General features: G+C 36.3%; 1 protein-coding gene across 3 annotated transcripts; it reads left to right on the top strand.

Annotated features, from left to right (window-relative positions):
• Positions 1–26,829: 26,829 nt before the first annotated feature.
• LOC122033403 (putative 1-phosphatidylinositol-3-phosphate 5-kinase FAB1C) lies at positions 26,830–34,008 on the top strand. Of its 3 annotated transcripts, XM_042592420.1 has the most exons (12): positions 26,830–27,813; positions 27,908–28,627; positions 28,704–28,857; positions 28,940–29,287; positions 29,719–30,207; positions 30,297–30,631; positions 30,709–30,826; positions 30,914–31,075; positions 31,177–31,837; positions 31,907–32,679; positions 32,764–33,021; positions 33,594–34,008. In XM_042592420.1, the coding sequence occupies exons 1-12, from the start codon at positions 27,464–27,466 to the stop codon at positions 33,837–33,839; spliced, it is 4,614 nt and encodes a 1,537-aa protein (XP_042448354.1). In that variant the 5' UTR covers positions 26,830–27,463; the 3' UTR covers positions 33,840–34,008. The 3 variants fall into 3 exon arrangements, with proteins under 3 accessions (XP_042448354.1, XP_042448350.1, XP_042448362.1); XM_042592416.1 differs by having other exon boundaries at positions 31,177–32,679; XM_042592428.1 differs by lacking the exon at positions 30,914–31,075 and having other exon boundaries at positions 31,177–32,679.
• The last annotated feature ends 38,081 nt before the right edge of the window (positions 34,009–72,089 follow it).

The following is a 72,089-nucleotide window of genomic DNA, read 5'->3' as shown; positions in this document are numbered from 1 at the left end:
GACCACGAAGTGCATGGCCATGCCCAAATGAGCATTTGATTGAGTGAGTCTACTTGGAGTTCAATATTTAGATTGATTAGAGGATGACACGGTCTATGCCTCACATTGATCAATCTAGATGTCTAGGATAGAAGGACACTTGTCATATTTTGTGAGGAGTCACAATTAGTAGTCACAAGGTGATGTTGGATCTCAACATTCTTGTAACTTGGGTAGTAATGATGTGTTGCTAGATACCGCTCATTACTTATGCTCCTAAATGGGTTTAGGGGCATTGCCAACGTTACAAGAACCTATAGGGTCACACACTAAGGGCAATTAAATGGAGATTAGGTTCATTAGATGAACCTAAATGATTACGTTCATATGATGAACCAAATTGGATTAAGAGTAATCCAAAGTAGGCTAATTGAGTTGGACTCAATTTGGTTCATGTGTTAAGTGAGTCTAATTTGGACTTAGATTCATTTAATTAATTTAATTCAATGAATAGAGATTCATTAAATTAAAATTGACTTGAACCAATGGTTAGATTAGATCAACCAAGGGAGAGAAGTGGTTAAGTTTGACTTGACTTAAGTAGGAAGATGAAAAGTCAAGTTTTGACTTGACTTTGAGTTGACCAATGCTACATCATCAAGGCTTCTTCATTTGGTCAAGTTTGACTTGACCAAATGCCACCTCATGGAGGAGATCAAGAGACTTGACTCTTGATATTCCATGGGGGTTACATGCCTTGAAGTGGCCAGCCACTTTTAGGTGGAATGAAAAATTGATTTTTCATTCAAGTGGTTGTAACTCCATCTTCTTCTTCCTCTTGAGTTTTTCTTCTTGCTCTCCCTCTCCTCCCTACTGATCTCTAAGGTTGCTAGCACATCCTTAGAGATTTTTCTCCATCTCTTGCTTGTGTGGATACACATAGAGAAGTGTCTACTTTGACACTTTCGAGATCCGGCGAACCGAGGATAAGCGGGATTGCGAAGGGTTTCGCATCGAAGATATAAATCTTTCTTCATGTAGGTCTAGGAGTAGATCTAAGTAGAAACTCGTACTCGTATTTAAATTTTGAAATCTATCCTTCGCACGAGATCCAGTGGCATGGGTGATTTGGGGTTTCCGCGACGCGAAAATGCGATTTTCGCGGCCCGAAAAATCCAACATCTTGATCTTTGATTATGCACAATGGAAACTTGAAGCCAATGCTAACTCCGGTATTTACTTGGTATCCTCCTCCTCAAGGAGATGACTAGTCCAAGGATCCACGCCACTCACCACACTTCCACTATCCAAAAACCCACCTTCTCGGAATCACACAGAAGGTGGAGAAACCTTACAACACTTACAATACTTCCTCTCCAAAAGGAAATAACTCACACTCACTACAATGAAGAAGAGAAGAGATTTACAAACTTGAAATGGCTTCTTCCTTGTGGCGTGAGATTTGAATGCTTGGAGAGATTGAGAGCTTTTACTTCCAATGCTTGATAGATCTTGAGCACTTCAAGGGTTTTTCACACAAGAGCAATAGAACAGCATTTTTTCGTTGATAGATGCTTGTTCCTCTTTATTCCAGCGTTTTAAACATCAAGAAAACTAGCCGTTTCTCATGCTGCCGTCGCCGTGAATCGATTGATATTATGTCCCAATCGATTCACAAGTATCCGTTGGAAGCCATCGCGTCAAGATCAACGGTGCAGATTCTTTTATTTGACTTGGATCGATTGGGGCAGAGTTTGAATCGATTCAGCCGCTTGCTCATGAAATCGCAGCTTTGTGAATCGATCGGCCGATCGATTCAATACCTTGAATTGATCGGTTGATCGATTCAGGATGATTCTGTGCTTCGCACAGAATATTCACGAATCGATCGGCCGATCGATTCAATACCTTGAATCGATCGGCCGATCGATTCAATACTTGAATCGATCGGCTGATCGATTCAGAAGGGTTCTGTGCTTCGCACAGAATGTTCACAGATCGATCGGCCGATCGATTCAATACCTTGAATCGATCAGCTGATCAATTCAGAAGAGTTCTGTGCTTCACGTAGATCCTTTCCAATCGATCGCCCGATTGATTGACTTACCTTCAATCGATCGGCTGATCGATTCAAAGGCATTCTGTCTCACAGCCTGTGTCTGAATCGATTCACCAATTGATCTCTGATAGTGAGCCTAACACACATATAATCTTGTGAACTACAGGAGCTTCTTTTGCCAAGAATCCGGTCCCCGACCTTCTCGGACTTCTCTTGCATCTGGTCTTCTAACCTGCAAGAAACCTTTTTACAAAGAATCCAGTCCTCGACCTTCTTGGACTTCTCTTGCATCTAGTCTTCCGACCTGCAAGAAACTCCTCCTGCAAACTCACAATGCATGTTAGTTCCAACGTATTAACCTAAACTTAAATAATTGTCAACACATTGAAACTTCCAGGGCATGATTGCACCAACACATATTTGGTCCTGAAAGTCGTTCTAGGTATATCCCTTTCTTTCACTTTCAACTGATGGTACCCAGAGTGTAGGTCTATCTTTGATAACATTGTTGCCCCTCTTAACTGATCAAATAAGACGTCGATCCTGAGAAGGGGGTACTTGTTCTTGATCGTCACTTGATTCAGAGCTCTGTAATCTATGCACATCCGCATAGATCCATCTTTCTTCTTGACAAACAACACAGGAGCTCCCCAAGGTGAGTGACTAGGACGAATGGAGCCTTTGTCAAGTAACTCCTGTAGTTGTGCTTGTAACTCTTTCAACTCCGCTGGAGACATGCGATACGGAGCTTTTGAAATTGGACCGGTACCAGGAACCAATTCAATCTCAAACTCCACTTCTTTGTTGGAAGGTAGTCCAGGTAGCCCTTCTGGAAATACCTTTGGATACCCACAGACTACCCGAACATCTTCCTGCTTGGGTCTTTCTTGTTATCTTTGTCCTTCCAGTTCTGATTACTTGACTGGGTTCTCTGTTTACCCATTGTCTTGTCTTCTATCTTGACTGGCTTGTGTTGTGTTTGTTGTGCCTTGTTGCTGTTCAGATAGTGCTCACTAATGCCCTGCTGACTAGCTCTTCACCAATCTATGGTCGGTGAGTTTCATTACTCACATTAGGTGTTATTTCTAGTCTCAGCATTAGGAGCATCAGTCTGACTCGTTCTTTCACTGTACTTACTAACTCTAGGCAAAGGTGAGCTAGCCTGTTAAATCTTTTAATCGCTTCTTCTACTGGTAGGTCACCTTGTCTGAATTCCATAAGCTCCTCATACTGTTTATTGGTGATCCGTTGACGGAAGACTTCTTCATAAAACTCTGTCTCGAAGTCAACACAGCTCATCCGATTGACTGCTCTCTTACTCTTAACTCGCTCCCACCACATACAAGCATCTCCAGATAGGCAGAAAGAGGCACACTTACCCTTCTCGACTTCTGGTCAGTCAAGAAGCTCCATTGTGCTCTCAAGTGTCTTGAACCAAGCCTGGGCACCCCAAGGCTCAGCTTTCTGGTTTCAGTTTTAGCCACTGCATGAGGTATGCTTCTTGTCTTCTAGGTGTTGTGGCGACTTCTAGGGCAACCGATAGGACTTCAGTCACCACTGGGGTCACCACATTAATGGTTGGGGGAGTGGGAGGAGCTGGCTTCTGATTGGCCATTAGATTGGCAATCACTTGCTGCTGCTCGCTACTTGTCTCTGAAGTTGAGCAACAACTTCAGAGAGAATAGGCCCAGGGGTTCTGGGCTCTTCATTCTCCTGAACTCGGTCCTCAGTATGAACGGTACGGGGACGTCCTCTTCTTGACATCTAATTATGCAGAGGAAAAGGCTTGATAGCTTCTCTAACCCTTCTAATCATACTTATATATGAATATAGAAAAGGGAAACAAAATCTTCTATCTTAGTTAAGTACCAAAAAAAATAAGCACTCTATACTGCAGTTAATAATAAGAAAAACAGAATAAAGAAAGGATTTAAATACTTTCTTACTTGGAGACGGCAAGGATGATGCTGATGTGTGTGTGTGATGCTGGAGAATGGAGCACTGCTCTGATACCAACTGTAACGACCACCCTTCTTACTACTACTCTCTAAGGGCGACCGTTACTTAACTACTACTCTACTTACTAGTGTCACTTATGCTAATATTAGCAACACTTAGATTTATCATTGCCCCAGGGGAATTCCTACCGGAAAATTTCGGCAGAATCTCCCCTGTACCGGTGACCAAATCCATAATACAAACAATATATACGCAGCCACAGGCGGTTGGAACACACTTTTCACAACCACGCAGTAATAAAATCACACTATAATCAACGAAAACTAGTCTAGCAATAAGAACTAAACATAACTCCAAGAGTAGGACATGATGAGCTACAAATACGAATCAAACTCAATCACAATCTCACAAAACTTCATAATAGTATTTAAGAAGAGAACTAAAACATAAACTCTAAACAGATAGGTCCTGAAGATTTGCTAACAAACTCTGGATCTCTTCATAGTCCAGTCATCACACACCTTCATCACCACCACCACCCTATCGCCTCCCTTTCATATCTTATCTTTTCCTTTATCTGCAGTAGGAGGAAAAAAAATAGATCTATAAGCGAAACGCTTAGTAAGTACTAATCTATCTCACAAAAACTCGAAGTGCATAAAAAGAATGCAACAATACTAAAACTGAAATGCAAAAAGCAAAACTGCATGTACTCATGGTATACAGAAATAAAACTGAATACTAAACATGCTCACTAACTGATAGGAAAATAATGAAACTACTACTGTAGGCTCAGAATTAAAGAAACTAACTTTTATTGATTCTAAGTATAATACTTGTTTCATTTTCTTATATCTTTATACCAGAAATTAATCTTTTAATTTCTATTTTACTTTCTTCTTCTTTTCTTCTTTCTTTTCTTCTTCTTTGGGCCCAGGCTTAGTACCATCTTTATTTTGCGCGCTCTCTAATAGTGACTGAGGTAACGAACCTCTAGTCCTATGAGGTAAAGACCTTGGTCTTACCAGGGCCAAGACCTTGGAATTGGTCACCTGGATTTGTTTAACGACAACCTTGGAAGTCGGGTACTAGCCTCTTACTTTAATTTACTTGTTATCTCTTTTTAACTAGACTCTAGTCTTTTCTTTACTCATACTTCTCATACTCCTTTATTAGAGCTTATTAGAATCCTATAGATATATCTAACAAGTGTAGGATTACAACTAACCAAGCATGCTATATAAAAATAACATAAGAGAAGCAGATCTGAACTCTCTAAGCATGTTATAAAACAAAGCAAAGGAAAGCAAATCTGAACTTACTAATCATGCTATAAAATAGAGAAAAAAAAAGTAACTTTGAACTTACTAATCATGCTATAAAATAGAGCAAAAGAAAGCAACTTTGAGCTTACTAATCATGCTATAAAATAGAGCAAAAGAAAGCAACTTTGAGCTTACTAATCATGCTATAAAATACATGGCTATTCATCTTATTAAAATAGCAAAACAACTAACTATATGCTTTAGATTAAAGAGTTATTGAAAGCTAACTAACACATATATGCATCTGTATCAAAACAAGAAACTAGAAACTAAATTATAATTCAATACTGCTCATGTTATTCTAATACTGCAAGTGAAACATATTTAAGAACTAATACTGCTCATGCTATTCTAATACTGCAAGTGAAACAGAATTAAGAACTAGTACTGCTCATGCTATTCTAATACTACAAGTGAAACATATTTAAGAACTAATACTGCTCATGCTATTCTAATAGCAAAGGGGACTAGAAAATATCCCCGTGTATATCTAGTGGCAAAGGAAACTGATCATGTCCAACTAATAGCAACAGAACTGGAAAATAAATCTGTTCATGCATATTCAAGAACAATAACTTATTAGATCTACACATCCTAATTTATTTCCAACTAAGCAAAGCATTAAGAAAGGGTACTGCTGCTAACAACATCTACGCGTGGCATACTAAAGCATGCATCACTAGATCTATACATGTGGAATTATCTCCAACCAAGCAAAGCAATAAGAAAGATTACTGCTGCGAAGAATAAAACAACTTAAATGTGTTGTGAAAGCAAAGCTAAGCATGCCGTGGAGATCCAGCTATGGAAGTAAGCCAAATACAGCTACTAGGACATGTAATGGAGATCAAGCTAAGCATACTGTGAAGGTCATCTTCGGAAGCAGTAAGGGGAAGAAAAAACATCATTAACCAAATCCCCACCCCTCCATATCTTCCTAGAAATTCGAAAATGCAATAAACATAACCATCACCTATCATGCTTTAACCTTGTAATTGAACAATCAAAACTAAAAACTAAATCCCTAGCCTGTTTAATTCTGTACAGTAGGTACTGAATGCAAAGAAGGAAAATTGAAACTCGGACCTACCCCTTCATACAGATTTTTCTGAGTTTCATAACACCCTATTCTCTCTAGCATGCTGTGGAAGGTAAAGAAAAACCCTAGCATGGAAATTCGGCACAGCAACTCAACCTTAGAAATTCGGCTAGATAAACAAAGCAAAGGAAGGGAAAGCTCTAGCATACAATACTACTCGGCACTGTGAAATCCGGAAGCAAGGAAGAAAATCGAAGCTCGGAGCAACTCCTACCACAGGTGAGTAGTACTTACCCTTGCTTTTAGGACTTACAACCGGAAGGAAGAGATCTAGGGTTTGGGTGAAACTTGAGATCTCGACTCTTCTTCCCATTTCCGAGCTCCCCTCGTCGAGGTGGTCACGCACGGGTGAAAACCGGCTGGAAAAACCTTTCGCCGGCACTGGAGACAAAACTAGGGCTTCGTCGTCTTCGTTTTCACCCAAACAGCAGAGATGTCGCACTGTCACGTGAGAAGAGGAGAGGAATCGGGAGTTTTTAGGTCACGGGAAAAGAAAACATCAACTTATCCCTTAAGTTATTTCCGGTTCCAACTTCAGCTTAACTATATTTTGTTCCGTATTTATTTAACAAAACTCCCGCAGACCAGTTGGCTGGCTGGTTCAGTTACGGTCGGGTTCGACCGGGGGTCTTGGGTTCAAGTCTCACCTTCAACGATTTTTTTGTCAAAACTTCTTTCTTTTTGTAAACATACTAAACGACCTCCAAAAATTACGTAAAAATACTCTAAAAATTCCTAGAAATCTTTAGAATATTTTAAAAGTATTTCCAAACATTTTTATGGACTTTCAGAACTTGAAATAGGGAAAATTGGATCGTTACATATTCTCTTTTCTAAACCCTTTTAGGCTTATAGTAAGGTTATCTAAGTGCTTAACTAAACATTCATTAGAAAGAAACCTAACATTATAACCAGAATCACACAGTTGACTTATACTAAGAAGATTGTACTTGAGTTTTTCAACAAGTAAAACTTTTTTAATAATGAAATCGGTATTGAGTTCAATATTACCTATCCCAATTACCTTGAGCTTATCGTTGTTTCTAAAGGCAACTGTTCTTAGGCTTTTGTAGGTTAATTGAGTGAATTTGATGCGATCTCCAGTTATATGTTTGGAGCAACCACTGTCCAATATCACTTGGTTTCCTCATTGGAACCTTCGAAAATGAGTACGAACTCGTGGTATGATTCGGGTTCAGACCCGTCTTCTGATTCATCCTCCGATTCTGGCTCACGGGCCATCAACGCGAGGTAGCTCCGATTCTTCTGCTCTTCGACTTTCGATTCCTTTCAAGAGGATTCACCCCATGTTGCTTTGAGTGCCTTCTTTTTTGTTGTCTTTGACTTGTCATTCTTCAATTTTGGGCACTCATTCTTGTAGTGGCCTTTCTTGTTGCACCCGAAGCAAGTCACATTTCTTGGTTCGTCGGTGGAGTTGATCTTCTACAGGTCTTTTCTGCTGAAGTTCTTCTTTCTCCTGGTGAACATCTTTCTTACCAAGTTCACCAAGTACTCTTCGTCTTCTGAATCTTGGTTAGACTCATCTTTAGGTTTACGCTTGGTCTTTAACTTTTCCTTGGAGGAACTTGCAAAAAGAGTAACACCTTTCTCAGTTCTAGCGTTAGTTTACTCATGCAACTCAAGTTCACAAAATAGCTCATCTAACTTTAACTTTGAAATATTCTTCGAAATCTTGTAGGCATCCACGATGGATTTCCACAATACATTTCGAGGAAATGCGTTTAGAGCGTACCTGATTAAGTCGCGATTCTCCATTTGGTGGCTAATAGTGTGGAGCCCATTGAGGATATCTTTTATTCTTACATGAAGCGGACTAGCCGTTTCTCCTTCCTGAATTTTAATATTAAACAATTTATTTAAGAAAAAGTCTCGTTTGGTTACCTTAGCGTCGCTCGTTCCCTCGTGCAGTTCGATGAGCTTGTCCCACGGTTCTTTTGCATTCTGGTGTGGGCCCACTCGGTTTAGCTCTTCCTTCGTTAGCCCACATTGCAATGTGTTGAGGGCTTTGAAGCCCATCTGGGGGTTCTTCTTCATGTCTAGATTCCACTGTTCTGGGTCCAATGGATTTCCGAAGTTGTCGACTGGCACCTTGTAGCCTTTGGTGATGCTAAACCACTGGTCGAAATCGGTCTTCAGATAGACCTCCATTCACTTCTTTCAGTAGGGGAAGTCATCACAATTGAATAGAGGAGGACGAACTATGCTGAAACCTTCAATTTGAGACATTGATCTTGCACACAAGGAAACAAGAAAAAAAATCCTAAGACTTGGTCTTGGATTAGCTGTGCGGGAGAGAAAAAAAAGAAAATTTAAGACTGAATTAGTATTGCACCAATTCAGTTTAATTTAATACGAAAAAAATCCAAAAAGGTAATGATACCAGTTTAGATTGAATCGAAAAACCTAAAGCCGAAAAAAAATAAAAAATAATTTCACCCCTTCTGTCTGATTGGTGGTTGGAGCGGTACCTGCTCTGATACCACTTGTTGTATCGTGAAAACACTAGAGGGAGGGGGGGGATGAATAGCGATCGAAAATTCATAGCGAAGTCAAATCGAGTATGCAGCAGAAAATTAAAACGCAAGGACAATGCTAGCACAACCAATTTTACTTGGTTCGGAGCCTTCGTCGACTCCTACTCCAAGGCTCGCACATGAGAGTACTTTCATTGGACAATCACTAATAAATCGTAATAAGTACAAGAGTTTATAAAATGAAAATACCGATAATAATAAAATAAAGACTTAATCACTTAGTTGTCGGAGAGGCTTCGCAGCATAGCAAGAGCGTATTGGAAGCAGCGCGCAAGAGAGCAATCACAGAAGAGAGTTGTTGTTATTTGCTCCAGGTGGTGACCTCCGTATATAGGAAGCTCCGGGCACCCGGATCCCTTCCGGGCGCCTGGATCGTGTTGTCGGCCCAGCCAATCAGCACGCTCCACGTTGCGTCGAGATAGAATTTACATTCCGAGCATCCGGATCCCTTCCGAGTGTCTGGACCACCATTTTTCAGCAACTCAATTTCCTGCAAGAAAATGTTAGTCCGAGACAAATGCAAATTATACTACCCTGCAAAACAAAGTGTTAGCACAATTATAGAGTAGTAATTAGATTCCGTCTCACCGAGACCAGAATCTAGTCACAATCTCAACTTAGATTTCCTAAATGGTTCTAAGTTGGATCGACGCGTAAGCTCCCTAACTGGGAACGCGTCCTCACCAAGTCACTCCCCTCCAGTGACTTACCTTAACTTACCTGCCAGACATTATGTTAGCCCGTCGACCTGTCTAGACTTCGTGCCAGCTATTAGGTCAGCCCGTCGACCTAGCTGGACTTCGTGCCAGACATCCGGTCACCCCGTTGACCTCTCTGGACTTCATGCTAGCTATCAGGTCAGCCCGTCAACCTAGTTGGACTTCGTACCAGCTATCAGGTCAGCTCGTCGACCTAGCTGGACTTCTCCTATACACTAAGTCAAAGTGTTAGATCACAACGAAACTAACTTAATCTACTTTGTCATTCATCAAAACCTGAGTTAGACCGTTAGTACTAACTACACCAACACTTAGTATATTACCGACCAAGTGGGTACCAATGAGTGCCTACATGCGCTCAGTCAAGCAAAGCCCGACAAAGCATAAAGGTACTTAACCTTATGTATAGTTTTTAATATATTACCGACCGATCAAACGTCGAGCGAGCACCCATGTGCTTATTAGAGTGTATATTAAAAGCCTAGCTTTTTGTAAATATTTATATTTGAAATAAAAAGAATCACATTGGTCAATATCTACATTTATATGCTAAGTGTAGTTATTCAATTAATTTATATTGTAGATAACATGGTGTGTGGTGTCACACACAGAAAATCATGTTATCAATTCCTTATAAATTATAAACAGTAGCTCACGACTAAAATGGAAAGGAACAAACCATTGGAATAGTCGTAGTGTAATTAGATATTAGTTTATTTTGACTAATAAATTACACTAGTACACTTTGAGTGTATTGAGTAGAACCATTTAAGATAAGTTCTTTTATACTGACTTAATAAAAGAACAAGACCTTAGTTATTATGGAAGTGTGTACTCTTAATCCTAATATAATAACAAGCACATATATTTAGTATTTATTTCTTTAACTTATCAAAGGGTGAGATGTAGCTCGATAAATCAATAGACCCGATAAGTTGGGAAATGATATTACTTATAGTGTGTATTGTTGATTAAAGAAGGAAACTGTGCCCTAATAATTTAGGTTGAGAATGTCCCCAAGAGGAGTTCATAAGGATTGTCATGTTAAATCCTGTAGGTGGACTTAGTCCGACATGACGAAAAGGTTGAGTGGTACTACTCTTAGATTAAGAAATTAATTAAGGTGAGTTATCAGTAACTCATTTAATTAGTGGACATTCGATATCTTAAACACAGGGAGACTAACACACTCATAATAAGAAGGAGCCCATAATGTAATTTGGGATTGGTGTGGTAGTGCAATAATAACTCTCTAGTGGAATGAGTTATTATTGATGAACTTGAGTTGTGTGTTCGGGGTGAACACGGGATAGTCAAGCTCGTCGAGAGGCCAAAACCAATTTCTCCTCTAGGTCCCTGTCGTAGCCTCAATGAAGCCTCAAATCCACTCATGAAAAGCCCATCTTGGTGTCCAAGAGGGGACTGGCCCATGACTTGGTGACCAAGCCATAGGGGCCGACCACTTCCTTCTCAAAGGGGCCGACCCCTTGCTTGGTGCCCAAGCAAGAAGGGGGCCGACCACATAATTCAAAGTTTGGGGGGCATTTTGAATTTTTAAAATATTCTCTTTGTAGATATCTACAAGTTTTAAAAGATAGATTTTAAAATATAAAAATTTCCTTATTTGAATTAGGTCACATGGTTTAAATGAAAGTTTAAAAGTTTTAAAACTTTCCCTTTTTAACCATCCTCATGGTTTTAGAAAAAAGGAAGGGAGTTTTAAATTTAAAACTTTCTATTTTTGTAAACCATGTTAAAAAAGGAAATTTTAGAAGAGAAGTTTTAAATTTTAAAACTTGATTTTAATTTTAAAAACTTTCCTTTTTTAACATCCACTTTAGGGAATTAAAAGAGAGGTTGTAAAATTTTATAAGAGCTTTTCTTCATTGCTTATAAATTTTTTACAAAAATTATTTTCTTCCTTTTTAAGGGGCCTACCACCCTTGCTTGGTGCCCAAGCAAGGGGCCGACTAATCAATGATTGATCCAATCAATGATCGAATCAATCAAGAGGAAGGAAAAGGAAAAAATAAAAGGGGAAAAGGAAAAACAAGAGGAAAATTTTAATTTTTGTAAAAATCTTTTCCTTATTTGCCTTGGGCAAGTAATATAAAAGAAGGGGAGGAGAGGCCTTATGCAGCATTCTATTCTTTTCTCTATTCACTCTAGTCTTCTCCTAAGGGCCGACCCTTGCTTCTCTTCATGTTAGGGCCGGCCACCTCTTGTGGTTGTTTTGTATGGCCGGATACAAAGAGAAGGAGAAGAAGAGGAGAAGTAGAGATTGCATCTATTCTTATTCTATTGCTTGTGCTCCCTCTTGTGGTCGGTCCTCTTCCCTTTTCTTTTCCCCTTGCTCTCTTTGTTCCTTGGTGGTGATGGTGGCCGAAACTTAGAGAAGGAGGAGGAGATTTTGCGTGGTGTTCATCTTGGAGGATCGTCGCCCACACGACGCCCAAGAGGAGTCGAGGAATATGACAGAAGATCTCGAGGTTATTAGCATACAAAGAAGAGGTATAACTAGTAATTATTTTCCACATCATGCTAGTTCTTCTTTGTATGAATTCCAAACACAAGAGGCATATGATTCTAGAGTTTCGGATTTGTTTCGAAGTTGTGTTTCTTTTGTTTTATTTTTCGGATTTGTGATTCGATTGTTCCTTTCGGTTAAACCTAATGTTATTTTAGGAAATTAAATATTGAATTTCTATTAAAGGCTTTGTCGAGGCAGTGGTGGATGATCCCATACCAAAGAAGGCCTAGTGTCTTGCCATGTTTGACCTGGGAGCTGATTTTAGAAATAAATATTTAATCAACTTTATAACATAGGTGGATTTGGATCAATAGTGTTAAGTTTCGCTTGCGATCCAAATCTAAACCATTAAGAACAGATAAGTTAAATTTGGAATCAATAATGTTAAGTTCCGTTTGTGATTCCTAATTTAATTTCTAAAGAACACAATAGGTTGTTTAGGAAAGGTTTGACACTTGTACAAAATTTTTGTACAGTGGAACCGCTACAATCTTCCTAGGACCAACCAACAATTGGTATCAGAGCTAGGGTTTGCCTCTGTGTGTTTTGGTTTTCAAATAGATTATGCACATGTCATACATAATTTAGGCAGGATAATAGTAGAATGTGCTAACTTTGTGGTTGCAGACTCCAACTATTATGGCATATAGATATTGTGTGTGATTGGACCCTTGGACATGTGAAGGGTATTATTTTTGTTTGTGTATGATTGTATGTGACTAATACAGCAGGAGCTGTATTAGCCCTAAGCTTTTAGAATTTTATTTTCGATCTAGATTACATATACATTCCTTCGTAGAATATAGGATCGATATATGTAAAATTTTATTTTTGTCGTGGATCGTATCCTTGGGAGGCGCGGTGCTTTTAGAGGACCAAAGGCGCAGCGGAATAAGAAGCAAGATAGATGCGACGACTGGACCCGATGGCGGTGGCTAAAGATGGCAGCAGCTAGGGTTGGTGCACATGGAGGACAGTGATGGAAAATGTCATAATAGTTGGAAAATTAATTTCCAAATTTATTGCTTTTATTTACTGTGATGTGTGTGTGTGCATGTGATGTATGCTTGCATAGGTTAAAATTCCTCACCTTAAATAACTAAGTGAGAGAGGGATTTTTTAAATAAATTTCACGGTCTCCATTACTGGTTTGTAAGTGATGCAAACAAACTTGCGCGTTGGCTCTGAGTACCTTCCTCCATATCGGATGAGTTTGTTTGCGGATCACTAGATCAAACTTTCATTTTGGATTGTTATAGAAAATTAATTAAGAGTGTGTGGTCTTCCCTATCGGAAAGGGCATAATCTTATTTAATGGACTAAGTATCAAGTAATGGTATACACTTAGGCACATTTAATAGTATCCTCCCCATCGGAGTCACTGCTATTATTTGTGTGACCGAAGGAAAACCAACTATTAATTTGTCATAAAGATAGGTTGACAAGATGATAAAATTAAAACCCCCTCTTACAAATGTTCAATTTTGTATACGTCCACACTATCGTGGCATGTAAAATTCACGGTGTTTGAGGTAATTTTATTTGTCAGGTTGACAAGATAATAAAATTAATGGGTAAACCCCCTCTTACAAATATTTGAATTTGTATACATCCACACTATCGTGGCATACAATATTCACGGTGTTTGAGGTAATTTTATTGTCATGAAGGTAGGTTAACAAGGCTATTAATGGGTATAACCCTCCTCTCATAAATGTTCAATTTTGTATACGTCCACACTATCGTGGCATGCAAAATTCACGGTGTTTGAGGTGTTGGTGAATTTAAATGATATTGTTTTGAGGAACCAATATTATTTTAAATTCAAAGTTTTGATCAAATATTTGATTAGAGATAAACCAACTATTAATTTTATTTGTCATAAAGTTAGGTTGACAAGATAATAAAATTAATAGATAAAATCTCCTCTTTTATTTTGTATACGTCCACACTATCGTGACATACAAAATTCATGGGGATTTTAAGGTGTTAGTCTTGATCAAATATTTTTGTGATTCTTAGGATTTCAAATGTTTGTCAATTCCCTAGTTGTTATACTATAAAATAGACTTAGTAGTCCCAATTAGGATTGGAAACAAAACTTGGACTCTAAGGTGGACTGCCCTCTCAGAAATGAGAACAATAAAAGTGTATTTTATTCATTAGTTGTTGAAATATGTTTAGTGGTGTTATCTACCGGTACCTGGTGTGTAGATACGGGAGCCACTGATCATGTCTGTAATTCATTGCAGGGTTCTAGGAAACCTGACAACTATATGAAAGGGAAATTACCATCTACATGGGCACCGTTGCAAAAGTAGCAGCTGTTGTAGTGGGAGATGTTTATCCTTTGAAAGGAATAAAACATTGATTGTTTTGACGTACTAAGTTTTAGAAAGAACTTGATTTCAGTTTCTAAAACAATTTAAGGATTGATATACTGTCTCTTTTGATAACAAAGTTGTTATCAAGAAAAAGAGGGAAGTTATCTGTTCTGGTACGTTGGTTGGCAATTTATAACTTCCACGATGCGACAAATTGAAAATTAATAACACATCTTCTAACTCTAATAAGAGAAAGCAACCTTCGGAAATGAACCAATCATATCTTTGGCATCTAAGGCTAGGTTATATTAACTTAAGTAGGATTTAAAGGATAGTAGTCGATGAACTTTTGGATTCATTGGTAGTGGAAACCTTTCCAACCTGCGAGTCTTACTTGGAAGGAAGAATGACCAAGAAGCTTTTAAGTCTAAGGGGTATAGAGCCAAAGATGTGTTGGAATTGATTCATTCTGATTTGTGTGGATCTATGACTATCCAGGAAAGAGGTGGTTTCGAATAGACAACTATTCAAAATACGGGTACATTTATTTGATGCACCGCAAGTCTAAGTGCTTTGATAAGTTCAAAGAGTATTATGCTGATGTGGAGTAACATCAAGGTAAAAGTATCAAGACACTACGCTGAGATCATAATGGCAAGTACCTCTTGGGAGAGTTTAGGAGTCACTTATCAGAAGTCGGGAATCAATCCCAACTAACTGCACCTGGTACACTCTAACAGAATGGTGTAGTAAGAAGGTATAGGACTTTTATGGAAATGATTAGATCGATGAGTTATTCAGAAAATTACCAAATTTGTTTTAAGGATATATTATGGAAATGGAAGTGAACATAGTACCTCCTAAGTCAGAACTCTCTACTCACATAGAATTGCATAATAGACGTAAGCCTAATTTGAAGCATATTCGGATTCAGGGTAGTCCAACACATGTGCTGAAGGGAGACACTAATAAGATGGATAGGAGTTCACTTATTTGTGGGTTATCCTAGAGAAACGAAAGGAGGCTTATAGTCCTAAAAATTAGAAGGTCATGGTTAGCACCAATGCTCGATTTTTCAGAAGATGACTATGAAATGAACCACAAGCCCATAAGTAAATTTGCTCTTAAAGAAATAATAAAGGACACGTCTAATCTAGTACCAACTGTACAAGATGAAATATCACAAGAAATTGCAACACGTATCACAAATGATACACAATTACAGACAGTGCCTCATCGTAGTGAGAGGGTTGTTAGGCAACCTGAAAAATTCATGTTTTGGTAAAGTCTTTGGACTTGATCCCTAGCGAACATGAACCTGATCCCCGGACATATGACAAAACGCTCCAAGATAAGTATGCAGCATCTTGGCAAAGAGCAATGAATACAGGATTAGTATATATGTATTCTAATAAAGTATGAGAGCTTGTAGAACCACCAGATGGTGTAAAAGCCATTGGGTGTTAAAAGGTCTATAATAGGAAAAGAGGGATAGACGGGAAGGTGGAAACTTTCAAAGCAAGGCTTGTTGAAAAAGAAAACTTTTTCACCGGTAGCCATGCTTAAGTTTATCCGGATTCTTTTATCTATTGATGCACATATGGACTATGAGATTTGGCAAGTGGATGTCAAGACAACTTTCCTTAATAGAAGTCTTGAAGTAAACATCCATATAAAGCAACCAGAAGGGTTCATTGCAAAGGGCAAAGAGCATCTTATGTGAAAGCTCAATCAGTCTATGGACTGAAGCAAAGCTTTAAGGTCTTGGACATCTGGTCTAATGAAGTAATCCAGACCTATGGATTTATTTAGTGACCCAATGAGTTTTGTGTATACAAGAAGTGTGGGAAACGTGGCGGTATTTCTTGTACTATACTTAGATGACATATTTGGTAGTTGCAAACAATATTAAAGTGTTGTCGGAAGTAAGGGGTATGGTTGTCCAAACAATTCGATATGAAAGACTTGGGAGAATGTACACATATTCTCGGGATTAAAGTGATCACAAGAAAAGAATATTGTGCTTATCCCGAGCTTCATACAATTCTAGCTCTTTTTAGCATGCAAAACTCCAAGAAAGATTTCTTACCTTTTCAACATGGAGTAGCTTGGAGTAGCTTTATCTAAAAAGATGTCTCTAAAGACATCAAAGGAGATAAAAGGACATGAAGGCAGTTCCTTATGCTTCGGCTGTCGGAAGCCTAATGTATGCTATGTTGTGCACGAGACCGGATATCTGTTTTGCCTAGGGCATAGTTAGCAGATATCGAAGTAACCCAGGATCGGGACACTAGACTGTCGTAAAGCATATATTAAAGTACCTTAGAGGGACTAGAGATTATATGCTAATTTACTATGCAGATGATTTGATCCCTGTAAGTTACACGGATTTTAACTTCCAATATGATAGGGGCAATAGTAAGATGACCTCGGGTTTTTTGTGTTTACTTTAGGAGGTGAAGCTATATCTATGGAGGAGTGTTAAGCATATATGTTTTTCCAGACTCCACCATAGAAGCTGAGTATGTGGCAGCCTCTGAGGCAGCCACATAAGTTATATGACTCAGAAACTTCATGATGGACTTAGACATGATTTCTGGTTTGTCCAAAATTATTACAAATTTTATAATAATAGTGGTGCAGTAGCAAACTTGAAGGAACCATAAGTCCATAAGGCAAGTAAACACAATAGAGCGCAAGTACCATCCAATACGAGACATCGTATAACGAGGAGAAGTTTTGCCGCCTAGATTGCATCAGATGATAGCCTGAGAGATCCTTTCACTAAGGCCCTTAAGGCAAGAGCTTTTGATGGGCATGTTGAAGGGTTGGGAATCAGATGTATGACAGCAGATATGACAGCTTAGTCTTTTAGTATAAGTGGGAGATTGTTAGAGTGTATACTAAAAGCCTAGCTTTTTGTAAACATTTATATTTGAAATAAAAGGAATCACATTGGTCAATATCTACATTTATATGCTAAGTGTAGTTGTTCAATTGATTTATATTGTAGATAACATGGTGTGTGGTGTCACACATAGAAAATCATGTTATCAATTCCATATAAATTATAAACAGTAGCTCACGACTAAGATGGAAAGGAACAAACCATTGGAATAGTCGTAGTGTAATTAGGTATTAGTTTATTTTGACTAATAAATTACACTAGTACATTCTGAGTGTATTGAATAGGACCATTTAAGGTAAGTTCTTTTATACTGACTTAATAAAAGAACAAGACCTTAGTTATTATGGAAGTGTGTACTCTTAATCCTAATATAATAACAAGCATATATATTTAGTATTTATTTCTTTAACTTATCAAAGGGTGAGATTTAGCTCGATAAATCAATAGGCCCGATAAGTTGGGAAATGATATTAATTATAGTGTGTGTTGTTGATTAAAGAAGGAAATTGTGTCCTAGTAATCTAGGTTGAGAATGTCCCCAAAAGGAGCTCATAAGGATTGTCATGTTAAACCCTGCAGGTGGACTTAGTCCGACATGATGATAAGGTTGAGTGGTACTAATCTTGGATTAAGAAATTAATTAAGGTGAGTTGTCAGTAACTCATTTAATTAGTGGACATTCAATATCTTAAACACAGGGAGACTAACACACTCATAATAAGAAGGAGCCCATAATGTAATTTGAGATTGGTGCGGTAGTGTAATAATAACTCTCTAGTGGAATGAGTTATTATTGATGAACTTGAGTTGTGTGTTCAGGGCGAACACGGGATACTCAAGCTCGTCGGGAGGCCAAAACCAATTTCTCCTCTAGGTCCCTGTCGTAGCCTCAATGAAACCTCAAATCCACTCATGAAAAGCCCATCTTGGTGTCCAAGAGGGGGTCGACCCATGGCTTGGTGACCAAGCCATAGGGGGCGGCCACTTCCTTCTCAAAGGGATTGACCCCTTGCTTGGTGCCCAAGCAAGAAGGGGGTCGGCCACATAATTCAAAGTTTAGGGGTGTTTTGAATTTTTAAAATCTTCTCTTTGTAGATATCTACAAGTTTTAAAAGAGAGATTTTAAAATATAAAACTTTCCTTATTTGAATTAGGTCACATGGTTTAAAAGAAAGTTTAAAAGTTTTAAAACTTTCCTTTTTTAACCATCTTCACGGTTTTAGAAAAAAGAAAGGGAGTTTTAAATTTGAAACTTTCTATTTTTGTAAACCATGTTAAAAAAGGAAATTTTAGAAGAGAAGTTTTAAATTTTAAAACTTGATTTTAATTTTAAAAACTTTCCTTTTTTTAACATCCACTTTAGGGAATTAAAAGAGATGTTGTAAAATTTTATAAGAGCTTTTCTTCATTGCTTATAAATTTTTTACAAAAATTATTTTCTTCCTTTTTAAGGGGCCGACCACCCTTGCTTGGTGCCCAAGCAAGGGGCCGACCAATCAATGATTGATCCAATCAATGATCGAATCAATCAAGAGGAAGGAAAAGAAAAAATAAAAGGGGAAAAGGAAAAACAAGAGGAAGATTATAATTTTTGTAAAAATCTTTTCCTTATTTGCCTTGGGCAAATAATATAAAAGAAGGGGAGGAGAGGCCTCATGGAGCATGCTATTCTTTTCTCTCTTCTCTCTAGTCTTCTCCTAAGGGCCAACCCTTGCTTCTCTTCATGCTAGGGCCGACCACCTCTTGTGGTTGTTTTATATGGACGGATACAAAGAGAAGGAGAAGAAGAGGAGAAGTAGAGATTGCATCTATTCTTATTCTATTGCTTGTGCTCCCTCTTGTGGTCGGTCCTCTTCCTTTTTCTTTTCCCCTTGCTCTCTTTGTTCCTTGGTGGTGGTGGTGGCCGAAACTTAGAGAAGGAGGAGGAGCTTTTGCGTGGTGTTCATCTTGGAGGATCGTCGCCCACACGACGTCCAAGAGGAGGCGAGGAATATGGCAGAAGATCTCGAGGTTATTAGCATACAAAGAAGAGGTATAACTAGTAATTATTTTCCGCATTATGCTAGTTCTTCTTTGTATGAATTCCAAACACAAGAGGCATATGATTCTAGAGTTTCGGATTTGTTTCGAAGTTGTGTTTCTTTTGTTTTGTTTTCGGATTTGTGATTCGATTGTTCTTTTCGGTTAAATCTAATCTTATTTTAGAAAATTAAACCTAATGTGACACAAGAGGCCTAGTGCCTCGCCATGTTTGACCTGGGAGCCGATTTTAGAAATAAATATTTAATCAACTTTATAATATAGGTGTATTTGGATCAATAGTATTAAGTTCCGCTTACGATCCAAATCTAAAACATTAAGAACAGATAAGTTAAATTTATAATCAATAATGTTAAGTTCCGTTTGCAATTCCTAATATAATTTCTAAATAACACAATAGGTTGTTTAGGAAAGGTTCGACACTTGTACAAAATTTTCGTACAGTGGAAGTGGTACGATCTTCCTAGGACCAACTAACCGTGCTCGTATACGCTCGGCCGAGCAAAGCCTGACCGAGCTCAGAGACGCTTAGCCTTATACATCTTTCAGTATATTATCGGCCAAGTGAGGGCCAAACGAGCACCAATGTGCTTATATACACCCGCCCGAGGGAAGGTCGGGCGAGCGTTAAGGTGCTTACATATGCTTGACTGGGCAAAGCCCGACCGAGCGTAAACTCACTCAGCCTTATAATACATTCCTGGACGGAACATGCTTTATAGAAGGCATTCCTAATATATATATACGATCGGTTTGAACTGTTGGAGCAATCCCGATGGTCCGCGGGACCATGTGTTTTGGTGTTTGGGCAAAGGCTTTAAGTTAGGTTCACCCTTGTATTTGATATGTGTATTTGAGTTGTGCAGGTTTGCAGGATACACATGTGACTCATGTTGATGGCTTCGGGTCCGATGAAGGATGGAGCATCCGAGGGACCGTAGACAAGGCAGCGAGGACAAGGGCCAAGGTAAGCGACTTCGAGGCATACGCGAAGGATGACATTGGGGGCGAGCCGCGGGCTTGAATGCATCCGGGGGACGAGAGCCAAAGGAAGTAGACTTGAAGGCAAGAGGTCAAAGCTGCAAATGAAGCGTCAAATGAGTCATAAGGGTGAGGGTACGAGTGCATGAGAGATTGTACTCGGAGTAAAATCCTAGTTTTAGGGGTTTACTGTAGCAGTACTGTAGCGTTACTGTAGCAGTCGACTGCATGTTTTAGCAGTCGACTGGTGCAGTCGACTGGCAGCGAACAGAATGTCTCTGTTCGCTCAGTTAGTGTGGAATCGAGCCGTTGAGATGTAACAGTCGAATTTCCACAGAGGGCAGTCGACTGCATGTTTTAGCAGTCGACTGGTAGGCGGGGTTTTCCAACCCGTGGCCTATATAACCAAGCCTTGGAAGGTTGGTTGAGGTTGACGAAATAGAGGTGATTAATCTCTATTAGTAGTCTACTTGTGCCCTAGCTTGTAAAGAGTCCTTGGTGAGAGTTGTGGTGAGGTTTCTCCACCCACAAGGAGCTACGTGAGCTAGCCGGAGATCTTCCGGGGAGTAATCCACCGACGGATAGGGATCGTCCACCTTACGGGCAGCCGTGGAGTAGGAGCTTTATCTCCGAACCACGTAAATGATCATGTAGCTTGGTTTGCATTCTTTCCTTTAGTATTTAGCTTTCTACTTGCTTTGTTTGCATTTCCGCTTGCGCACTAACGTTGTAGAAAGAAGCGAGTATTTGGGGGTGCCGTCTATCCAACCCCCCTTCAAGCCGGCCGACCGATCCCCAACATGAACGACCGGCCGAGATATGTTCAACAGAAGGTATTCTTAACAACATATGTGGCCAGTACAAATGACCGGCCGAAATACACTTAACAGATGATATTCTTATTATATATGCGACCAGGTTAAAGGACCGGCAGGAAATATGACAACCTGACAAATTTGGCAAGAAATATCTTCTAGAAGCTTCTTCAATTATAATGACGTGTTCTTATGCATACCTCATCACAAATATAAATCACAAACGACAAAAGAGGTACATCTGAGGTACAAAAAATATTCCTTAAAGGATTATTGCACGAAGTATAGAAAATGACTTCATCTCCTAACAAATCCTAATGAACCGGGGACTACTTCATGACTATGGAGGTCACATGAGGTAGTATCAAAAGGGGAATCATCTCCGTTGACCAGGTACGCAAGTTCTAGCATCTAAACTTTGTTTAAAAGTACTTCAGTTTCTATTCTTCTTTTTATGCCTCTTCTTCTTCCACCCTTGAGAGAGAAACTAACTTGAGCATCGGAAGGCCTAGCCAGAGATCGTGGAGAGGTTCTTTTAGGTCTCCAGGAGACTATCTTCATCAACGATCGTCGTTCACCGGAGCACACTACTTCGCAGATTTCAGAAAGAATCAAATGCTAATATATTATTATGTGAAAATGGATAATAGACTTCGGATATTATCTAAAGTAATAAGTATTAATTACCGAAGTAGACGCGCATAAAATAAAAGAGTCGATTTTTTACTTCATCAGAAAAGTAACCAGTTGGAAACCCATTCAAAACTGAATTGATTTTGAAGTAAAAAAACTCTTTTACTTCATCAATTTTATAAAAGTATCGAAGTAGTTGGTCATAAATGACTTCACAGATTACATTGATTAATGAAGTAAGTTATTTATACTACTTCAAATTTTTGTATTTGTCTTAATCGAGGTACTGTTTGTTGTATTACATATTCATAGTATAGACATAATAGAACATGTTTAACTGCAACAAAATTTTTAAATTAACGAAGTAATTTATAAGAAAGACTTCATAATTTATAAAAAAAACTTTACAATTTTGATACCACAAGTATTTACCAAATACAATACAAAAATATTTCAGAAAGACATATTTAATCAACTTTATCCTAAAAAAATATTCACAAATCTCTAAATATAATTCAAAATTTTATATCACAACGTACACGACCGTTATTCGCCCACATAAGAATAGATGAATTCGCTCTATTCATTTCTTATTTCATCATATTATGATTGATTGTAATATTCATTCTTGATGATTTCGTAAACGGAAATATAAAAAAATATAATGTTAATTATTTAATGTTTAACAGAACAAGAGAATAATAAGTTTATACTAAAATTATAATGATAACTTTTGAAGAGGAGTAAAATGATTTAGCTTTAGCTTTAGCTTTAGCTTTAACTTTAACTTTAACTTTAACTTGAGAAAAAGGTGATACTGCAAAACAAGAGAACTAGATATGGTTCCTTTAATGGAACTCTATATTTCTCTTTTAATCAGGAACAGCAAAAAAATTTGAGAGTTCATATAGCCAGTGCTGCACTAGAGACTCATCTTTTAGTCAAGAAAACAAACTTGTACGTTGTTTAATCACATATATGGAACCCGAACTACATAAGTAGGTGAATCAAATAACCAAAGTTATCAACACTAAAAGTACAACAGATCCTATAAAAATCATGCACTATAAACTTGAACCAAATTAAAGGAATCATAGAACAGAGAGCAAAGAAAGTTAAAAACATTTGGTATAACTCTTTACATTCCAGTCAGAAATGCAATCTGCAGATTCCATAATATCTAGTATGATGATAAAAGATGAATACATTCGTCCCCAGCATCTCCGCCAACTCATCCCAAGATTAACACGGAAGAGATAAATCACGGACGATTACTAACCTTTGGAATAATGACTAACATATAAGAGAGACATTTATCTCAACTTTACCGAGATTCGAACTCATACCTTATGATGACAACACCTTCCATAATATCTAGCAAACTACATAAAGGAGGCACCGAGTAAGCTCATTTCTTACTCATTTCAACATCTCTTATAAGAAACTAACCTCTTTTGTCAGAATCGGTTTCAGGTGTTTGATTATCAATTGTTCTTTCCAATCTACAGCCTGTATAATAGGTGGGGAGTATGTATATAATGAAAAAATAAAGCTGAGTGTCTTGACAAGCAAAACAATAAAGGAAAAAAAAATGATTCTACCTTTCTTCCTAAGAACCCTGAAGTCCTTGTATCAAAAATTAGAAAAATATAACTTAATGGCAGAATACTTTTACACAATCCATATATTTGACATGATCATTCAATATTTTACAAGAGAATGAAAAGAAGATACAGAAGGCATGTTTATCAATTTAATGTATTTCCTAGTACAAGATGCATATGTGCATAGCAGAAGTTTGAGCATGTTTTAGTATTTTCTATCAGCTTATTAAATTTAAAGAAAATCATTCATTTGCAGTATAATTGTTAGTATTGAGTAACTAATAATAATACCATCCACACAGTTCGATTTGCAATTAACCTATACAACTCAAAACATAAAACTCGAGTGAAGCTCAATTCACCACACAGTTAGTTTTTTTTTTTTAAAGTGGAATTGATTGATAAATCCTAAATATGAAATTCCGGATTTGCACGTTAATCAATTGAGTTATTTTGTGAGGAAATAGAAAGTTGTTGAATTGATTAACCTAATCGATTCAGCCTTGTCAATCGATTAAGTTAATCGATTCAACATGGTTTCTCTATAAATAGAAGTATTCTGAATCGATTGAGCCGATCGATTGACAAGAGTTTCACAAGGAAACATAAGTTTGTCGAATCAATCAGTCTAATTAATTAAGCCTTGTCAATTGATTAGGCAAATCGACTGAAGATATTTTCACAACAGAACAGAAAGCCTCAGAATTGATTGAGCAATCAATTAGAGACTAACCAATTGATGGGTTGGGTGAAAAAGAGTTGTTCTTTAGGTTGAATGATCATTTGAGAGTAAGGCCAATCGATTAAGAAACGTTTTCCAGCTAAAAAGAATCCTAGAAAAGGGGGTTTTGTGGGCATTTGAAGATGTAGGTTCTTGAGGTTTTGACGACAAGTGTTGTTACACTTTCCAAGCATCAAGAGACTAACCAAAGTAAGAAAAGAGCAAACAAAACAAGATTCATTGTCGTAACGTTATTTTCGATTTCATTTATAATTTTGTTTGTATTTCTTGTTGTATTCTCTCATTGTATTATCGTGTTCGAAATTGTACAAGACTTCTTCACCTCCAAAAGGAGGTTTTTATAGTGAAACTGTGAGTGAGAAGTGAATAATTGAATTAGTTATTTCAAGGAGGTTGATATCAAGTAAAATCGAAGGAGTTAATATTGTGGAGTCTTCGCTTCAAGTTTTCATTGTCATTCAAGTTTGAAGAAGTGAAACGAGCTATTCACCTCCACTTGCTCATACATGTCCTAACAATGTGTTCAATTTGTTAATGTTCATAAATAATGTTCATGAATAATATTCGTGAACAATAATTGTGAATAACGTTCGTGGACAATATTTGTGAACAATGTTCTTGAATAATATTCAAACTATATTTATCAATGAAACTTTTATCAATATACTAAATAAATAAATAAATTTTCAAAACTCAATAACCAAATAAACAAGTTTAAAATATAAAAATTTCAAATAATCAAATAAGTTTGAATTAAGAATTCGATAGCATCTAATGTAACTAAGCTCAAGTTCATTAAAAAAAAAATCAAATTTAAACTTGAATAATCATTTCAATAGCTTGATTCATTTTAAATTTGACTATACTAGTTGACTTAACTCAATTATTTTATCAAACAAACTTAAATACAAACTTAACCGGACTTAATTCGTTTACCATCCTACTCAAATATGATCTAACCATTTGGCAAGTAAAAAAGATTTTAGAAATACTAGTTTCTTAATGGTATAATTTTTTTTAAAATACTGAATTAAATTAGATGGTGCCAGAAGGATAAGTTCTGTCGATATAAGTCTGATTGAATTAGGTAGCATTTCGGATTGCTCTAACAAAATAATTGCGCCGAAAGTTTGAGATTAGTGCGTGAAAAAGCAGAAAAAGACAGGGCCTTTTTTCATTCATTATTCAGAAACTTTGTTTCTCAACTTTTTTACAATTGGGTATATATAATATGTTATTTTTTCAAAAGGCAACACTATAAAAATTTCATCTGACTCGTATTATTTGTCTTGTTTTCGGAAACACCCCTGGAATTATACGGCCATCAAAACGGGTCCTGAAGTTCTCGGTATCAATTTTATACTCCAATCACGAAACCTTTTCTTTGCGCTTGAAATTGTTTCCTTTTTCAAATTAGACAAATCAATTTTTAAAAAATTAGGGTGTTTTAAGATAATTGAGTTAATTCGATTGGATTTCTTTAAACTTTTATTTGAACTTAGCTGATTATTTATATTTTTTGATATTATAAACTTATTTATTTTAAAAACTTCTCTATTCATAAGTATGATAAAAGATAATATAATTTATAAATTTTACTATATTATGATATATGATGTTCTAGATACAAAAGAGTTAAATGATAACAATTAATACATGTTTGACTAAACCTTATGACAGAAAACTATTATATTATGATATATTGGTAAAAGGTGGAACCACAATCCTAACGTCCCCCGGTCCCGGTCCTATAAAATTCTAGAGGGAATAAATCATGGTTAATGCTGGACAGGATAGGTGACTGGGGGTCAAAGGAATTTTTGACGTAGCATACCAGGGTTTTATCCCCCGAGTGTAATTGACGACCTTCGACCCCACGATTTCATAGGCAAATTACAAGCACCTAATCAGCTGATCTAGCCCGTGGGAGCTATTATATTCTGATATATGATACATGATCTTGTATAATGATGATATAAAATATACATATAACGAATATTAACAAATAATTAAATAAAAATTGAGAAAAAAAACCGATCAAATAGAGAAAATTTTAAAATATATTTTCACCATATATTCCAGTCCTTGCAATTTATTAGTATTAATTTGCAGTTTAAACCTTTTTGTCACTCATTTTCAAAAATACAAAATTTTCCAAACCTTCAATTTTTTTTCATAAGCTAAAGAAATTTTAAAAAATTATTATTTCTTTTTAATTTTGAGTAAATCGAATTCAAAAGATATAATATAACGTGTATCTTGCTTATCCGGAATTGAAAGCATACTATTTTATGCATAGATGGAATTGGAAAGAAAAATAAAATATTCTTTCTAGTATTTAAAAAAATGAATAAAAACTCAATTGTTTTTAATTATTATGTTCCCTTCCAAATAAAAAGAAAATTTCAATTTTTAATATTTTATTTCTTACCTTTTTTTCATAAATTGTGCTGATAATCTGTCTACATTGATTGATATGTTCAATGAATTAACAAAGAAATAAATTTATTTCCAATTAAATATATATATTTCTTGGCGGATAAGTAAATACGCATTTGGCAATTTGGCGTACATCATATTTCTACCATACTCTCTTCCTCGCCAGCCGTTTTCTGCTTCCGCTTCACCGATGAGAATCTCCTCTGCTCGTCGCTCCGCCGCCTCCCGAAGCAAGGGAAACTTCAACCTCCTCCTTATCCAACTGCTCCTAGTATTGACCTTCATCTAGCTCTATTCTTTTTGCTAGAGCCACCGCCACAAATGCCTCGACTTTAGCTCTCAAGCACAAGGCCGGATTTTGATTTTTTATATTAGGTTTGGATGTATGGTACTCTTTTAGGCGTCTTCGTATTTGATTTTGGAAGTACAAAGCTTGGATTTTGAGACAGTGTGCTCTTGGTGTTCCATCATTACGTTTTAGGTTGTTCGTAATCCTCGTCGTCGCGTGGAGAAATTTTAGACTCCTCCGGCAGTGTGGATTTAGGAATGTTGATATTGCACCTAGTACATTCTTTCTGTTTCTAAGGGTAATCGGTAATTTTGTAGTTTTTTTAATTTGTTTCTTGCATTGTCTCCATTTGTGTTTTCCGAGAGATTTTTGTTGGAAAACGAGGGAAGAACTTGAGGCTAGAAATTTAGAAGCGAACTGCGAGGTTCTTTTTTAATAACCGAGAGCAGTTTCACTCCTCTTCATGGGAGTTTTCAGTTTCTCGCTTCTTGATCTGCTATCAAAAGTCAGATCTTGGGTAAGTGTCATTCCGGAAGCCATCTCGAAATTTTCTATGGCTTCCCATGGTGATCATGCGATTTGCTGCAAGTGTGGCCAATTGCTATGCCGGAAGAGATCTCTTAGTGCTTCCGCAGAGTCCAACAGAGTAGATCAACAACCTGTTTATTGTAACTACTGCTTTCGAGGTAGAAATGCAGTTCTGGCGGCACGGCCACAGTGTATTAGAGCAAGCACAAAACTCAGCTCTTTTCTCTCTCCGGAGGCGTCATGGCAGACATGTTGCCAATGTTCTTATTGCTCTTCACCTAGCAGGTAGTCTTCTCATTTTTATGAGTTTGGTCTGTGTATTTTGATATTTTCAGATGATTCAGAATTTTCACCTTCTCTTTGTTGGTATTGGGAACAGGGAAGAAGATGATGAGGGAAGACCGCCTTTTAGCCCTACTAGTGTGTTGTCTGATGATTCTTCTGATATAGATTCTGTCAGTTTTAGTACTCATAACAAGCCCTTCTACTTCAGTTCAGCAAATTCGAGCCCTTTGGAAAGTCCTAGTAGTTTTGTCCAGCAAGGGTCTTGTTCTCCTGGCCAGTCAAGAAAGGGTAGGGTAGACATTGAGGATTTGCTGGAAAAAATTTCAGAATCTACATGTGCCAAGATTGACAGCAACAACAAGTCAAAAGTCCAGAATTCTACATGTCAACTTAATTTTAAAAATGATGAAATCTTTTACCCTCCTCCCCCAGAGGATGAGGGAGGTTGGCTGGAAACCAATTACTTTGCATACTCTGATGAAGATGATAGTGTTGGCGAGTCAGACAGGCTTTTTAGATCCAGCAGTTTGAATGGTGATTCATTATATGCTAAAGATAAGTTTAGTAAAATCAGCAAGGAAAATTTGTGGCCTACTGTTCATGGGCATTTAATGGCTCTTGTATCTCAGTTATTAAAGGAAGAAGGCATTGACACAGAGAATGATTTGGATGGGCAGAACTGGTTGGATATAGTATCTAGATTGGCATTGCAAGCTGCTAATTTTGTGAGACCAAACACTGTCCAAGGTGGTAGCATGGATCCTGGTGATCATGTGAAAGTGAAGTGTATAGCATCTGGAACTCCAAATGAAAGGTATCATTTTTGGCTTTTTTCTCCTGTAAACCCTATTGTAGTTAATCTGGGAACTAATAGTTGTTCGCTCTCACAGCACTCTGGTGAAGGGTGTAGTTTGCACTAAGAATGTAAAGCATAAACATATGATCTCAAAACACAGAAACCCAAGGTTGCTTCTTTGGGGAGGAGCACTTGAGTGTCAAAAGGTTCCAAACGAACTAGCATCTTTACAAACCCTTCTTGACCAGGTTATGCCCTTAGTCATTGGTGTTTATAAGTATTAGTCATTGTTTCAGTCACTCAATAACAGCTCAACTGCTACACGCACAGGAAATTAATTATGTGAACATGGCACTTTCCAAGATAGAGGCGCTTCATCCCAATGTGCTTATTGTTGAAAAAAGTGCTTCTTCATATGCTCAAGAGCGTATCTTTGGCAAAAAGGACATAACACTGGTGCTAAATGTCAAGAAGTCTCTATTGGAGAGGATATCATGGTGTACAGGTGCTCAGATTGTTTCCTCCATTGATTGTGTTACACCAGACAAGCTAGGGTACTGTAAAATCTTTCGCACAGAGAAGGTGTTTGAAAAATTCTCATCCTCCAAGCATCCTAAGAAGAATTCAAGTACAACCTTGATGTTTTTTGAAGACTGCCCACGACGTTTGGGATGCACGGTATAATTTCATTTAGTCCAGTCCCATATTCAAGTTTATTATCTCAGTAAGCTAAGCCATATGATATTCTAATATACTTGACATGCTATGTCATCCAATCCCTCTATACAATTCAACTCTTCCTTAATGTTTCAAAAAGGTTTTTTGTTGATTGACAATGCCATTTGGCTACACCTACCATGTCCTATTGTAATATTTAGTTGTACTTGTAAGCATTTTACATTGATTTTTTTTTCTTCATATTTTTGCTATGTAGATTGTATTCTAGGAACTAGATGTTATTAAGCTCTTTACCTTGTTTAAGGGTGGAGAATAGTTCTAGCTTGACTTCTAGTACCTGGTGTAAAATGGTAAAAGCTAATGTGTTTTAATTTTATTTTAGTGGAGTGGTCAACTGTAACTCTGCTCTGAACTTAGCTTACCCTTTATAGGTTGTTTTAAGAGGTGCATCCCATGAAGAATTGAAGAAGGTAAAACGTGCAGTTCAGTATGCAAGTTTTGCAGCATATCATCTATTGCGAGAGATCTCATTCCTTGCAGATGAGGGTGCCATGCTTCCTAAACCTCCAATAAAGCCTTCGGCTACCATGCCTGAGAAGTTCAATGAGGTTGATGATTGTATTTCTCTACCTGTTGAAATTAGAAATTGCCAATGTTCAATACTGGAAAAATCAGCCCTTGACAGAAGTAACTTAATCAGTGACAAGAAATTGAGATTAGATGATACACATGGAAAATTTTCATATATAATACCGGGTGATTTCTCCATGAGCACTCATGAGAGAATATTGGTTTCCTTATCGAGCACTAATGTTGAAACAGGCATAGTTTGTGAGCGTGCCCAACTTTTTCGCATTAAGTTCTATGGTAGTTTTGATAAGCCATTTGGTAGATATCTTCAAGAAGACTTGTTTGATGAGGTAATTGATTTTCCAATGTATTAAGGTCAAATCGTCTTCTGTTCTTCCCCCTTCTTATATTCTGTGCTTTTCTCTCTCTTCTTCTTCAGACATTTTCTTGTCAGTCTTGTAAAAAACCAACGGAAGCACATGTTCGTTGTTATACTCACCAACAAGGCAGCCTCACCATATTGGTTAGGCGACTTCCTTCTATAATTTTGCCTGGTCATCGTGACGGAAGGATATGGATGTGGTATAGATGCCTGAAGTGTGAGAAGGACATGGATGGAGTCCCACCATCTTCACACAGAGTAATCATGTCTGATGCTGCATGGGGGCTTTCCTTCGGCAAATTCTTGGAGCTTAGCTTTTCTTGCCATGCAACTACTAACCGTGTGGCAAGTTGTGGTCACTCTCTTCAAAGAGATTGCCTTCGTTTTTATGGGTATAATCTTTATAAGAAGTTCAATCAAACCTTCAATTCAAACTACAATAAAAATTTCTACTCTTTTTATGTGGCAGGTGCAGAAACATGGTTGCATCCTTTTACTGTGCTCCTGTAGATATATTCTCTGTTTGCTTGCCATCAGCACTTCTAGATTTCACTTGCCCAGAATGGTTACGACAAGAGGCAGCTAAGGTAGGCGGTTGGCCTTTGTCTATCAGGCAACACTTTGGGAACCAAATATTGATGCTTTGGTAACACATTGTGATTTTACTTCCGTAGGTATTTGATAGTATAAATCTCTTGCATGACAAAATATTTGATGTGCTCAATGCAACTGAGCGAAAAATAACTGCATCTGAAGATGTAGCATTGAAGTCTGACATTCACAGGCAAATTATGTACCTGAAAGATTTTCTTAAAATGGAAAGACATGGGTACTTTGTATGTACAAATGCAACTGTCTGTTTAAGTTTTTTCTTTGCTCTTCTTGATATGCAGTGAACCCTTACAATTTAACATCTCTCTCCTTTATGTGGTTACAGGTTCTTCTTCAACCAGTTATATCTGAAAAAATGCACCCATCCCAGGTAACAGTTGACATTATGAAGCTTAATTGGTTGAAACGTGCAGTCTTACTTGATTTTTACGTGTGGGATCATCGACTCTGTTTATTGGACTCATCAAGCAAGGAAAAACTGTATTCTGGACTTGATCAAAAGGTTATGAAGTTTCCATCTGAGACCAATCTTAGACAATGGAGAGTGGAAGTATCTTCAGTGGATGAGACATCACATAATATACTTGGCGAAGTTACTACAAAGTCCTTACTCTTTTCAGGACCTTCTCCAGGATCTAAGTTCATGAGCTGGCATGAGGATCTCATCTTACAGTTTTGGTGTAACAAGGACATTTCTGAATCAGCTGAGGGTTATGTAGGTTCTATGTCCAGTCAGTTCAGTGGAGGAGATGATAGGTCGACGTGTTATGACAGCAGAATTAAAGTATTGGAGAATTCATTGCCACTTATGTCTGAACTATCAGATAAGATTGAATTGCGATTTAATGATTCTGACGAGTTATTGGTGGATCAACTAAATGATGTTTTGGAACCAGGTGCATCTGGACTTTCGATGGAAAAATCATGCAACTGGAACTTAATGATTCCATCAAGGGCTTATTCCTTTGATTCTGCTTCTCAATTCTGTAAGCATTCACACGTCAATTTCCTTCCAGGCTACATGCATTTAGCTCTAATGAAATCATTTGATCCAGCTGGTAGTTTTACTAGCATGGTGGAGGATCCGGTTAGAAGCATGCAAAGAGCCTTCTCTTTTAGTTCCTCAAATGCCTCTTGCGGATTAAATGGTCTTCTCAATCACACACCTTTACATCTATATCCTATTTTGGAAAAGCTGACAGAAGGGGCACGGTTCTTTTTGCCTCAAACAATTCTTGATGGCACTGTAATAGCAGTTTATGATGATGAACCGGCCAGTATAATATCCTATTCCATGTCATGTGAAAAATATTGCGACTACATCAGATCTAACTTGGATGGAATTGAAGATTCCAATATAATGGGTAAAAGAAGTGATTTCACAACCAATTCTGAAGGTAAACAATCATATCCTCATTCTTATGGTGGATCTGATGTGCCTCAGTATCCTTGGGGGAAAACATCATATTGCAAGGAAACACATTTCAGAATCTCTTTTGATGACAAATATTCGATTCCTTCCGACAAAGTTAAATTTTCTGTTACTTGTTACTTCGCTAAGCAGTTTCACAGTTTAAGGAAGAAATGCTGTCCTAGTGAATTTGATTATATGTGTTCCTTAAGTCGTTGCAAGAAATGGAATACCCAAGGTGGTAAAAGTAATGTTTATTTCGCCAAGTCATTAGATGAAAGATTCATCATAAAACAGGTCACAAAAACAGAATTAGATTCTTTTGAGCAGTTTGCTCCACATTACTTTAAGTACATGATGCAGTCTATAAATGATGGAAGTCCAACCTGCCTCGCTAAAGTCCTCGGTGTATATCAGGTTAGAACCTACTACTTCCAATTCTCCTTTGACATTTGTGGAAAAAATTGTCACCCTTATTACTAACCTGATATAATATGTAAGGTGGGTATCAAACATTCAAATGGCATGAGGGATGTCAAGATGGATCTATTGGTTATGGAAAATGTCTTTTTCAAGAGGAACACCTCGAGAGTGTATGATCTCAAAGGCTCTCTGCGCTCCCATCATAACCCTGATAAGTCGACTAATAATCCAGTTCTGCTGGACACTAACTTAATAGAGACAAAGCCCATTTTTCTGGGAGGCAAAGCAAAGAGAGAGATGGAACGGGCCATCTGGAATGATACTTCTTTTCTTGCAGTAAGAAATCTTATTTTCTCCATTTTGATCCTAAAGCACCTAAATTTCTGCATGCTAAATGCATTTGCCTGTGGACATTGAATATATGATTTCTTTCTCTTATGTATAATACATATATAACATTTGCATATCATTTGATACTTCTTTCTGAGTTGGACACAAATTTGAGATATGAATGGTGTCTCAATTGATGCGCATTGTGATAATTTTCCTCTTTTCCCTTCAAATCATTCAAAGCATCTGATATTTGAAATTGATTCTTAATTTGCATTACTTTTTCTCTCGATTGTACTGACACATACTTTTCCACCGTTTTATGGTTAAATGTCTTTTCTGGATTATGATTTGCTTTCGTCTCCCCCTTTTGCAGTTTGTCAATGTCATGGATTGTATATGTACGTGTATGCATTCAATATCTATTCATTTATGCAACTGTCAATTCTCTTGACAACCTTAATCCATCATGCATCTCTTGATGGTTATATTAAAACTTGTCTGCTTTTTTTGGTCCGTAACACATGATTTTGGATCTATTAATTCACAATTGAGCAGTTTTACCTTAATCTCTGCAGTCCATTGGTGTCATGGACTACTCATTGCTTGTTGGCGTCGATGAGACACAGAATGAGCTCGTCATCGGAATCATAGATTTCCTGCGGCAGTATACCTGGGACAAGCAACTAGAGACACTGATAAAATCATCAGGCATTCTCGGTGGCACCAAAACTTCAGCTCCCACTGTAATATCACCATTGATGTACAAGAGAAGGTTCAGGAAAGCCATGTCTAACTACTTCCCCACTGTCCCTGGTGACTGACCTATCGATTCTTTGCCAGTGAACTTGATGTCAATCAACACAAAAGGAGTTCTGTTGTTTTAAGAAAAGAACATTTCTTCCATTTTCTGAAGATGAAAAGATATAACGACAGAACAGACTACTTTTGGACACAGTGAAAGCTTAATAAAATGTTGATTTCATTAGTCTACTCTGTTCTGAGGCAAAAAGATATCTTTGGAATTTCATATATTTGATCGTAAACTGCTGTAGTTTTTGCCATCAACAATTTGTTCAGTGACGATTATTACGGCATAGTTTTTATTTTTCGATTTTTTGAGCACATATAAGCAAAAAAGAAGCATTTTTTTTTTGAAAGAATGCCCTTTAGGGTTTTAAAATTTGCTAATCAGCCTTTTAGTTTTCTTTACAAAGTGCAAAGTCCCGATCTGGGTTTTACTAAAAATATGGACGTTAAAATGCTCGGGGGCAGGGCTACAAATAATCCCAAATGGCATGTAAGTTTGTTTGATAAAGTATGAAAGTTAAATCGAGTTGAGTCTACACTGAATTAAGTTATTAAAATAATTATTCGACATGATTTATTTTTTATGAGTTATCTTGAGCTAGATTTATTTATATATTACTGAGTTATTAATTTAAATTTATTTGATTATTTGAAATCTTTATTTGTTTCATTGATTATTAAGTTTGATCATAAATATTTATTTATTTATTTTAAAATTTTTTATGTTTATTTAGCATGTTGATAAGTATTTTATTAATGATTATGATTTGTGAACATTATTTACGAACGTTGTTAACGAATATTAACGAATTAAACATATATGTGTTCAACCTTATTTGTTTAATTTAACGAGTTGTTCAAGTTTGTTTATTTAATTGATATTATGTATATTGAATAAACATAAACAAACTCTTATCAAATCAAATATTAAGATTATTCATAAATATTTTATTTATTTATCACCCTAAGATTATATATAAATATAGAGGAATGATACGTTGTTCACTAAACGTTAAATACTATATCTTAAATTCTAAAACCTAAATCTTAAATCCTAAGTTTTCTAAAAAAAATTACATTAAGTGGGCACGAATGTACAGTATGATAGACACCATGTCAAAATTTTATAAATGTATTCTATAACTCATTCAAGACTCAAGAGTCAAATTATTGGATAGTACTTGTTGGAGCAAAAATTTTACGCAAAAACTCGCAGATTGATTTTTGCGACTTTTGATTCCCAAACTAAACTCATAAAAATTGAAGTAATCGGAGACAAAAAAAATTGCGAGTTTTTATGAAAAATGGTCTGAGGATCAAAACTCGTAAAAAAGTTTCTATCTTCGAAGATTAAAAAAAATAAAAAATAAAAAAAATAAAAAAAACTATAGTTTAGGGACAAATTTACGACGAATTTGATAACGAAATCATAATTCGTTCACTGAAAATGGCAACGAAATAAATTTATTGCAAATTGACAACAAATATATTTTCGTCACAGGATTCATTGCCAAACAGGATCGAAATATAAATTTCGTTGAAAAATTTATAAAATCTGTGACAAAAAAATTTGTTCATCGCAAACACAAACAAAGCAATTTTTGTGACAAATCTCTAGATTCGTCGCTAATTGGTAACGAATATATGTTCGTCGCCAAATTCGTCGCAAATTTGGGACGAATTTCCAAATTCGTCCCAAAATTCTTTTTTTTTTTAAGTTATACTTCTCAAAATTAAAAAATGATCCTAAAGAGCTTGGAATGATATGAAATAATTTTTTATGGGTTCGTATCATTCTCCTGATCTTATTAATGACCTTAAACATAATTTTCGCCAATATATTGATGTTTATAAATTTTTGAAACAAGAATTAAATATTTATTACTTGTTCATGTTAACAAATTTATAAACGTCAATATATTGGGTGAAAATTATGTTCGAGACCATCATTGTGATCAGGAGATCAATACGAATCTATAAGAACTTATTTCATGTCATTTCGAGATCTCTAGGGTCATCTCCCAATTTTAGGAAGTATAGCTTAAAAAAAATTGGGATGAACTTCCAAATTTGTCCCAAAAATTTATTTTTTAAAAAATCAAAATAAATGCGTCTAAAATGCAGAAGATCGACCTAGAGAGCTCAGAATCACATGAAACAAATTTCTATGGGTTCGTATCGATTTTCTAATCACATTAATTACCTCAAATACCTAATAAAAATTTTTAATCGTTATAATAATTAGATCGATTTTATAAATCGTATGACTCAGTGAAAAAGAGTTAGAGTTTGAAAATGTTAAAGTGATTTTGATATCTAAAAATCATTCACCTAAATATATTGGGTGAAAATAATGTTTGAGACCATCATTATGATCACGAGATTGATCTTATCAATAGAAACTTTTTTCATGTGATTCCGAGCTCTCTAGGTCTATCTTCCATATTTTTATTTTGGACCCATAGGAACTTCTACATGTATTTTAATTACATGACCTATACCATATTTTTAACACTTTGTTATAAGTTTCATTTCATCTATGTTTATGTTTCACGCAAATAAGAATGAATGATATTTTTTTGCCATTAAGCCTAGGATATATTATGATAATGATTAAAGTTTTGTTTAATTTGTTCTAAATGTTATATATAGATATTATTGATATGTTAGATACATTTTTCTTTATTATAAATATTACTTATTGTTTATTTATAATTTGACACAGGAAAAGAAGAAAGAAAAAGAAAGCAAACAAAGCTCGAGATGACAATTTGTCTTTTTTTTTTTTGCGCTTTGGACGTCTTGTTAGATTTGTTGTTTGGATTATGTCTTGTTGACCTTTGGTATTTTGGATATTATATGACTTCTTGTTGTTTGGATGATGTTTATTTGTGTATGAATATAATGTGTTTACTTTGAATGACTTTTTTGAATGTTGGATATGGATGTGTTGAATATATTTAATTAGTTGTGTTGATGTATTTGATATGTAAATATGTAAATAGGATAAAAGAAAAAAAGGGGAGATGTTGAATTTTTTTTTTTTTTTGAGTTTTGGGAGAATTTGCGATGAAATTTTTTGTTGCAAAATTATTATAGATTTGGGATGAAATTTGAGACGAATTCAAATTCGTTCCTAATTTCGTCGTAGATTTGGGACGAAAATATATTTTTATCATAAATTTGTGAAGGTAAATTTGTTTTCCAAGCCGAGCTTTTTCAAATCTGCAATGAATTTTTGGATGAATTTAGATTTATCCCAAAGTTCATCCTAAAATTCGTCTTAGATTTGGGAAGAAAATTTGTTTTCGTTGCAAATCTACGATTGTAAATTTGTTTTTCTGGCCGAGCTTTTTCAAATCTACGATGAATTTTGGGACAAATTCAGATTCGTCCTAAATTTAGGACGAACCCATATTCATCCCAAAATTTGTCATAGATTTGAGACGAAAATCTATTTTCGTTACCAATCTATGAAGGTAATTTTTTTTTTACCGAGCTTTTTTGCAACGAAAATAGATTTTCGTCCCAATTATGTAACAAATTCTACTACAAAAATAAAATTCGTCAAAAATTTTGCAACAAATTTTTAGCTTTTCATCTCAAAAATTGGCAACAACAGATTAGCAAAGAATATATTTTCGTTCCAAAATTGATCGCAAAAAATTTTACAACAATTTTTTTAAAAAAAAAAATCGTCCCAAAAATACCATTTTTTTTATTTTTTTTAGTGTTCAATTACTCTGAAAATTTGCATGTCAAAGGAAATCGGATTAAAGAGCAAAACTCGTGAAACATCAGAGCAACTGGATTTTTTTTTTTTTGCAAGTTTTTGTGAGTTTATGGTAATCGATATGTGAATTAAAACTCGAAAAAAAGAAAAATTTATATTCTATTATTCTAATTTTTATGAGTTTTAATACTTAGATTGATTTACTTTAACATCAAAATTTTAACATGCAAAAGTTTAGGAGCAATCAGATTCACTACATTAAATAAAATTATAAAAATTTTATCAAATCGTGATATGATTATTAAAATAATTTAAAATTTTTATAAATTAAAATTAATAATGTAACTTACAAATCTAAAAAAATTTACAAATTAATCCTATCATTTTAAAAATCTAAGAATATAAAATTGAATATTCCCCCTAAAAAAAAGTAATGTTTTCTAATTACTACTTGATGCAGTGATCGAAAGGAGACCCACCAATAGGTCAAACTAGAAGAAAAGTAATGGACGTGGTGATCAAGGTGAGAACAGTCAAAGGCACAGACCCATGAAGCAAATTAATTAAGCCAAGCGGCGGCCTCATCTGTCTAGTCAGGCGTGACAACCCGGTTGGCCCTAGTCGTGCCCGAACGACTGCTCTGGGAAAGCCCGTGATTAAGGCTGATAGCCAAGCAATAATTCCCTTGGACTGCTACTCCTGAGCGGGAGGCATGTCCGATCGGACAAAAAGCAGCCCTACGACAATAGTACAACCTAACGGAAAGTAGGACAATAGTTTTGTACATTACATTCGGACGGGGGCTACCCAATCGAGCAGTGGCTGGTCGGCCGCGTGTGGACCTACTAACTATCTCATCATATCATTTTGAGACTTTGTGCCGCTAACAGCAGAGCATGCCCAGCAAGTAAATCGTACTTTAGAAGCTCCCAGATTGTCACATCAGAAAGTTACATGACTGCTTAAGGAATGACGTCAGGAGTATTTTTGGCCTGTCTTTTCCTAAGATGCCTTGGGAAACATGCACATGCTTTAAGATGCGTGCATGAACACTACAGTGACATTATAAAAGGAGGTTTCTATCTACAGGTGAAGGTATGCGCAACTTCATTTTCTACACGCTCTTACTATGATTCTCTATTTTTCTACTCATCGAAAATTGACTTGGGCATCAGAGGGCCTTCACCAGGAACCCCTTCCCGGCCCAGCACTAACTGAAGGCGCTGGAATTTCGTTCTGTTTCAATTTCCCCTGTACAAAAATTATACAAGTACAAAACTTTTCCTAGCAACCCGCATTTTCGATCAGACATGCGTTTGATCAATCGAGCAAGTACTTGACGGATCAAAGCACATCTTGATCGAAATACAAGATCGCTTGCCTCTTGTGTTGGTGTTTAGGATCGATACAAAGAAAACTAAACTAATTACACAGCGGAATCAAAGAATTAGTTGTATCTTTCCTTTGTACCCAAAGACCTCTTGATCTTCCATTGTATTCCTCTTCTCTTATTCGACGTCGTGTGGACGACGATCTTCCGTTGTATCTTTCCTTTGTACCCAAAGACCTCTTGATCTAAACCGCCGGCAACCAAGAGAGGCTCTAGGATGGGGCACCTTCTTCTCTTCTTCCTTCTCCTCTTCTTCTTCTTCTCCAAGCCGCCGCCCACCAAGGATCTAAGCAAGAGGTGCCAGCCCCTAGCAAGGAAGGAGGAGGCGCCGACCCTAGCAAGGAAGAGGAGGCGCTGGCCCTAGCAAGGAGAAGAGGTGGCGCTGGCCCTAGCAAGGAGAATTGATCAAAAACCAAACTGGATGGGTGGATGCGAGGCTTTATATAGAGGCTATAATAGGGACCTAGAGGAGGAATTGGTTTAGGCCTCCTGATGGGCTTGAGCCTCCTGTGTTCGACCCGAACACTCAACTCAAGTCCATCAATAATAACCCATATCACTAAAAAGTTATTATTGAACTACCGCATCAATCCCATATTACAATATGAGCTCATTCTTATCATGAGTGCGTTAATCTCCCTGCGTTTAAGATACCGTATGTCCGTTAATTAAATGAGTTACTGACAACTCAATTAATTAACATCTGATTCCAATAGTAGTACCACTCAACTTTATTATCATACCAGACTAAGTCCACCTGCATGGTTTACATAATAATCCTTATGAGCTTCTCAAGGGGACATCATCAACCTAAATAATTAGGACACAGATTCCTTCTATAATCAACAACACACCATATAAATAGTACTATTTCCCAACTCATCGGGACTATTGATTTAACGAATAAATCTCACCCATTGATAAGTTAAAAAAATAAATACTAAGTATACATGCTTGTTATTATATAGGGATTAAGAGGACACACATCCATAATAATAGAGGTTCTGTTCTTTTATGTAGCCAGTACAAATCAAACAACCTCAAATGGTCATGCTCAATACACACATAGTGTACTAGTGTAATTTTATAGTCAAGACAAACTAATACCAAATTACATTACAACCATTCCAATGGTTTGTCCCAATCCATTTTGGTTGTGAGCTACTATTTATAATTTATAAGGAACCGGTAACATGATCTTCTGTATGGTACCGCACACCATGTTATCTATAATATAAATTAAATGAATAACTGCATTGACATATATATAAATATAAAATAGAAACATTTGACCAAAGTGATTCTCATTTCAAAATATTTCAAAACAAATGTTCATACAAAAACTAAGCTTATAGTATACATCCCAACAATCTTCCACTTATACTAAAAGACTATGCTATCATAAATGCTGTCATACATCCGATTCCCATCCACTCAACATGCCTATCAAAAGTTCTCGCCGGAAGGACCTTAGTGAAAGGATCTGCCAGGTAATCTGCTGATGTAATCTTGGCAACAACAACCTCTCCTCGTTTTACGATGTGTCGTATCAGGTGGTACTTGCGCTCAATGTGTTTACTTGCCTTATGAGCTCATGGTTCCTTTGAGTTTGCTATTGCAACACTGTTATCACAATAAATTGTGATAACTCTGGGCAAATTAGGAATCACATCTAAGTCCATAAAGAAGTTTCTGAGCCATACAACTTCTTTGGCTGCCTCAGAGGCTGCCACATACTCAGCTTCCATGGTGGAGTCTAAAACGTATTTCTGCTTAACACTCCTTTATGCTATGGCTCCACCTCCCAAAGTAAACACATGCCCCGAGGTTGACTTACTGCTGTCCCTATCTGATTGGAAGTTCGAATCCGTGTAACCCACAGGGAGAAAATCATCTGCCTGGTAAACCAACATATAATCTCTAGTCTTTTTCAGGTACTTTAATATATGCTTTACGGCAGTCTAATGTCCCGGTCCTGGGTTACTTTGATATCTACTAACCATGCCCATGGTAAAATAGATATCCGATCTCGTACATAGTATCACATACATTATACTTCCTACAACCGAAACATAAGGAGCTGTCTTCATCTCCTCTATCTCCTTTGGTGTCTTAGGACATATTTCTTTAGATAAAGGTACTTCATGCTGAAAAGGTGGAAAACCTTTATTGGAGTTTTGCATGCTAAAATGAGCTAGGATAATATCGATGTATGAAACTTGGGATAAGCATAACATCCTTTTCTTATGATTCCTTATTACTTTGATCCCAAGAATATGTCCACATTCTCCCAAGTCCTTCATATCAAATTGCTTGGACATCCATACCCTTACGTCTGATAACGCTTTGACATTGTTGCTAATGAGCAAAATGTCATCTACGTATAGTACAAGAAATACCACCACGTTTCCGTCACTTTTCTTGTATACACAAGACTCATCCAGATACTAAATGAATCCATACGACTGGATCACTTCATCAAATCGCATGTTCCAATATCTTGAAGCTTGCTTCAGTCTATAAATGGACCGATTGAGCTTACATACAAGATGTTTTTTGTCCTTCGCAATGAATCCCTCTGGTTGTTTCATATAGATGTTTTCTTCAAGACTTCCGTTAAGGAAAGTTGTCTTGACATCCATTTGCCAAACCTCATAATCCACATGAGCAGCAATAGATAAAAGAATCTGGATAGACTTAAGCATGACTACCGGTGAAAAAGTTGTTGGGATGAATACTATAAGCCTAGCTTTTGTATGAACATCTGTTTTGAAATATTTTGAAATGAGAATCACTTTGGTCAAATGTTTACATTTATATATATACAGTTGTCCATTTAATTTATATTATAGATAACATGGTGTGTGGTACCACACGGAAGATCATGTTATCGGTTCCTTATAAATTATAAATAGTAGCTCACAACCAAGATGAATTGGGACAAATCATTGCAATGATTGTAGCATAATTTGGTATTAGTTTATCTTGACTATAAAATTACACTAGTACACTATGTGTGTATTGAGAAGGACTGTTTGAGATTGTTCGATTTGTACTGACTACATAAAAGAACAGAACTTCTGTTATTATGGATGTGCGCCCTCTTAATCCCTATATAATAACAAGCACGTATACTTAGTACTTATTTCTTTAACTTATTAATGGGTGAGATTTATTCGTTAAATCAATAGGTCTGATGAGTTGGGAAATAGTATTATTTATATGGTGTGTTGTTGATTATAGAAGGAATTTGTGTCCTAATTATTTAGGTTGATGATGTCCCCTTGAGGAGCTCACAAGGATTATCATGTAAACACTGCAGGTGAACTTAGTCCGATATGATAATAAAGTTGAGTGGTACTACTCTTGGAATCAGATGTTAATTAATTGGGTTGTCAGTAACTCAATTAATTAACGGACATATAATATCTTAAACACAGGGAGATTAACACACTCATGATAAGAAGGAGCTCATATTATAATATGGGATTTGTGCGGTAGTTCGATAATAACCCTTTAGTGATATGAGTTATTATTGATGGACTTGAATTGGGTGTTCGGGCTGAACACAGGAAGCCCAAGCCTATCAGGAGGCCTAAACCAATTCCTCCTTTAGGTCCATATTGTAGCCTCTATATAAAGCATCGCATCCACTCATCCATAACTTGGTTTGGTTTAACTTAACTTGGTTTAACTTGGTTTGGTTTAACTTAACTTGGTTTGATTATAGAAAAGGAGATTTTTTTCTTAACAGAATTCTTTTAATTTTTCTTTCTTTGTAACTGACGGCAAACCTATAAAAAGGAGTAGGTGGTGGCCTATAAAACCTAATTTTCTAATTCCACAATTCTCCTTTCCCCTTGTGGCCGGCGCCACCTTCTCCTCCACCTAGGGTCGGCGCCTCCTTCTTGCTTGCTAGGGGCTGTCGCCTCTTCCTTGTAATCCCTTGGTGGGCGGCGGCTTGAAGAAGTTGGAGAAGAATAAGAGAAAGAAGAAGAGAAAGAAGAAGAGAAGGAAGAAGATTAGAAGGTGCCCCATCCTAGAGCCTCCTTTTATAATCGGCGGTTTGGAAACCGAGAAGAGAAGGAGGGTAGTGTTGTCTTGGTAGATCATCACCCACAAGATGTCCAAGAAGAGGAGAGGAATACGGCAGAAGATCAAGAGATCTTTAGCTACAAAGAAAAGGTACAACTAGTTCTTTAATTCCGCTGCGTAATTAGTTTTGGTTTTCTTTGTATCGATTTTGAATACCAACACAAGAGGCCAATGATCTTGTACTTTGATCAAGGTGTGTTTTGATCATTCAAGAACTTGCTTGATTGATCAAACACATGTTTGATCGAACATGTGGGTTGCTAGGAAAAGTTCTGTTCTTTTATAATTTTTTATACAGGGAAATTTAAGCAGAACGGAATTCCAGCGTCTTCAAAAGTTTCCTCATAATCGATTCCCTCATTCTGAGTATACCCCTTTGCAACAAGTCTAGCTTTAAAGGTTTCCACCTTCCCGTCTATTCCTCTTTTCCTTTTGTAGACCCATTTACATCCAATGACTTTTACATCATTTGGTGGTTCTACAAGCTCCCAGACCTGATTAGAATGCATAGATTATATTTTAGAGTTCATTGTACTTTGCCAAGATGCCACATCTTTATCTTGGAGTGCTTCATCATATGTCCAATGATCAGCTTCATGTTCACCAAGGATCAAGTCCGAAGACTCTCCCAAAAACATGAATCTATCAGGTTGTCTAATAACCCTCCCACTACGACGAAGCACTACCTGTAATTGTGCATCATTTGTGACACGTGTTGCAGTTACTTGTGATTGTTATAGTGTATACTAAAAGTCTAGCTTTTGTAAACATTTATTTTGAAATAAAGAATCACATTGGTTAAATATGTCTACATTTATATGCTAAGTGTAGTTGTTCAATTAGTTTATATTGTAGATAACATGGTGTGTGGTGTCACATATAGAAGATCATGTTATCGGTCCTTTATAAATTATAAACAGTAGCTCACGACTAAGATGGATAGGAACAAACCATTGGAATAGTCGAAGTGTAATTTGATATTAGTTTATCTTAACTATAAAATTACACTAGTATACTCTGAGTGTACTGAGCAGGACCATTTAAGGTAAGTTCTTTTTGTACTGACTTAATAAAAGAACAAGACCTTAGTTATTATGGAAGTGTGTTCTCTTAATCCTAATATAATAACAAGCACATATATTTAGTATTCATTTCTTTAACTTATCAAAGGGTGAGATTTAGCTCGATAAATCAATAGGCCCGATAAGTTGGAAAATGATATTACTTATAGCGTGTGTTGTTGATTATAGAAGGAAATTGTGTCCAAAAAATCTAGGTTGATAATGTCCCCAAGAGGAGCTCATAAGGATTGTCATGTTAAACCCTGCAGGTAGACTTAGTCTGACATGACGATAAGGTTGAGTGGTACTACTCTTGGACTGAGATATTAATTAAAATAAGTTGTCAGTAACTCAATTAATTAGTGAGCATCCGACATCTTAAACACAAGGAGATTAGTACACTCATAATAAGAAGGAGCCCAAAATGTAATTTGGGATTGGTGCGGTAGTTCAATAATAATTTTTTAGTGGTATGAATTATTATTGCTGAAATTAAGTTGGGTGTTCGGGGCGAACATGGGAAGCTTAATTTCATTGGGAGACCAAAACCAATTCCTCCTCTTGGTCCCTATAGTAGCCTCTTGTATAAAAAGTATTATACCCACCCTTACCCACCTTCTTATTCATCCTAATGGGGTCGGCCAAGCAAGCTTGGAACCCAAGCTTGGGTCGGCCAAGTAAATAGGATGAGCCAAGATTGTGTGGCCGACCCTAGCTTGAACCCAAGCTTGGTGTGGTTGGCCACATCATATTAAAAGGATTTTTATTTTGTTTAAAATCTTTTCTTATGTAGAAGCAATGATTTAAAAGAAGAGTTTAAAAATTAAATATTTCCTTTTATAGTTTTCTACAAAAGATTAAGAGAAAGATAAGATATCTTTCCTTATTTATAGATTGAAAGGAGATTTTAATTTTAGAGATAACTTTCCTTTTTGAAAATCATCTACATGTTTTAATAAAGAGATTTTAATTTATAAAATTTCCTTTTATAAGCAACCATGAAAGGAAAAATTATTAGAGAAATTTTTATTAAAAATTTCCAGAAACAAATTAGGAAGTTTTAATTCTTGTGTTATTAAAACTTTCCTTGTTTAGAGCTATGAGGTGGCCGGCCATGATGTATTAAGAAAAGGAAATTGGTTTTAATCAATTAAATTTTCTTTTTCATGGTAAAGAAAATAAGGAAGATTTTATTTAAATTTTCCTTATTTGCCAAGACCAAGGATTATAAAAGAGGGGGTAGAGGTGCCTCACCTTACACAACTCTATTCTATTCTCCTCCTCTCTTCCTTAGTGTGGTCGGCCCTTCTTATTCTCTCTTCTCCTTGGCCGAACCTCTTCATCCTTGGGAGCTTGGAAGGTGGCCGGATCTTGCTTGGAGAAGGAGAGATAGGAGGCTTTGTTTCTAGCATCTCTTGGAGCTTGGTGGTGGTGGCCGAACCTTACACTCTTGGAGTTTTTTGTGGTGGCCGAAACTAGCTTGGAGAAGAAGGAGCTTGGGTGGTTCTCGTCTCGGTAGATCGTCGCCCACACAATGTCCGAGATAAGAAGAGGAATATGGTAGAAGATCAAGAGGTTGTTGCTTACAAAGAAAGGTATAATTAGTAATTGTTTTCCGCATCATACTAGTTTTTATTTGTATGAATTCTAAACACAAGAGACATATAATTCTAGGTTTCAAATTTGTGATTCGAGTTTGTGTTTTTTTTTTATTTTTTGAATTTGTGATTCGATTGTTCCTTTTGGTTAAACCTAGAGTTATATAAGGAAATTAAATATTAGATTTCATTGAAAGGCTTTGTCTAGGAAGTGGTGGTTGCTCCCATATCCAAGAAGGCCTAGTGCCTCATCATATTTAACCTGGAAGCCGATTTCTGAAATTAATATTTAATTGAATTTATAACATAGGTGGATTTGGATCAATAATGTTAAATATCGTTTGCGATCCAAGTCTAAACCATTAAGAACAGATAAGTTAAATTTGGAATCAATAATGTTAAGTTCCGTTTGCGATTCCAAATTTAATTTCTAAAGAACACAATAGGTTGTTAGGAAAATGTTCAACACTTGTACAAAATTTTTGTACAGTGGAACCGGTAGGATCTTCCTAGGACCAACCAACAGTGGTATCTCATCTTGTATAGTTGGTACTAAAGTAGAAGTGTCCTCTCTTATTTCCTCAAGAATAATTTTACTCATGGGCTTGTGGTTCATTACATAGTCCTCTTCTAAAAATCGGGCATTGGTGCTAACAATGACCTTCTGATCTTTAGGACTATAAAACAAACCACCTTTCATTCCTCTAAGATATCTCATGAACAAGCGAACTTCTGTACGTGATTCCAACTTATCAGCGTCTTCCTTCAACACATGTGCTGGACTATCCCAAATCTGAATGTGTTTCAAACTAGGCTTACTTCCACAATTCTATGGGAGTAGAGAGTACTGACTTAGAAGGTACCAAGTTCAGAATGTACGCCGCTGTTTCCAGAGCATATCCCCAAAATGAATTTGGTAATTCTGAATAACTCATCATTGATCTAACCATTTCCATAAGAGTCCTATTCCTTCGTTCTGCCACACCATTCTGTTGGGGTGTACCAGGTGCAGACAATTGAGATTGAATCCCGGCCTCTGATAAGTAACTCCTAAACTCTTCTAAGAGGTACTCTCCACCACGATCAGATCATAGTGTCTTGATACTTTTACCATGACGCTTCTCCACATCAGCCTTATACTCTTTGAACTTATCAAAGCACTCAGACTTGCGGTACATCAAGTAAATGTACCCATATCTCGAATAGGCATTTATAAAAGAGACAAAATATTCGAAACCACCTCTTACCTGGATAGTCATAGGCTCACATAAATCAGAATTAACTAATTCCAACACTTCTTTAGCTCTATACCCCTTTGCCTTAAAATGCCTCTTGATCATTTTTCCTTCCAAACAAGACTCGTAGGTCAGAAAGTTTTTCACTACCAATGAACCCAAAGGTCCATCCGCTATTAACCTTTGAATCCTACTCAAGTTAATATGACTCAACCTTAGATGCCAAAAATATATTTGATTCATTTCTGAAGGTTGCTTTCTCTTATTATAATTAGAAGATGTGTTATTAATTTTCATTTGTTGCATCGTGGGAGTTATTGGATTAAGAATATACAAATTGTCAACCAACGCACCAGAACAGATAACCACCCTATTTTTCTTGACAACTACTTTGTCATCAAAATAAACAGAATATCCATCCATAAATAATTTAAAAACTGAAATCAAGTTCTTTCTAAAACATGATACGTAAAGATAATTTTTCAAAATCAAAGTATTATTCCTATCAAAAGATAAATAAATATCTCCCATTGCAACAGCCGCCACTCTCATAGCATTGCCATCTAGACGTTGATCTCCCCTTCATGTAGTCGTCTGGTTTCCTGGAACCCCTGCAATGAATTGCAGACATGATCAGTGGATCCTGTATCTACACACTAGGTACTGGTAGATAACACCGCTAAACATATTTCAGCAACCAATGAATACGATATACCTTTATTGTTCTCCTTTCCGCGAGAACAGTCCACCTTCAAATGTCCAGACGGCTTACATGTGAAGCACTTGCCCTTCAGCTTCTTCACACCTGCCTGCGACCCAGCCCCTTGAGGTTGAATCACTTTCTTTGCCGAACCAACTTGTTTCTTCTTATTCTTTCCGCCTTTCGGCTTAGAGGCAGAAACGTTTTCAGTAATGTGAACTTGAGAACTTTGACGAAATAGTCCTTCTGCCGCTTGGAGTTCTATCAGAAGTTCCACCAATGAATAAACCCTTTTGTTCATGTTTTAGTTCAGGCGGAACTGCTCATAACTCTTGGGTAGCGTTTGGAGAATGATATTGACCTGGGTTTTCACCATCGATTTCAACTCCAAGGACTTCCATCTCATTCAAATGAGCCATCATCTTGAGGATATGATCCCTTACGGGTGTCCCCTCAGTCATGGTGGTCGTCATTAAGTTTCTCATGGCCTCCTACCTGGCAGCCCGATTCTGGTGTCCGAAGAGTTCCTTGAGATTGAGCATCAAGTCATAGGCAGTGGGTATGTCCTGATGCTGATGTTGCAACACATTTGACATAGAAGACAAAATGTAACACCGCGCCATCTCATCTGCCTTAACCCATTTCCTATGTCTCTTTATCTTCTCTTCTCTAGAATCCTTATCAGGCATTCTAGGACAGACCTCAAAAAGTATGAACTTGTATTCTTCAGCAGTTAAGACAATGTCCAAGTTTCGTTTCCAATCAATATAATTTGGACCAGTAAGTTTGTTTTCTTTTAAAATAACAGCAAGAGCATTAAAAACCATTTTGCAATCCTGAGAATCACAAAATAAAATATTTGGTCAAATCTTAAGAATTTAAAATAATATTGATTCCTCAAACAATATAATTTAAATTCACCAACACCTCAAAACACCATGAATTTCGTATGCCACGATAGTGTGGACGTATACTAATTCAAACATTTGTAAGAGGAGGTTTTACCCATTAATTTTATTATCTTGTTAACCTAATTTTATGACAAATAAAATTAATTGTTGGTTCATCTTCGGCCACACAAATAATAGTAATGATTCCGATGGGGAGGATACTATTAAATGCGCCTAAGTATATACAATTACTTGATACTTAGTCCATTAATTAGGATTGTGCCCCTTCAGATGGAGAAGATCACACATACCTAAATAATTTCCTATAATCATCCGTACAGGAAGTTTAATCTAGTGATCTATAAACAAACTCATCCGATATGGAGGAAGACACTTAAAGCCAACGCGCAAGTTTGAATGCATTACTTACAAACCAGTAATAGAGACCATGAAATTTATTTAAATAATCTCTCTCCTATTTAGTTATTTAAATTGAGAAATTTTAACATGCACACACATCACAACACATAAAAACATCATCATAACACATAAAAACAATATCACATCACATAAAAATAGCATATAAAGACAATAAATATGAAAATAAAATTTCTAACTATTATGGCCTCATTTATCGTTGTCCTCCAATATGCCGTCAATGGATCAAGCCGTCGCGCCTATCTTGCTTCCTTCTTCGCTGCGCCTCCGATTTTCAAAATAGCACCATGCATAGCAAGGATACAAGCCGCAACAAAAAGAAAAAAAAATTATATTTATTGATCCTATATTCCACAAAAGAATTTACATGCAATTTAGATCGAACAGAATGTAAAAAATAATACAGCAACTGACTGTATTTAAATATTACAATCATGCACAACACACAAAACAACCTCGACATGTCCGAGGGTTCAAATCATACATAAACACAAAAAGTCATAATAGTTGGACGTAGGATGCCTGCAACCACAGAGTTAATCTTTCTTGCACATCCTACTATTATCCTGTCTAAACTTATATATGAGTAGTGCATAATTTAACCGAAAACCAATCATACAGAGCCAGAAACCATGCTCTGATACCACTTGAAGGCGTTGGAATTTCGTTTTGTTTCAATTTCTCCTATACAAAAATTGTACAAGTACAGAACTTTTCCTAGCAACCCGCATTTTCAATCAGACATGTGTTTGTTTAATCGAGCAAGTACTTGATGGATCAAAGCACACCTTGATCGAAATACAAGATTGCTGGCCTTTTGTGTTGGTGTTAAGGATCGATACAAAGAAAACTAAACTAATTATACAGCGGAATCAAAGAACTAGTTGTACCTTTCCTTTGTAGCCAAAGACCTCTTGATCTTCTGTTGTATTCCTCTTCTCTTCTTGGACGTCGTGTGGGCGACGATCTACCAAGACAACAAACACCCTTCCCTTCTTTTCTCCCAAATCATCGGCCACCAAGAGAGGCTCTAGGATGGGGCGCCTTCTTCTCTTCTTCCTTCTCCTCTTCTTCTTCTTCTTCTCCAAGCCGCCGCCCACCAAGGATCTAAGCAAGAGGTGCCGACCCCTAGCAAGGAAGGAGGAGGCGCCGACCCTAGCAAGGAAGAGGAGGCGCTAGCCCTAGCAAGGAGAAGAGGTGGTGCTGGCCCTAGTAGGGAGAAGAGGTGTCGTCGGCTCTAGCAAGGAGAATTAATCAAAAATCAAACTGGATGGGTGGATGCGAGACTTTATATAGAGGCTATAATAGGGACCTAGAGGAGGAATTGGTTTAGGCCTCCTGATGGGCTTAGGCCTCCTGTGTTTGGCCCGAACACTCAACTCAAGTCCATCAATAATAACTCATACCACTAAAGGGTTATTATTGAACTAACACACCAATCCCATATAACAATATGGGCTCCTTCTTATCATGAGTGCGTTAATCTCCCTGTGTTTAAGATATCGTATGTCCATTAATTAAATGAGTTACTGACAACTCAATTAATTAACATATGATTCCAAGAGTAGTACCACTCAACTTTATTATCATGCTGGACTAAGTCCACCTACAGGGTTTACATGATAATCCTTATGAGCTCCTCAAGGGGACATCATCAACCTAAATAATTAGGACACAGATTCCTTCTATAATCAACAACACACCATATAAACAGTACTATTTCCTAACTCATCGGGCCTATTGATTTAATGAATAAATCTCACCCATTGATAAGTTAAAAAAATAAATACTAAGTATACGTGCTTGTTATTATATAAGGATTAAGAGGGCGCACATCCATAATAACAGAGGTTTTGTTCTTTTATGTAGTCAGTACAAATCAAACAACCTCAAACGGTCTTGCTCAATACACACATAGTGTACTAGTATAACTTTATAGTCAAGACAGACTAATACCAAATTACACTACAACCATTCTAATGGTTTGTCCCAATCCATCTTGGTTGTGAGCTACTATTTATAATTTATAAGGAACCGATAACATGATCTTCTATGTGGCACCACATACCATGCTATCTATAATATAAATTAAATGGACAACTACATTGACATATATATAAATATAAAATGTAAACATTTGATCAAAGTGATTCTCATTTCAAAATATTTCAAAACAGATGTTCATACAAAAGCTAGGCTTATAGTATACATCCCAACACTAACGCCTCCTATGTTATAGGTTTACGTGGAGTCCTCATCTTGTCAACTTTCCAACCACATCCCCAGTTTACCATCATCTCCGTTTTCGGACAGGATTGCATTTGGCATCGTCTATAGGAATTTTTACCTGAATCTGAAACATGAAGATGGAGAACACTGGACGACTTACTATGGTAACACTAATGCAAGAAGACTTGAAGTTGCTGATACAAGCTCGAGCGACGAAGATGATGGAGCAGCAGCAGATAGTGGCTGGTCGCCGAGCGGACGACCCCGCCATGTCAAAAATGAGCCAACACGCTAAACCTAGAGCCTGAGCAGAAGATTAGGCCGGTTGGAAGCAAAGCAATAGGCTGACTGGCGTCTCCCAAGACACGCCAAACGCGCCCATCCCTTACCATCGTGTATTGTTCTGCACGTTGTCAGAAGACTAGGGTCGAGTGGAGCGGACAACCAACTCCTCATCAGATGACACGCCCATCCAGGATGAGTGAAAAGGTAAAACACCTTGGCTCGATACCTCTCCCGAGCATATTAATCAACAGTTCTCCCAAGAGATCCTCGACGACCAACTACCACGCCATTATAGACCTTTGACGATCGGGGAATACACGGGGGCAACTGACCTCGAAGATCACCTCATCAAATTTGATAATGTGGCAATGCTCCACTAGTACATCAATGGGGTCAAGTGTCATGTATTCCTCACCACACTCTCTGGATCAGCGTAGAGGTGGTTTAAGAGGTTGCTGATCAAATCCATCTATAGCTTCAAAGATATCCGATCGGCATTCTTACAACACTTTGTAAGTAGTCGTCGCTATTAGAAGATAAATGTCAACCTATTTACAGTCAAGCAAAGGTCCAAGGAAAGCACTGTGGCCCTATATCTAAAGGTTTAACCAAGTGGCCATGGAAGTTCCATCAGCCACACTAGAGCTCTTGATAAGCTCATTCTCCCAAGGATTTATAGAGGGTGAGTTCTTTTAGTCACTCATCCAGAGGCCTCCGAAAGACTTCGATCACCTGCTCGGGCGAGCTACTGAGTACATCAATGTCTAAGAAGTCCAAGTGGCTTAGGGGAAGGAAGTAATCCTCAAGCCAACGACAATCCTGGAGTGCCGATCAACCCATACATATCAACCACCAAGGGGGCCTCGAGTGAGAGCAGCACAGCAGCACTAAAAGCCTCGGACCCATGCGGTCCAACATGTGGAGGCTGAGTGGGGGAGGCCCATCAAGCCTCGACCATGGACCCTGCTTTTCTACTCTTATCATCAAATAACAATGCACAATACCAAAAATTGCTATAATTTCAAACCGAAGCCCTTGTTGGTTAATCCTAGGAAAACGTATCGGTTCCACTGTACAAAATTTTTTTATACAAGTGTCGAACCTTTCCTTAAATAACCTATTGTGTTCTTTAGAGGTTAAATTAGGAATCACAGACAGAACTTAACATCATTGATTCCAAATTTAACTTATCTGTTCTTAATGGTTTAGATTTTAATCGCAAGCAGAACTTAACACTATTGATTCAAATCCACCTATGTTATTAATTCCATTAAATATTAATTTCCAAAATTGGCTTCCAGGACTGCATGGCGAGGCACATGACCTTCTTGGATATGGGAGCAACCACCACCGCCTAGACAAAGCCTTTTAAGGAAAGCTAATATTTAATTTCCTTAAATAAAGGTTAACCAAAAAGAACAATCGAATCACAAATTTGAAAAACAAAACAAAAAGAAACACATCTTCGAAACAAATCCAAAAATCTAGAATCTAATGCCTCTTGTGTTTGGAATTCATACAAAAGAAATACAACTAGTATGATGCGAAAATTAATTACTAATTATACATTCCTTTGTATGCAACGACCTCTTGATCTTCTACCGTATTCCTCTTCTTATCCCGGACGTTGTGTGGGTAACGATCTACCGGAATGAGAATCCACCTAAGCCACCTTCTTCTTCAAGCATGATTCGGACACCACAAATATTCCATGAATAGATGTGGTTCGGTCACCACCACCAAGCTCCAAGGGATACTTCCTTTCTCTCCTTCTTCTCCATGCTAAAATCCGGCCATCTTCAAGCTCCATGAGATTACAAGGTCCGGCCAATGAAGAAGAAAGAAAAGGAAGAAGGAAAAATAATAGGGCCGGCCACCACCAAGGAAGAAAATAGAGGAAGAAAAATAATAGAGTCGTGTATCATGAAGGCACCTCTACCTCCTCTTTTATATTCCTTGGTCTTGGCAAATAAGGAAATTTAATTAAAAACTTCCTTAATTCTTTTGCCATGAAAAGGAAAAATTTATTTAATTAAAAACAATTTTCCTTTTCATTATTACATGGCCGGCCACTTATTTCCCCAAAACAAGGAGAGTTTTAATTAAAACAAAAATTAAAACTTCCTAATTTGTTTCCGGAAATTTATAAAAAATTTCTCCAATAATTTTTCCCTTCATAGTGGGTTATAAAAAGAAAATTTTATAAATTAAAATCTTTCTTTTAAACATGTGGATAATTTTCAAAAATGAAAGTTATCTCTAAAAATTAAAATCTCTTTTCAATCTACAAATAAGGAAAGATATCAAATCTTTTCTTAATCTTTTGTAGAAATTAATAAAAGAGAATATTTAATTTTTAAAACTCTCTTTTAAATTATGATCATAGTTAAAAAGGAAAGTTTTCTTAAAATTAAAATCTCCTTTCAATCTACAAATAAGGAAAGATTTCAAATCTTTTCTTAATCTTTTGTAGAAAGCTATAAAAAGAAAGATTTAAATTTTAAACTCTCTTTTAAAACCATGATATCCACATAAGAAATAATTTTAATAAAAATCCTTTTTAATATTCTAGTGGCTGGCCACCTAAGCATGGGACCCAAGCTTTGGTCGGTCACCAACTTGGCTCATCCACTTGGTCTTGGCTGGCCCTAGCTTGGGTTCCAAGCTAGCTTGGTCGGCCCCATTAGGATGGGTAAGAAGGTGGGTCTGTAGTGGGTATAAATCTCTATATACAAGAGGCTATGATAGAGACCGAGAGGAGGAATTGGTTTTAGTCTCCCGATGAAATTAAGCATCCCGTGTTCACCCCGAACACATAACTTAATTTCATCAATAATAATTCATTCTACTAAAGAACTATTATTGAACTACCGCACCAATCCCAAATTACATTTTGAGCTCCTTCTTATTATGAGTGTGTTAGTGTCCCTGTGTTTAAGATAATGAATGTCCACTAATTAAATGAGTTACTGACAACTCACTTAATTAATATCTTAGTCCAAGAGTATTACCACTTAACCTTATCGTCATGTCGGACTAAGTCCACCTGCAGGGTTTAACATGACAATCCTTATGAGCTCCTCTTGGGGTCATTCTCAACCTAGGTCACTAGGACACAGTTTTCTTCAATAATCAACAACACACACTGTAAGTGATATCATTTCCCAACTTATCGGGCTTATTGATTTATCGAACTAGATCTCACCCATTGATAAATTAAAGAAATAAATATCAAATATATGTGTTTGTTATTATATTAGGATTAAGAGCACACACTTCCATAATAACTAAGGTCTAGTTCTTTTATCAAGTCAGTATAAAAAGAACTTACCTAAAATGGTCCAACTCAATACACTTAGAGTGTACTAATATAATTTATTAGTCAAGATAAACTAATACCTAATTATACTACGACTATTCCAATGGTTTGTTCCTTTCCATCTTAGTCGTGAGCAACTGTTTATAATTTATAAGGTGCTGATAATATGATCCTTTGTGTGTGACACCACACACCATGTTATCTACAATATAAATTAATTGAACAACTACATTTATCATAAATGTAGACATTTAACCAATGTGATTCTTATTTCTAGATAAATGTTTATACCAAAAGCTAGGCTTTTAGTATACATCCTAACAATCTCCCACTTATACTAAAAGACTAAACTGTCATATCTGCTGCCATACATCTGATTCCCAACCCTTCAACATGCCTATCAAAAGCTCTTGCCTTAAAAACCTTAGTGAAAGGATCTTCTAGTTTATCACTTGATGCAATCTAAGTAGCAACAACTTCTCCTCGTTATACGATTTCTCGTATTGGGTAGTACTTGCACTCTATTGTGTTTACTTGCCTTATGGACTTATGGTTTCTTCGAGTTTTCTATTGCACCAAATTATTTTGGGCAAATCAGAAATCATATCTAAGTCTATCTTGAAGTATCTGAGCCATACAGCTACTATGACTACCTCAGAGGCTGCCATATACTCAGCTTCTATGGTGGAGTCCAAAAAAGCACCTATGCTTATCACTCTTCCATAGTTATGACTTTACCTCCTAAAGTAAACACAAAACCCCGAGGTTGACTTACTATTGTCCCTTTTCGATTGGATGTTAAAATCCATGCAACCCACAGGGAACAAATTACCTGCCTTGTAAGCTAGCATATAATCTCTAGTGCCTCTAAGGTACTTCAATATATGCCTTACCGCAGACAAATGTCCTTGTCTAGAGATTCTTTGATATTTGCTAACCATGCCCACGGCAAAACAGATATCCAGTCTCATACACAGCATTGCATAAATTAGACTTCCTACAGCCGAAGCATAAGGAACTGCCTTCATGTCCTTTATTTCCTTTGATGTCTTCTGAGACATCTCTTTAGATAAAGCTACTCCATGCCTAAAAGGTAAGAAACCTTTCTTGGAGTTCTACATGCTAAAATGAGCTAAGATTGTTTCGATATATAAAGCTTGGGATAAGTAAAATATATTCTTTTCTTGCGATCCCTTTGATCCCAAGAATATATGCATTCTCCCAAGTCCTTCATAACAAATTGTTTGGACAACCATACCCTTACTTCTAGCAACACTTTGATATTGTTTCCAACTACCAAAAATGTTATTACGTATAGTACAAGAAATACCACCACGTTTCCATCACACTCTTTGTATACACAAGACTCATTCGGTTATTAAATAAATCCAAAGGTCTGGATTACTTCATTAAACCAGATGTTCCAAGACCTTGAAGCTTTACTTCAGTCCATAGACTGATTGAGCTTGCACACAAGATGCTTCTTTGTTCTTTGCAATGAACCCTTCTGGTTGCTTTATATGGATGTTTTCTTCAAGACTTCCATTAAGGAAAGCTGTCTTGACATCCACTTGCTAAATCTCATAGATAAAAGAATCTGGGTAAACTTAAGCATGACTACCGGTAAAAAAATTTTCTTTTTCAACAAGCCTTGCTTTGAAAGTTTCTACCTTCCTGTCTATCCCTCTTTTCCCATTGTAGACTTATTTTTACCCAATGGCTTTTACACCATTTGGTGATTTTATAAGCTTCCAGTCTCTATTAGAATACATATATTCTAATTCTGTATTCTTTGCAAAGATGCTGCATCTTTATCTTGGATTGCTTCGTCATATGTCCGGAGATCAGGTTCATGTCCTCCAGGGATCGAGTCCAAAGACTCTCCCAAAACATGAATCTTTTTAGGTTCCCACTACGATGAGGTATTTTCTGTAATTGTGTATCAATTGTGATACGTGTTGCAGTTTCTTGTGATATTTCATCTTGTACAGTTGGTACTAGGTTAGACTTGTCCTTTAATTTCCTTAAGAACAATTTTTACTCATGGGCTTGTGGTTTATAGTATAGTCCTTTTCTAAAATCGAGCATTGGTGCCAACAATGACCTTCCGATTTTAAGGACTACAAATCTCTTTTCGTTTTTCTAGGATAACTCACAAACAAGTGAACTCATGTCCAATTTTTCAGTGTCTCTCATGTGCTAGACCACCCAAATCCGAATATGCTTCAGACTAGGCTTACGCTCATTCTACAATTCTGTGGGAGTAGAGAGTTCTGACTTAGAAGGTACTATGTTCACTTCCATTTTCAATGTATATCCTTAAAATGAATTTGGTAATTTTCTAAATAACTCATCATCGATCTAATTATTCCATAAGAGCCTTATACCTTCTTTCTACTATACTATTCTGTTGGGATGTACCAAGTGCAGTTAGTTGGGATTGAATCCCTACTTCTGATAAGTGACTCCTAAATTCTCCCAAGAGTTATTTGCTACTACGATCTCACCGTAGTGTATCGATATTTTTACTTTGACATTTCTCCGCATCAACCTCGTACTCTTTGAACTAATCAAAGCACTTAGACTTGCGGTGTATCAAGTAAATCTATCTATGTCTCGAATAGTTATCTATAAAATAGACGAAATATTCGAAACTACCCCTTGTCTGGATAGTCATAGGACCACACAAATCAGAATGAACCAATTCCATTATATCTTTGGCTCCATACCCCTTAGACTTAAAAGCTTTTCGGTTATTTTTCCTTCCAAGTAAGACTCTCAGGTTGGAAAAATTTCCACTACCAATGAACCCAAAAGTTCATCAGCTACCAATGAATCCTACTTAAGTTAAAATAACCTAGCCTTTGATGCCAAAGATATAATTGGTTCATTTCTGAAGGTTGCTTTCTCTTAATAGTTAGAAGATGTGTTATTAATTCCCATTTATTGCATCGTGGGAGTTATTGGATTTATAAATTGTTAACCAACGTACCAGAACAGATATCTTTCCTATTTTCTTGATAACAAGTTTGTTATCAAAATAGATAGAATATCTATTCTTCTATAGTTTAGAAACCGAAATCAAATTCTTTCTAAACTTGGTACGTAAAGATAATTTCTTAAAATCCATATTTTATTCCTATCAGAGGATAAGCATCTCCCACTACAACAGCTACCACTTTTGCAGCAGTGCCCATGTAGACGGTGACTTCCCTTTCATATAGTTATCGAGTTTCCTGGAACCTCTGCAATGAATTGCAAACATGATTAGTGGCTCCCATTTCTACACACCAGGTACCGATAGATAACACCACTAATCATGTATTAACTAATGAATGAAATACACCTATATTGTTCTTAGTTCTAAGAGGGCAGTCTACCTTAATGTCCAAGTCCTATTTCCAATCATTATAATTGGGACTACTAAGTCTTTTTTATAGTATAACAACTAGGGGATTGACAAACATTTTAAATCCTAAGAATCACAAAAATATTTGGTCAAGACCAACTCCTTAAAATCCCTAAGAATTTTGTATGCCACGATAGTGTGGACGTATACAAAATCAAAGAGGAGATTTTATCCATTAATTTTATTATCTCGTCAACTTTACTTTATGATGAATAAAACTAATAGTTGATCTATCTTTGATCAAATATTTGGTCAAAACTTTTGAATTTAAAATAACATTGATTCCTCAAACAATATTATTTAAATTCACCAACACGTCAAACACCGTGAATTTTGCATGCCACGATAGGGTGGACGTATACAAAATTGAACATTTGTAAGAGGAGGGTTTTACCATTAATTATCTTGTCAATAAGTCTTTATGACAAATAAAATTACCTCAAACACCGTGAATTTTGTATGCCACGATAGTGTGGATGTATACAAAACCAAACATTTGTAAGAGGAGTTTTTCCCATTAATTTTATTTTCTTGTCATCCTGACAAATAAAATTACCTCATACACCATGAATTTTGTATGCCACAATAGTGTGGACATATACAAAAACTCGACATTTGTAAGAGGGAGTTTTAATTTTATTATCTTGTCAACTTATCTTTTTGACAAATTAATAGTTGGTTTTCCTTTGGTCACACAAATAATAGCAGTGACTCCGATGGGGAGGATACTATTAGACGTGCCTAAGTGTATACCATTACTTGACACTAAGTCCATTAATAAGATTATGCCCCTTCCGATAGGGAAGATTGTAACGACCACCCTTCTTACTACTCTCTAAGGGTGACCGTTACTTATCTACTAACTCTACTTAACCGGTTTATTAAAAATCTCTAGGAAAACCCTACCGAAAAATTTCGGCAGAGTCTCCCCTGTACCGGTGACCATTTTCCATAATACAAGCATAATATACTCAGCCACAGGCGGCTGGAAATATATCTCAATCAACCACGCAGTTTAATAAGAAATGAAAACTAACCACAACCATGCAGTTTAATAATTCAAATCATGCAGATAATGAAAAATCGAAAACATACTTCTTACTACATAATTTTCTTATCAACTTAATAAGAAATTAAACTAAACAAATTCTTAAACTAAATGAGTTCTTTAGCTAAGTCCCAAGGACCTCCATAGTCCACACATCACACACTCCTCTTGCATCTCCTTGTCGCCTTCCTTCACTGTATCTTTTCTTTCCCTTTATCTGCAGTAGGAGGAAATGCAGTCTATAAGAATAAAGCTTAGTGAGCGCTATCTACTCACAAAAACTCGATATGCATGTATATAAATAAGAACATGCTAAATCTGAATGCTAACATATAAAACTACTCATGCTCATATATAGCAAAGGAAATCATGCTAACTGAAATACTAAACATGTATAGTTTATCATACTCATAAACTAATAAAAGAAGCATACTAAACATGTAAAACTACTGAACATGTAAAACTACTAAACATGTAAAGCTAAACATGCTCATAAGAATAAAACTATAACAGCATGCTGAAAGCAAATAAAACTAAACATGCTGAATAATCTAATAGCAAGAAACAAATAAAACTACTACTGCATGCTTCAAATAACAAGAAACTAAACTTTCTAATTCTAAACATATTTGAAGCTTGTTTCATTTGTTTCAAAATTTATACTTTAATACTTCAAAATAATAATAAACTTCTTTTGGGCCCGGCATTGTACCAACTTTTTGCGCGCATCCTTAATAAGAGTCGAGGTAGCTAATCCCGAAACTACTGAGGAACTTCTAGGCCTTGTGCCTAGGGGCATCTTGGAGCCCATCCCTTGGACCTTGTGTCCGGTACATGCCCTTTAAAAGTAAAATACTTTCTTTTTAACTATAACTTCTTTATACTTGCCCTTACTTGGCATTTAAGCAAACACCTTGTGTGCGCTTTTGATATTCAATCTTCTGGAATTGAAATCAAGTCTAAACCTTAGTCTTTCTTGCTTATAGTTCTTAAAGATAGAAACTCATGCTTATGTAATAGCAAAGAAACTAATAATTGCATGCTCAAGATATACTATCTGTAATTAAACAGAAACAAACTGCTTTCTGAAAATTAGAGGCTGTTCGTGCTTAATAACTAGCAATGAAAACTTCATTCTTGCTGGAATAACAAATAGGAAATCTCATGCTTACTGGAATAACTTCATACTTCAAAAGAAATCCGAAACTCGACACAAATTGTTCATGCTTGTTAAAATGCAAGGTACCCAAAACTAAAATACTGATGTTAAGGACTATTCTTGCTCCTTAAGTGCAAAGACAAGAAAGCTGTAATGCTAAACTCATTCTAACTAAATAAAGATTGTTCTTGCCCTTAAAACAGCAACAAAAGATCTATCCAAATATACTAAGGTACCAAGTTGTGCATGCTCATTAAGGAAACTACACTGCTGTTCATGCTCAATTAATAGCAAGGAAGAAAAATCATGAAAATCAACACTGCAAGCTAAAGGTCGGCTGCTCATTCTCATGCAGTAGCAAAGAAAGGAATTTAAAGATATCAATGTTGCAAACTAAAGGGTCGGCTGCTCATGTTCAACTAGTAGAAACCGAAACCACATGTTAAACCTAAACAACTTATTCATTTATCTCAGATTTCAACAAAACTAAATCTGCACTTATAAAGGCTATTCATGTTCGGAATTTACAACAAGATTTCAAAACTGAACTTCCAAATCAAGGTTACTCAAGCCTAATGCATGGCATAAACCCAAATCCGTACCAATCTGATTTGCATAGCAAGGTCACAAACCCGAATTGCACAGCAAACCTTAACCATCAAACTTCACAGATTAACTCGAAATCAGGAATAAGCTAAATCCAAAAATCTATTCCAAACAAAAACCCCTTCATCTTCCTTAACCCCTCACGGCAGAAAACCAAAATCCCTAAACATGCTTCACAGTAAAACTCAAACCAACAAGGAAACACCAAACGAATCGGAACTACTCCTACTGCAGGTGAGAAGCAACTCACCCTTGCTTTTAGGACTTACAACCGGAAGGAAGAGATCTAGGGTTCGGGTGAAACTTGAGATCTCGGCTCTTCTTCACGTTTCCGAGCTCCCCTCGTCGAGGTGGTCACGCACGGGTGAAAACCGGCTGGAAAAACCTTTCGCCGACGCCAGAGACAAAACTAGGGTTTCATCATCTTCATTTTCGCCCAAACAACAGAGACGCCACGCCGTCGCGTGAGAAGAGGAGAGGAATCGGGAGTTTTTTTTTTAGGTCACGGGAAAAGAAAACATCAACTTATCCCTTAAGTTATTTCCGGTTCCAACTACAGCTTAACTATATTTTGTTCTGTATTTGTTTAACAAAACTCCCGCAGACCAGTTGACTGGCTGGTTCAGTTACAGTCGGGTTCGACCGGGGGTCTTGGGTTCAAGTCTCACCTTCAATGATTTTTTGTCAAAACTTCTTTCTTTTTGTAAACATACTAAACGACTTCCAAAAATTACGTAAAAATATTCTAAAAATTCATAAAAATCTCTAGAATATTTTAAAAGTATTTCCAAATATTTTTATGGACTTTTAGAACTTGAAATAGGGAAAATTGGATCGTTACAAAGATCACACGCTCTTAATTAATTTCCTATAGTCATCCTAAATGGAAGTTTGATCTAGTGATCCGCAAACAAACTCATTCGATATGGAGGAAGGCACTCAGAGCCAACGCGCAAGTTTGTTTGCATCACTTACAAACCAGTAATGGAGACCGTGGAATTTATTAAAATAAATTCCTCTCCCACTTAGTTATTTAAAGTGAGGAATTTTAAGTTATCCTAGCATACATCACATGCATACATACACATCACAGTAAATAAAAGTAATAAATATGGAAATTATTTTCTAACTATTTGACCTTTTCCTGTTACTATCCTCCATGTGCTCCAACCCTAGCTGCTGCCATCTTTAGCCACCGCCATCGGATCGAGTTGTCGCATCCATCTTGCTTCTTATTCCGCTGCGCCTCTGGTGCTCCAAAAGTACTACGCCTCGCAAGAATCTGATCCGCGATAAAAATAGAATTTTACATATATCGATCCTATATTCCATGAGGGAATGTACATGTAATCTAGATCGAAAATAAAATTCTAAAATCCTAGGGCTAATACAGCTCCTGCTGTATTAGTTACATACAATCATGTACACACAAAATAATGCCCTTGGCATGTACAAGGGTCCAATCACACACAACATCTATAAGCCATAATAGTTGGAGCCTGCAACCACAAAGTTAGCACATCCTACTATTATCCTGCCTAAATTATGTATGACATGTGCATAACCTAATTTGAAAACCAAACACACAAAGGCAAACCCTAGCTCTGATACCAATTGTTGGTTAGTCCTAGGAAAACGTACCGATTGCACTGTACAAAATTTTTTTGTACAAGTGTCGAACCTTTCCTTAAATAACCTATTGTGTTCTTTAGAAGTTAAATTAGGAATCACAGACAGAACTTAACATCAATGATTCCAAATTTAACTTATCTGTTCTTAATGTTTTATATTTGAATCGCAAGCGGAACTTAACACTATTGATTCAAATCCACCTATGTTATTAATTCCATTAAATATTAATTTCCAAAATTGGCTTCCAGGACTGCATGGCGAGGCACATGACCTTCTTGGATATGGGAGCAACCACCACCGCCTAGACAAAGATTTTTATGGAAAGCTAATATTTAATTTCCTTAAATAACTCTAGGTTAACCAAAAAGAATAATCGAATCATAAATTCGAAAAACAAAACAAAAAGAAAAACATCTTTGAAATAAATCTAAAAATCTAGAATCTAATGCCTCTTGTGTTTGGAATTCATACAAAAGAAATACAACTAGTATGATGCGAAAATTAATTACTAATTATACCTTCCTTTGTATGCAACGACCTCTTGATCTTCAACCGTATTCCTCTACTTATCCCGGATGTTGTGTGGCCAACGATCTACCGGGATGAGAATCCACCTAAGCCACCTTCTTCTCCAAGCATGATTCGGCCACCACAAATATTCCATGAATAGCTGTGGTTCGATCACCACCACCAAGCTCCAAGGGATACTTCCTTTCTCTCCTTCTTCTCCATGCTAAACTCCGGCCATCTTCAAGCTCCATGAGATTACAAGGTCTGGCCAATGAAGAAGAAAGAAAAGGAAGAAGGAAAAATAATAGGGTCGGCCACCACCAAGGAAGAAAATAGAGGAAGAAAAATAATAGAGTCGTGTATCATGAAGGCACCTCTACCTCCTCTTTTATATTCCTTGGTCTTGGCAAATAAAGAAATTTAATTAAAAACTTCCTTAATTCTTTTGCCATGAAAAGGAAAATTTTATTTAATTAAAAACAATTTTCCTTTTCATTATTACATGGTCGACCACTTATTTCCCCAAAACAAGGAGAGTTTTAATTAAAACAAAAATTAAAACTTCCTAATTTGTTTTCGAAAATTTATAAAAAATTTCTCCAATAATTTTTTCCTTCATGGTGGGTTATAAAAAGGAAATTTTATAAATTAAAATCTTTCTTTTAAACATGTGGATAATTTCCAAAAAGGAAAGTTATCTCTAAAAATTAAAATCTCTTTTCAATCTACAAATAAGGAAAGATATCAAATCTTTTCTTAATCTTTTGTAGAAACTAATAAAAGAGAATATTTAATTTTTAAAACTCTCTTTTAAATTATGATCATGGTTTAAAAGGAAAGTTTTCTTAAAATTAAAATCTCCTTTCAATCTACAAATAAGGAAAGATTTCAAATCTTTTCTTAATCTTTTATAGAAAGCTATAAAAGGAAAGATTTAAATTTTAAACTCTCTTTTAAAACCATGATATCCACATAAGAAATAATTTTAATAAAAATCTTTTTTAATATTCTAGTGGCCGGCCACCTAAGCATGGGACCCAAGCTTTGGTCGGCCACCAACTTGGCTCATCCACTTGGTCTTGGCCGGCCCTAGCTTGGGTTCCAAGCTAGCTTGGCCGGCCCCATTAGGATGGGTAAGAAGGTGGGTATAAATCTCTATAAACAAGAGGCTACGATAGGGACTGAGAGGAGGAATTGGTTTTGGTCTCCCGATGAAATTAAGCATCCCGTGTTCGTCCCGAACACATAACTTAATTTCATCAATAATAATTCATTCCATTAAAGAACTATTATTGAACTATTGCACCAATCCCAAATTACATTTTTGCCTCCTTCTTATTATGAGTGTGTTAGTCTCCCTGTGTTTAAGATAATGAATGCCCACTAATTAAATGAGTTACTGACAACTCACTTAATTAATATCTTAGTCCATGAGTAGTACCACTCAACCTTAGCGTCATGTTAGACTAAATCCACCTGCAGGGTTTAACATGATAATCCTTATGAGCTCCTCTTGGGGTCATTCTCAACCTAGATCACTAGGACACAGTTTCCTTCTATAATCAACAACACACACTATAAGTGATATCATTTCTCAACTTATTGGGCTTATTGATTTATCGAACTAAATCTCACCCATTGATAAATTAAAAAAATAAATATCAAATATATGTGCTTGTTATTATATTAGGATTAAGAGCACACACTTCCATAATAACTAAGGTCTAGTTCTTTTATCAAGTCAGTATAAAAAGAACTTACCTAAAATGGTCCAACTCAATACACTTAGAATGTACTAGTGTAATTTATTAGTCAAGATAAACTAATACCTAATTACACTACGACTATTACAATGGTTTGTTCCTTTCCATCTTAGTCGTGAGCAACTGTTTATAATTTATAAGGTGCTGATAACATGATCCTCTGTGTGTGACACCACACACCATGTTATCTACAATATAAATTAATTGAATAACTACATTTATCATAAATGTAGACATTTGACCAATGTGATTCTTATTTCTAGATAAATATTTATACCAAAAGCTAGGCTTTTAGTATATATCCTAACAGCCCTGCCAGTGGCTTCATCGAGATTCCACCGCCAATTGATAACCATGATTTTACTTTACTATTTTGATTCATACATGCATGGTTTGATGTTGTTTTCATTGACAAAACCTATATTTACATCACATTTTGGGCATTGCACTTATTCTTGGACTTAATTGTAAATTATCTTATTTTTGTGTTATTTGATGCTAATATTTGATTCTTATTTTATAGGCATCAAAGGATCTTGGATGTGGATTTATTTAAACTGAATTTGTGCTCGAATCGGAGTTTAAACGAGAAGATCAAGCTGTGGAGCATTATGGACCGTTCATCAAAGATTGGAGGGATCTGAGCCATCCATTGAAGATATGGTCCATCCGACCTAAGGAAGAGTAGATCCAGACCCTTGATCAAGACCAATACCTTCGGATCGGATTATAAGTGACTCCCCATCATTGATTAAGATCCAAATCAATTTCATCCATCCATTCAGATCTCAGATCTGATTTAAATGAGAAGCTACAGTAGCTTCATTTTTGGTCGATCTCTCCACACTGTGCTTTGCGTCGCGCGGGCATCTCCGACGATTTCCGACCTTGATTCCTTCTTTGATCAACTTTTCAATCAACGACCTCAGTGGAGAGCTTCAAGGCAACTACTGGACAAGATCCCGATGATCTGGAACCGCCGATGAGCATTCTTTCTGGTGCAATTATGTAATCAGTGCTTCTCTATTTTCCACACAGATTTGGCGGGCGTTCCCTCCGATTTGTGATTCCCTTCCAGTCAGAGAGCATTGGCGGCGTTCCTCCATTGCTATTGAACCGCATTCGACGACAATCCACCATCCATAGCTTCCATTCCAGATTCAGAGATAAGGTTTGCAGAAATCTAGATTTTCGGCACTGTTTAGAGTAGGGTTGTTTCCAGCTTACCGGAGGCGTTCCATCGGTGTTGCTGAGCACTCCTAGATTCATTTCCAGCTAAGGATTCTTCACCGATGACAGAAGTTGAGCGTTCTCGTCTCCGGCTTCTTGTGTGATGGCAAGAAGTGTTGCTTGGTTAGATTGGTTGTGAGATTGGAACAGTTTATCATTTTATTTTACTTTGTTACTATATTGTAGTTAGAACGGATTTATTTTGGTTTTGTTATGTTCTTATCACTGCAATCTAGCATTTCTTTGTCTTGTTGAAGTTTAATTCATGTTTAGTAGTTATAATTTCATTGATGCAATTTAGTTTAAGTTTTGTTTGATGTTAGTTAATTGTTAAGTAGTTTAGTTTTAAGTTAGGGTTTCATTCTTGCTTTAGATCAGATTTAATTGTGTTTTGTTATTTCATTATTAGTTTAAGTGTGTTGATGATGAAATTCATTACGTAGTGTGACAATGTGTATGGATTAATCGGTGACACTTAGTTAGATTTCATTTATGCATGAGATTAGTTTCTTATTTGCTGTGCTTTACATTTATTCAGTTTAGGATCAGAATTCAAACCCCAAATTCCATATTAAAAACCCCAAAAATGAGAATAACATACAATCCTAGATTATCATCCTACTGGTAGTTCCTCGAGAGATTCGATCCTGGGCTCGTTATTACAACATCATTATGTAGTTAAGGGGTTCATTGGATATAAATTGTTAATTTGATAAGTCCATTCATGACACATTAATTTGAGCTTATCAAATTTTGAAGTCGTTGCCGGGGATATATACAGTGTTTGGTAATTTTAGGATTGATTTTGCTATTTTGTTTAGTGCCTAGATACTTATTTGATGTATATATCCATGTGTGTGATATTTTGAGCTTTTTGTGTCTGGTGATTTTATTTGTTTCATTGTTTCAGGTGAGATCAGGATATGTATACAGTAACCATGGATCCATTTGAGGCTTTGTTGATGGAGAGAGCTGAACTTGACGATAATGAAAACATGAAGAAGAGGCTCATTTCCATTAGGTCTATTCCACTTCCGCGTTGGCTCCTATTACTGAACCGTATTCGCCCACAAGAAATTCAGGGGAGTTTGAGTCATTTCACCTTTTATTGGTCATTATAGATATCATTCCTTTACTTTGATGCATGAATAATATCTTGGTTTACTTTGGCAATCTTGTTGGTTTTTGAGCAATTTTGTTGGGTTTGTAAATAGTCTTTTTGGTTTTCGAAAATAAAATGTACCCCTTACATCTCTTTATATCATTTTAGAGATTTTTGAAAGTTTGTTAAATTTGATTGTTAAGTTTTGGAATTCATTGTCATGATTGGATTCTTGGATTACATGAGGTTGCTACTTAGTGATGGATTCTTGATTGATTAATTGAGATGATAATTTGAATACCTAATGAGGATTTAGCCTTATTTGTGTGATGCACTTGTGTGATTGCAACTCTAGAACTTGTTTTGATTCTTTCAAAACCAAAGTTCCATGGATTGAATCATGCTTATGAAGGTTATTCTATTTTTCCCCACATGTTTCTTACTAATCTCCTTGTTAATCTTCATATCATTTTCTTTCTCTCATTTCTTAATTTTTTTGGATGTGGATACCTAGATTGTTATATGATGAATTATTTAGCCAAGATGGATAAAGTTTAAGTGTGGGGGAAGATGTCACATGTGTTTGAAATTGTGAAGATTTTGTAAGGTTTTACGAAGCTCAGTACATTTTCTTTTTGTTTGAGTTGTGTGGGGAAGATGTTGCTTTATTGCTTAAAGAACATTGAAAAATTAAATTATAGAGATGTTGGATTTTTGTTCAGTAGAATATATAACTTATTTTGATTAAAAATCTAGACAGCATATAGAGTAAATTAGTTCTTACAAGTTTAATGAATCTGAATTGCAATGGGGAAATTATTAACTTCATGTGGTGATATGTCAAGTAGAGGAAATTTGTGCCAAGTTGCTGATTTTTGTGCCAAGTGTTGACACTATTTTTGAGTTACTGTGGTTTTGAATGTAAGCTCTGAATATTGCAGTGCTTAATGGAATCATTTTCCAAGTTTAATCCTTTGAACAACAAGTTGAAATTATGGAATTGGATGCTGTAGATGAGGATTTTTGTACAAGAAATTCAGTGTGTAACCCCACTCAAACCATTGGAGAACATGTGTAGAAGGGAGGACTTGGGAATGATCATTAAGCTAAGGAAGTTTACTTGATAAACATATAAACCATTTGAAATTGAAGTGGGAAAGGGTAGTGAAGAGGTTGTGAAATTGTGTATCAAATGAGTACCAAAATTTTGGAGTAGCACTAAGTCATTGAAAAACTCAAGTGGAGCTCTTGTACTTTTAGTAAGGAATGGTATGATGTCTTACCATGACCTCCATGAACTATATATCTGAATTTTAGAAGCTTGGAATTATTGAAAAAATGAAGAGAAAATTCAGAAACTGTTAATTACTGAAACTGAAGCATTAAATGGAAGAAAATAGGATTGAGATCTTAAATGATGAGTATTACTCATTTCAAGAAGTATGTCAGAATGAAAGTTAAGCTTTGAGAAGGAATAAAGAAGACAAAGGCTCTTGGTACCAACTGCAGAAACTGAAAGCAAGAAAACTGCTAGTGACAGTGAGCATGTGTAGCTATTGGAAACTGATTGTTATGGATCAAGATTCAAAATTCAAGTGGTAAGCACCCTTCAATTGATGGAATACTTTAAATTGGAACATTATCTAGGAAGAAATGAAGATAATTACAGCAACTGGAGACTCAAAACAAAAATAAGAAAAAAAATATGTGTAAGGCTGAAAGAATGAGTTGGAAACTTATCTGTTGGTATCAGTTCTGTGGAAGACTGGGAGCGACTGTATGCTATGAAATGGTTGCTGTGCATTAATTATAGAAGAATGTTGTAATCATTGTTCTGATTAGAAACTTCCAGTTCCTGTAATCAGAACATTTTCATTAAGTTAAAAACCTGTTGGATGGCAACTATAAAAACTATTGATCTCCATTGTAATGCAAGAGCAAACCAGAAAACATGAGCTCAAAGAAAAGGATTAGCTGAATGTTAGCAAATTGCAGAATCAAAAATGGTTTGAAACTAACAAAAGTGGTCAGGACTGAAGTTTGGAACTTTAGGGGGCTGAATAGGAAAGGAAACAAGTATAGGGAACAAGAAGGTTAAAAATGAAACTATTCAGTGCCAAATGTTATTGTTGTGTATGACCATCAACAGTGTGAATTTGATTTCCTATTATGTTGGTGCAAATTGGGAGGTTGTAATGAGTTGAGTTCCTGAAATCATCACAATTCTACAGTGCTGAAACTTAGTCCAGGAGGTTTATATTTGTTTCTGCAGCAAGTGTGACCTGGGACATGAATGTAACATGTTCTGTGCAAACCTATTGAAAATCTACAACTGACCAAATTACTGAAATCGAACAATTTCAGCTGCTGTTGGTTCTTCAAATATAGGATGAAAAGGGACCAGTGAATCTAATAGAATCAATTCCTGCAGTAGTTCAGGGTAAAACAGAAGTTCCATTTTCAGCTCGAAGCAATAGCAAATCTAGTTCAGAATAGATTCAAACAGATAGAGCTCCATCAAATGAGCTTAGAGATCTGGTTCAACCATCAATTTTAGGTTTTGTTAATTGTCATTAAGATAAGGAAATTGTCAAAAGTATAAAGATCTATAGAATTTTGGAAGTGCATTGGTTCAAAGTTGTGAATTCTGATTTCAGGAAACACTTTGGTTATTCAAAGGCTAAATGATGCTCTATTCTTTGCAAGGGAACTCTTCATTAAACGAATCTACATTTTATGAAAGCTTAGGCAAGAGATGTAAGAATTCAGCTCAAACCTTAATAATTTGGATTGTTTGTGTGAGAGTTATTTGTGCCAATTATGTTGGTGTAATATTGTTGGTTGCTACTCGGAAAACCTAGAGGTTCCACTGTACAAAAATTTTGTACAAAGGTCTGAACCTTTTCCTAGCTACCATGTGTTCTTTTAAATTAAATTTTGGATCGCCTGCGGAACTTAACACGTTTGATCCAAAACTTAATCTATTTGTTCTTTTAGGTTTTGACTTGGATCTCCTGCGGAACTTAACACGTTTGATCCAAATCACCTAAGTTATTAATTCCATTAAATATTAATTTCCAAAATTTGTTCCCAGTACTGACGTGGCGAGGCACATGGCCTTCTTGGATATGGGAGCAACCACCACCGACTAGACAAAACCTTTTAAGGAAAGTTAATATTTAATTTCCTAAAATAACTTTAGGTCAACCGAAAAGAACAATCAAATCACAAGGAAAAGAAAAACAAAAGAACACTATATCGAAAACAAATTCGAAACACTAGAATCGTATGCCTCTTGTATTTAGTATTATTTCCAAAAATAACTAGTATGATGCGGAAAGAAAAATTACTAGTTATACCTTTTAGAAAAACCTCTTGATCTTCTACCGTATTCCTCTTCTAACCTCGGACGTTGTGTGGGCAACGATCTTCCGAGATGAGAACCACCTAGGCACCTTCTTCCTTCTTCCTTCAAGTTTCGGCCAAGCACAGGAACTTTCAAAGGATGAAGAATTTTCCACCAACCAAGCTCCAAGGGATGCATGCTTTCTCTCCTTCTTCTCCTTCCTTGATCCGGCCACATCCTCCAAGCTCCAAGAGATGATAGATTTCGGCCACAACAAGAGGAGAGAAGAGAAAGGGAAGGGCCAGCCACCACACCAAGGAAAAGAGGGAGAAAAATAGAATAGAGTCCTTAGCCTTGAAGCCTCCTCTACCCCCTCTTTTATAATCCTTGGTCTTGGCAAATAAGGAAAATTTAATAAAAATTTCCTTAATTCTTTTGCCATTGAAAAGGAAAATTTATTTAATTAAAATAATTTTCTCTTTTCAAATTACAATGGCCGGCCATAACAAATAAAATCTCCAAGCAAATAAAATTTTAAACACCAATTAAAACTTCCTTATTTGCTTCCGGAAATTTATAAAAATTTCTCCAATAATTTTTATCCCTTCATGATTGGTTTATAAAAAGGAAATTTAATAAATTAAAATCTTTCTTTTAAACATGTGGATAAAAAGAAAGTTATCTCTATAAATTAAAAACTCTTTTAATCTACAAATAAGGAAAGATATCAAATCTTTTCTTAATTTTTTGTAGAAACTTATAAAAGAGAATATTTAATTTTAAACTCTCTTTTAAATCATGAACATGGTTAAAAAGGAAAGTTTTCTTAAAATTAAAAATCCTCCTTTAATCAACAAATAAGAAAAGATTTCAAATTTTAAACTCTCTTTTAAACATGTAGATGATTTATAAATTAGGAAAGTTTTTACCAAAAATTAAAACCATCCTTTTAAACTACAAATAAGGAAAGAGATTAATCTCTTCTCTTAATCTTTTGTAGAAAGCTATAAAAGGAAATTTTTAATTTTTAAACTCTCTTTTAAAATCATGATATCCACATAAGAAATAATTTTAATAAAAATCCTTTTTAATATTCTAGTGGCCGGCTACCTAAGCTTGGGACCCAAGCTTTGGCCGGCCACCTACATGGCTCATCCACTTGGTCTTGGTCGGCCCTAGCTTGGGTTCCAAGCTAGCTTGGCCGGCCCCATTGAATGGGTAAGAAGGTGGGTATAAATCTCTATATACTAGAGGCTACGATAGGGACCGAGAGGATGAATTGGTTTTGGTCTCCCGATAAAATTAAGCATCCCGTGCTCGCCCCGAACACACAACTTAATTTTATCAATAATAATTCATTCCACTAGAGAACTATTATTGAACTACCGCACCAATCCCAAATTACATTTTGGGCTCTTTCTTATCATGAGTGTGTTAGTCTCCCTGTGTTTAAGATAAAAAATATCCACTAATTAAGTAAGTTACT

Source organism: Zingiber officinale, chromosome 1A, assembly GCF_018446385.1.
Source record: "Zingiber officinale cultivar Zhangliang chromosome 1A, Zo_v1.1, whole genome shotgun sequence".
Lineage (NCBI taxonomy): Eukaryota > Viridiplantae > Streptophyta > Magnoliopsida > Zingiberales > Zingiberaceae > Zingiber > Zingiber officinale.
This window is presented reverse-complemented; position numbering and strand designations above follow the sequence as displayed.

Coding starts and splice junctions, on each gene's coding strand:
- LOC122033403 (XM_042592416.1), top strand. CDS start 27,464: ATGGGAGTTTTCAGTTTCTCGCTTCTTGATCTGCTATCAAAAGTCAGA. Junction 30,632..30,708: donor GATTGCCTTCGTTTTTATGG/GTATAATCTTTA, acceptor TTTATGTGGCAG/GTGCAGAAACATGGTTGCAT. Junction 31,076..31,176: donor TGGAAAGACATGGGTACTTT/GTATGTACAAAT, acceptor ATGTGGTTACAG/GTTCTTCTTCAACCAGTTAT.